This window comes from Molothrus aeneus, chromosome Z (assembly GCF_037042795.1).
Source record: "Molothrus aeneus isolate 106 chromosome Z, BPBGC_Maene_1.0, whole genome shotgun sequence".
Classification (NCBI taxonomy): domain Eukaryota; kingdom Metazoa; phylum Chordata; class Aves; order Passeriformes; family Icteridae; genus Molothrus; species Molothrus aeneus.
In genome coordinates this window covers 7757981-7827084 of record NC_089680.1, presented here as the reverse complement: position 1 = coordinate 7827084, position 69104 = coordinate 7757981, and the positions used below count along the sequence as shown (strand labels likewise).

The 69104-nt window shown below is 54.6% G+C and overlaps 3 protein-coding genes across 3 annotated transcripts; 2 read left to right on the top strand and 1 right to left on the bottom strand.

Annotated features, from left to right (window-relative positions):
- Window positions 1-32341: 32341 nt before the first annotated feature.
- Window positions 32342-37574, bottom strand: GALT (galactose-1-phosphate uridylyltransferase). Its single transcript, XM_066569279.1, has 12 exons — window positions 37476-37574; window positions 37027-37196; window positions 36875-36950; window positions 36695-36743; window positions 36328-36457; window positions 35991-36047; window positions 35569-35691; window positions 34591-34723; window positions 34075-34158; window positions 33212-33366; window positions 33022-33114; window positions 32342-32515 (listed from the first exon to the last, which is right to left on the bottom strand). The coding sequence occupies exons 1-11, from the start codon at window positions 37528-37530 to the stop codon at window positions 33052-33054; spliced, it is 1095 nt and encodes a 364-aa protein (XP_066425376.1). The 5' UTR covers window positions 37531-37574; the 3' UTR covers window positions 32342-32515; window positions 33022-33051.
- A 106-nt stretch (window positions 37575-37680) lies between these two features.
- Window positions 37681-40012, top strand: SIGMAR1 (sigma non-opioid intracellular receptor 1). The gene is made up of 4 exons (XM_066569024.1): window positions 37681-37840; window positions 38587-38787; window positions 39295-39387; window positions 39665-40012. The coding sequence occupies exons 1-4, from the start codon at window positions 37690-37692 to the stop codon at window positions 39889-39891; spliced, it is 672 nt and encodes a 223-aa protein (XP_066425121.1). The 5' UTR covers window positions 37681-37689; the 3' UTR covers window positions 39892-40012.
- A 6286-nt stretch (window positions 40013-46298) lies between these two features.
- On the top strand, window positions 46299-65559 carry ARID3C (AT-rich interaction domain 3C). The gene is made up of 8 exons (XM_066569488.1): window positions 46299-46337; window positions 46976-47299; window positions 58840-58912; window positions 62548-62731; window positions 62936-63180; window positions 63474-63743; window positions 63927-64016; window positions 64815-65559. The coding sequence occupies exons 1-8, from the start codon at window positions 46299-46301 to the stop codon at window positions 64955-64957; spliced, it is 1368 nt and encodes a 455-aa protein (XP_066425585.1). The 3' UTR covers window positions 64958-65559.
- Window positions 65560-69104: the final 3545 nt, after the last annotated feature.

Here is a 69104-nt window from a genome sequence, read left to right as displayed (position 1 = left end):
CTGCTCACTCTGATTTAGCATTGTCAAGTTTTGCTCTCAAGCTGTATTTCTATGCCCCCCAGGACTTCTCCCTCCCCAATTTCTGGTTTCCCACTGGATGCCAGACACTTCTCCTCACTGTGGTGTCTGGGAGGTCCATCTGCTCCAGATGGTTCCTGTGCTGCCCCCAGCTATGTGGGAGCTGTATTTGAGGGAGCAGGGCATTCCCCAGTGTTTGGTATGAGGAGGGGAAGGTAAGAATTTCTTCTGGCTGGCAGATGGCTCCACCATGCCAGCTAGAATTAAGGCTGAAATGATGGTATCACTAAAATGAGATTTACAATAGTGGAATAAAGTTACTGAAAGATGAGTACAACTCTATGCATTATTAAGAGTGATTAACAATAAAGATCTTCACTGCATCAGCACCTCATTTAGCTTCTTTCTTCTTCTCACATAAGGCTGCAATCTCTCTCTATCAATGTAAGACCCAGTTTCTTTCTATAAAACAACTGTTTCTCTTCACCAGTCTCCAGCATGGGAAATTGAAGAAGGAAAGAGTCCTTTTGTCTGTGTTGCCCCAGGTGAAAATATCCTTGTCCTACTCTTTTCCCCCAGGAATTTGGCTGCCCATGCAATGACAGGAGGGTCAACCCTGCTCTCCTGCTCTTCCCAAAGGTCTTTTGCACCCATCTGTGGGCAGGTGCCCTTGACAAGGGGCCCTGGCTCCAGCTCATACCCTGCTGCAGCCCCCTGAAAACACTGTTCATTATCACTAGTGATCCAGCTGTGAGGACAACTGAGAGCTTTCAGACCTATTGGTCATCTGCTAACAGGCCCAAGGACCTTCAGCTGAGGAGAGACGGGGGTGCTTACGCAGGCAAACCAAGCAGTATTTCCCTCCAGGTGGTGGGAACCTGGATGAGCATTCATGACACCACTGGCATTTTGGGAGGATTGCAGAAGACTGCAGGGAAACTCTAGTTCAGCACTGAATTTGCTGGGTTTGCTGGATTTGCCCCTTGGAGGTTAATTCAGACCCAGAGCTGCTCATGCCAGGCAGCTGTGAGTGTTGGTGTGAGCACACACCTCATTTTTTAATGGCCTCAGGACCTCCTCAGGGGCTCCATTTCCAGTTTCCAGCCCCAGATCAGGGGCTTTGTGCAAGAGAGGTCCAAGGAGATGAGCCAGTGTCCATGGGGCACACAAATAACCCAAGCCCAGGTGGTGAGGACTGGCAGAGCTGAGGTCAGTGCTGGCCACGGGGGTCACATCTGTGTGGAGTGCTCTGGTGTCACACTGAGGCCAGAGTTCTCTCTCCTCACAGCCTCATCTATTCTTACTACAAGTGAGCAGGCCATGAAAACTCTAGGAGAAGGGGTGAGGAGCTGTTTTCTAGAAATATTTACAGCATGTGGGATGTCACTCCCCTCCAGCATGAGCAGAGAGCAGCTTCTCCAGTGGACACCCCACCAGCAGGCTTGGATCAGCTGGAGTTTCCCACAGCTGAGGAGCCAACAGGATCCCACATCACCCTCCCAACAGCTCTTTCTGCCCTCTCACCTTTTCCCTCTCCAGCCATGGGTTTGGCAGCTTCATTCTGTGTTCTCCACCCCCAGTGCCCGTGTCCAGGTGCGGCTCTGCAAAGCCACTGTCACTGCCTGAACTCCCCACTTCATCCTGCAAGGCACAGGGCTCCAATAAGCTCCCAGGTGATGCCATCCCACCTTCCTGCTCTCAGGAGAGGGGGGATGACCATGCAGAGTCCTGGGCATGATCTTGCAAGGTCATTCCACCTCAGGGAGCCCCAGCTCTACCGGGATGCTGGATAAGGCAGCACGTCCTGCATTTTTCTACCCTGCTCTCTCCCAGGGGAAATTCTCAAGGCTTCTGGTTTTTGTTTCTGAAGAAGGTACACTCATTCAGGGTGTGTTTGGGAAAAGCAGGCAGGAGCAAAGTTTTGCAGCTGCAGAGAGGGAAAGGATTTCGTGCCATGTGCAAGGGCAGGCAGCCCTGTCTCCACTACACAGCAGCCTGTCACTCCTTCAAACCTCCATAATTCACCTTTGGGCTGAATTTGTTTGCTGACCAATTTTTGACCAGCTGGGCCACACTGTTATCTACTCCTCAGCTGTGGTAGGCTCTTAAGTTCCCAAGTGTGTCAGAGTCCACACACACCTCCATGAAACAGGGGGTAACTCAAGATGCCTCTCTGGTCCTCCACCTCTTCAAGGATTAGCAGAAGCTTTTTTCCCTTGACAGACCTTTCTCAGCAGAACTTTCCCCACTAGTTTTTTCCAAGCAGAGCCCTGGCAGCAGCAGCAGACACATCCCTCTCCCTGGAGCACCTAGGCAGCTCTGCAGTGCAGACCCTGCAGGGAGCCTCGGGGTGGCTCTTCCCAAACCAACTCCATCTGCTCCAGGGAGAGCCTGCAGCAGCACCCAGCTGCTGTGCTCCCCCCGCTGCTGCACAACCCAGAACACAGGTACCTCAGGCATATCTGCAAGAAAGGCAACTGCAGAGGCACCTTCCAGCCCCAAATACACCTGGGAGGTTCATGTTTGCCTCTGCATTCTCTGGGAAGTCATTGAAGGGCTTCTCTGTCCCTAAATGTCCCTCAGAGGGCCCCTTGCCGAGCACAGGCCAGGTCTACCCTACTTAGAGAGCTGGAGCTGCTGTCAGAGTTGACACTGAGCAAGATTTACTCCATCCTGCGTGAAAGGAAAGACCAAACCCTCACATTTGAGTTAATGAAACAGTCTGAGGAGACAATAGTTCCTAGCACTGCGAGAGCTTGCATTAGTGAGCTGGGGTTATGGAGAGCTCTGATCAATAAATATGTTGCCACAGCTTTTTGGAGCATCCATCACTTGTCAGGAAATGCATTTAGGCTAATACCTGCAGAGGGCATAAACCAGCCATAGGAATTAAAACCTGCCACATGCCAAATGATAATGCACAATTTAATGATCACAGGATCTGATAAATAAGCAAAACTGTGAAATGAATAAATACACTCTGGCATCAACATCTGCAACCCAACCTGACCACATTTAGAGGCTCAAGATTAACCTGCAAGGTGCTTCTCTGGGCTCATCTGTTTTCAGTACGTAGGCAGCAAAGGCAGCAGCCTGAAACCCTTTCCCAGGAGAGCACAAAGGACTTTCAGAACCAGTGTTTCTTGCCACCTCAAGCAGTGGTGTGAGTAGGAGATGAACAGGATTCCAGTGGAGGAAAAGCTGTGACAAAAGTCACAGCAATGACCTCTACTCCATGGCTGTGCTGGGCAAAGCCATACAGGGAGGGACTGAAGCTGCAGCAAAGAAAGTTTAAGCTGGACAGCAGGAAAAATAGAGCAACTGCTCATTCCTGTGTCAGAGGCGAGAAGTGAGGGGGATTTTAGGAAGAGGGCAAACTAAGGAGAGGTGATCATGGGACCAGAGGCTTCAGAGAGCCTTTCCAGCTCATCTGCTTCCCCTTGAGGTTTATCCTGTGCCTCTTCCAGCACTACCAGCACAGCCCAAGGCTCTCATGGCATAACCTTGGAGCAGGCAGAATGAGACAGGAGGAAAGGAACAAGCCCTAAGTGAGAAATAACCCTTAAGAGAGCAGACTGAGAGAAAGATATGCTGCTCCTGTCCTGGTTCAGAGACTTTCCAGGGGAGGGCTCGGCATGGGAAAGGGAGGATAAGCAGCATGAAATTAAGAAAGGGAAATTCTCAGGTCTGTAGCCAGAAAAAAAACAAAAAACACATCCTGACAGGAAGATTTATGAGGCTGAGGAGAAGCTTTTTCCAAGGAAAGCCTGGGGCATTTGAAACTAGATTAAACAGTGGATCCAGGGATGCAAACAGGGAAAACATTTGTGCTGCAGGAGAGTTGGACTAGAGGGAGCTGAGTAAGGCAGTGCCCATTGCTGATTTATTCCTGATTCCTGCTATCTGTGCACGCTCTCCCACAACACCCATTGTCAGATTCTCCCTGGTCCTTGAGAACATGGAAGGTGGCCTCCCTGGTCAGCATGGATCAGGGATCATTAAATATCCCTTTCTGCCAGCTTGAAGAGCAGCTCAAGCGTCTCCTTGGGGTATCTTCAATCAGCTCAAGCACAGCCCTGCAATTCCCCTGACAAGGCATGGCATGTGCTGCCATGCCAAGCCCCCTGAGATGGCCAGCAGCATTTCAGCATCTCCTCAACCAGAGCTGTTATGGTGCAAGGAGATGTTGGGAGTAGATTTAGAATAGATATTAGGAAAAAGAAATCTTCACCATGAGGTTGGTAAGGCACTGAAAACTTGCCCAGGGAAGTTGTGGATGCTCCATCCCTGGAAATGCTCAAGGCCAGGTTGGATAGGGCTCTGAGCAATCTGGTCTAGTGGAAAGAGTTCCTGCCCATGGCAGGGGGGGTTGGAACAAGATGATCTGCAGGGTCCCTTGCCAACTAAAACCATTCTCTGATCCTATGATTTTATGAGACCAGGTCAGCTGCATTTTAGGCAACCCCAGGTCTCTAGGCCAGAGTCAGTGGCAGCAAAGGGCTACAGCAACACACAAACTTCACAGGGGAAAAGGGAAAGGGCCACACACCCTTTGGGGCTAGGCCTGGGCACCTGATCCTCAAAACTGGGCTGAAGTCACCACCTTAGTACAAGCCCCTGGATAGACACTGGAGGCTGTCACTATGATCTGTGCCACGTCTTTCTCCTGGGACTCCCCATGTCAGGATCTGTCCTGCAGCTGCCCTGGGCATAGCAGGGGTGGACAGAGACCTTTTCTGAGCATTTCTCAGCTCACTGCAGGCCCTCACAAGCTGCTCTCACCAGAGTCCCACAGCCAGCCTCCGTTCCAGGCTCAGTCAGGAAAGCCCAAGCCCACATGAGCACGGATGCTTGAGCCACTGGGGACAGTGTAACAGCAGGCTGGGCTGTTCAGACTCTCTAATACTTGTGCTGCTGCTGGTAACAGCTCCCTCTCAGAGAGAGAGCTCTGGGGGAGCTCCTGGCCTGATTGAGAGCAGCAGCAGTAGGTTTCAGCTTTGGCTTTGCAGCCCACCAAAGCTTTGGAGCTATTCCCACCCACTCCTTTCCTGCACCCTTCATCCCCCTCTGCTTGACTCCACGAGTCATACCACGGCACAGTGAGCCCATTCACGCAGCCGATCCATCTGAAATGAACCTGGCACGCCCCACACCACCCAAAATAGGTTTTTTTGCCAGATCAGTGCCACTTCTTGGCTCGCCATGCAGTCACAAGAGCACTGGTGATGAAGTATGCAATGGAGCAGGATTGGTTTTGGCAGAAGGGCAGTACCTCACAATCCCTTCTCAGTTTGTGACATTGTCCCACTGCTTCCAACAGCCACAACCCACATGGTCATTCAACAAATCCGTGCCCCCTCACTGTCTCTGTAGGGCACAAAGGAACACAAACCTGCCTTCCCTAAAGAGCCCATGAAAACTAAGGAAGAAAAAACTGGAAGAAACTTCTTAATCCCTGTCCATGGCACACATTTGAGCTGGGTTCTGTTAGCCAGACTCACTGTTACTCCTTGGCCACCTGCTGGCCTTCCCTCAGTGATCACGGGCCATTTTGCAAACTGCCCCCAACACACACACACACACACACACACACTTTGCAATGTCACCTCCAATTCTCACAGCAGCCTCTCCCTGATTTGATTATATCACTGGCAGTTTGCTCCCTGATTAGCCCTCCTGCTGCCATCCCCAGAACAATCCTGCTGCACAGTTGTGGGTGGTGAGCAGCATCCCAGCCTGATCTCCATCAGGATGCCAGTGTGCTCCATAACAATCCCTACCCAGCCTGGGAGGGCAGGGCAGGAGCAGGTCCTGCCAAGGGACAGTGCCATCAGGATGACAGCCACACTCAGATTTCCGAGGATTTGCTTTTTTCCTTCCAGTTCCACCTAAAATCGATTTTTGGCTCCTGAGGGTGGCCATCTACCTGAGAGATCAGGATGTCCACCCCTTGGCCTCCTCAGCACAGCTGGCTGAGCTGCAAAGACTGCAGCCCCTGTGCATGCCTTACTACCAAGTCCCCTTCCAGACTGTTCCACCTATGTGGAATAATTTGTGAAAGCCTCTTCTGACACCATGTAATCAAGCAGTGATATGTAAGAGGGAGCTCTCATTCCTCACTCCTGTGTCATGACAGGTGACGAATTAGGAAAAATTATAACCCAGCACAGAATCAAATGAGAAAATTGCACCCTGTCTTTCCAGGACCCTCATCACTGCAAACACAGGAATGCTGCCTCCCCTCCCAGCCTCAGCCTGGAACAGCAGAAGGGAAGTGGGTCTGGAAACACCTTCACCAGGCACCGAGGCACATGTACCTGCCACGAGATACAAACTGGACACTGACCTCGTGCATGCCCAAAGCACATGGCACAGCCACCCCTGATGTGTAGCAGTGAGAGGGGAAGGCAGCAGCCCCAGTTCTCCTGTGGAGCATGAGATGGAAGCAGCCATTCTGCTGCTGTGTTTGTCCTCTGTCAAGCCCACCCTGCTGAGGTACAAGGGTGTGGTGGTGTGTGCACCCTCTCACTCTGCAACCCCAGCGTCCCAGCAGCAAAGGAATGAACGAATCTAGGGATACTAACGTTGTGCACAAATTCAGAACAGATGTTCCAGCAAGAACCAAAAAAAAAAATAATACATAATTAAGAAATAGATAGAGAAATCCTGTTCCTTTTTACTTTGGTTTTTTTTTTTCCCTGGAAAGTGCTCTCATGAGCCTGAAGGCCACGCCAGTGGCTTCCTGCAATGTCTCATCATGGAACGGGTGAAATATCCCCTTTTGGGATGAGTTATTCAAAACCCGGACTCTTTTACTTGACATCTGCTGCAAGAGAAGCCAATGCAAGGAAAGGAAGAGATCTTCTGTTTCACCATCTTGCAATAATTCAGGACAATTGAAGGGACAAAAACCAGAAAACAACCCCAGAACCCGAAGGAGTGAGGGAAGAGAGAACAACTCACAAGAAGAAAAAGAATCAGCCATTCCTAAACACAGAGCAGTAATGCAGCCAAACCAAACAGTAATGATTCATGGACCTGTCTTCACCCTTCATTTTTCCTATAATGAGCAAAGAAACCACAGAAATGTGAAGCCAAGGTCTCTCTCCACTCCCAAGGAATGGGGATCCATGAGACTACGCTGCCCTTTGAGGGGTTTCATTGTGGTCCAGCTCCTGTGTGCTCAGCCCAGCCCCACCACCAGCCTCCTTGGCCATCTCACCTCATCTCAATTCATCCCTTGTCCCTGCTGGGCTGGGTTTGCTCTCCCCCTGCACCAGGGAGCTGGAAACAGGTACCACAGCCAGGTCTCTGCTCCTGCCTTTGGTGGGGACAGCTGGACAACAAACACATGTTGCTGTATCATCCCCAGCCAGCTCAGCCTGATGTCACTGAAGCCAGCAGGAGCCATCTCCTCTCCAGGCTAGAGCAGGGTTGGCTTGGCAGCTGATGCACACCCCATTTGGGAGCCCCAGCTGTGCACAGACAGGCAGCACCCTCACCCCAAGGCTAAAGAGACACACCTGGGGGTCCCCAGGGAGGGATGAGACCAAAGACCCCAGCTCAGCATTTGAACATCACAGAGATCCTGAAAACTATGGACGGACTTGTTCTGTGCAAATAGCTGCAAGAGCTCACAACACTTCTTCCCCCATCCCAAAGGTGCAGGAGCCCTTGTGCTTCCTGCCTGCAGCTCAGCCAGGGAACAGGGGCTGCATCCTCACTCCCTGAGCTGCCCCACACTGAGCGTCCTGGGTCTGGCTGAACAGCTTTGAAGAGGCAGCAGAGCACACCCTGAAAAGTAGGATGACTCCTCTGTCAGTCCTTCCTTAACAATGGACAGTGCAGAGCAGCAGCATTTTCATCCTCATCTTCTCCACCCCAGCACAGCCTTGCATTTCCGTATGAGCTCCTCCAGTCACCACAGTGGCCACCTACAGCCCAGGGCTTTCAGGAGAGGAGCACCCCCACAGGCTCTGAAATTTTGAAATTTTGCCTTCCTCATTTCACCACTGTGTGGTGGCAGGGGCTGTCTACCATATCCCCACACTGTACTCTGCAGAGGAAGGATGATTCAGATGCCTCTGGGTCCATGCTCACTCTCTGATTTGCTTTGGGAGTGGCTCAGAGCCCTCTTTGAAGCCATGAGGTGCTTCTCTCTTCCTCTCCAAAAGGTTGGCAGCACTCCAGGGCTTACCAGCAGGTGAGCAGCTCAGAGCTGAGTCAAATTCCAGGGCATCCTAAGATAGACATTCAATCCAGGGACAGAAAGGTCTGTCTCCCAACACAGTTTAATCCCAGGGGTGTTACCTGCAGCCCATCAACCCCCACTAGGAGGAATCGCAGCAATGGGGCAGCAGAGAGCTCCTCCCCACAGACACATGTCAGGATATGACTATTCTCTGAGTGTGTTACCAAGGCAGGTTTGCTTTCAGCCTCTATCCTTGCTTCAAATATCTGCTGCAGTCTCCACACAGCAACAGAGAGGTGGCCTTGCCACCCCTTCATTCAGCACTCTGGGCCAGACACTGCCTGGGTCTCACAAGGACTGGTCCTGCCAACTGGCTAACCATGTCCTCTCCTGCTCAAAGCTGCACTCCAGTCACTGTGGCCCTTCAGGGATGTGAAAAAAAATTCAATCAGATCCAGCAGCTCAATAACACTTTGCCTCGGACTTCAGCAGATGAGCGGCCAGGACCGGAGGGAGCAGTAAGAGATGCAGGAGAGCTGAAATGGAGTTTTCCTCCTGGTTATATTTCATTTTCATGCTGTCTCTGCAGCTTCTCATTCAAGTCAGGGAGCAAAGAGACAAATCGCTGAAGACAAGCCACTTTACAAGGGTTTCTATTCCCATTTTGTGGCCCCTGGGGATTCTTCTTGCACTGCCCCCAAGCCTCCTAGAGAACGGCTTGACGTTGTCAAAGATTGCTCACCTCCTCTGAGTGGAAATGCAAGTGTTTGTTCAGCTTCTCAGGGGGCTGGTTATCTTGTTAGATTTGTAAGAGCATTTAACAGGTTGCTTAGCTGCACGCCCTTGAAATATCTAAGGCAGCATTTTTCAAAAGTACCATCAGCACCACGCTGGGCTCCAGCTAATTAGCCCCATCTCCCAGCGGGGCAATTGGCTCAGTCCAGCACACAGTGCTGACCCAGCCACAGGACTGCCTCCACAGGCACATCTGGGCCTGCCTGTCTCAAACCTGGGCAGGCACCAGCTGGGCATTCCTGCTCCCCTCCCATTCCTTGCTGTGCCCAGATGTGGGGATAGCAAGACAACCACTGTGGAGATGGACACCTGTCCAGACCAAGACTTCATGTCTCCTGGTGTTGAGGCTGTAACCCCCCAGGAATAGCCCCACAACATCCCAGGTTTCCAAGGATGTTCTTGGTGTCTCCATGCCATTCCCTCTGCCTAGGACAGAACTGGCATGTCAGAGTCCCTCAGGACCACAAGGGAGCTCAAACTTCCTTGTCTGGCAAGTTCCATCCCACAGGTTTCCCTCGGGCCATCACAAAAGTTTTCCTTCCCCTCTTTCCTCCTTTGTGCCCAACTTGGTGCTATCTGCCCCTTCCCCTTAATATCATCCACTGGAGTACTTTCTTACTCCTCATTACATTGATTTTTTGTCTGCAAAAGCCACCTCCCTGTACCTGGTATATATCCTGCCAGGCCTCCTCATCCTTTCCATGCTGAGGTCCCTGTCCCCTAACATTCAACCCCGCTGCTGGTCAAGCAGACCAGAGGATGGCAGAGTGGTCTTGTCAGGCTGGCCATGATAGTCCAGGAGGTGCAAGGAGCCATTGCCAAGCTGGGCTCTGTGCCTTCCCTCCCCACAGGGGACAAGGCCAGCAGACAGCTCTGGCAGGGCCCTCACAGCAGCAGGAGAATCCAGGAGACATTACAACCATGCAGGACAGGGGCAGCTGCCCCGGAGCAGGTAACGTCCCCGGTGCAAGTCACACATCATTGCACCCTTGTTAGCAAGATCCAGCTCGCTGCACCTCCCGTGCAATTCACAATCACTTAACAAAGCCTCTGATGTCAAATTAGCCAAACATCAGTAAGCAGGGAATGGTCTTCACATTCATCCTCTTAACTGGTGGCTAATTATCTCACTGTGCCTCCCATGTGCTAATTGCAAACTGTTTCCTATGGCCCACCAGTACCATTTAAGCTTTAGGAAGGATCAAGGCAGCAGATCTGTTCCTCCAGTGCTTGTCATGCTTCTGTACCTACCCTTGGAGTTCCAGTTGCAGTATCAAGGAGGTTCTTGGCTCTTCTCCATTTTTTGCTAATGGCACTAGATGTTCAGAGAGGAGTTTGCAGCTATTTAGCTCCATCAGGGGATCAGGGGATGGTGTCGGCACCCCTTTGGACAATTTAGGGGTCTGATGCAAAGCCAGGCTCCAGGGGCTGGTGGCAGAGCTAAGGGGCTCCAGGCTGCAAGCAGCTGCCGAGCAGTGAGTGCAGGCAGCAAGGACCTCTTTGCCCAGTGGATTGCAGGTTACTGTGTTTACAGGGCATCTGAACACCCTGCCCTGTGCACAGCTGCTAATCACAAAAACACAAAATGGCCTGAACTGGAAGGACCTTAAAGACCATCTCATTCCTGCCATCCTGCCACAGGCAGGGACACTTTCCACTAGACCAGGTTGCTCAGAGCCCCATCCACCCTCATCTTGAACACTCCCAGGGATGGAAACGACATCCACAGCTTCTCTGGGCAACCTGTGCCAGGGCCTCACCACCCTCACAGCAGCCTGGGGCACAGGGCTGGAAATGCATCTCAGCTCTATTCTGGGTCTGGGAGGTGCTGCAAGGCAAACCCTGAGGGTATTTCACAGGCTGTGCCAAACACCAGGGACAAAGCACTGCAAACACTGCTGGTAGCCAGAGATGTGAAACTTGCCTTCAGGACACTCCAAAATGCAGCTTCAGGCAATGCAGCACAGACCCACAAGAAGGACAATGCTCCACAGCCTGACTTTTCTGCCCCATCTTGCCCTCCTCACCACCTTGTGGTGCCCGTATTATATCTGATGACTGATGGACACTCCTGGGCTCTTAAAGTCTGGAAGAGTAATTTCCCCACCTGGGCTAAGAGTGAGGGTCTCTCCAGGGTGACACACTGGAAGGAAGAAGCTCTGAGAGAAGGCAAAAAGGGAAGGACTCCTGAGAGCATCCTTGATCACCAAGGATAATTAAGTGGGCTTCCTGCCAGATTCTCCAGATGTCTAATTAATACAGTAAGACCGCTGCTCATCAGGCTGATCCCAGTGCAGAAGGCTCCCCAGCTCAGCCTCAGCTTGCTTTTGTGATGGGATGAAGGCAGCCACGGAGCTGCTGGGCCCACAGCTCTTTCTGCTGGCCTTTCTGCCCTCGCCTGATCTGGGTATCCAGCTGAGGAAGAGTGGGATACAAACCTCACCATGCAGGCCCCAAGGGAGCCACAGCAGAGCCAAACCCAGTCCTTGGGAGGCTCTACCCTCACCTGCTCACTGCACTCACTCTGGTTTCCAAAGGAGCCCTGAGGACCAGCAGCATGCAGGAAACACTGCTGTGAGCAAACCAGTGCTGTCTCACAGAGAAATCTGGTAAATCCTGACAGTCAGCGCAGAGCTTGCCATGAAAACATCTCACCTCTCTGCTCTGGGTCTGCTGCAAGTGCACGAGAGCACGAGCAGCGTTGGGGGAAAATCCCTGGCACAGCAGGCTGGTGATGGGGGACTGCCCAGGGCAGGAAAACAGGCTCAAATATTGCAAGCTGCAAAGCTCCTAGAGAAGAAAACTTGACTGCTGCACAAGCTAAGACTGTAACAAGAAAATTAAAAGAAGGTCCAATGCACATTTCCTCCACAGGTACCCAGCAATTTCTGCCACCTGGAGTGCCACTTCCCTCCAAAAGACCACGGAGACCTCAGGGATCCAGCTGGATATGACATTCCTGACATTCCTCTTCTGACGGAGCAGCATTGCAAGGCTGATAGGGATGTCTGCTGCACCCTGCTGCAGTGCAGGACCAGCCAACCCTCACTGCTGTGGGTCCAGGGAGAAAAACAGACCTCTCCTGAGGGAGGCAGTGAGGAATCACAGAATCTTTTAGGTCAGGAATGACCTCCCAGGTCAATGAGTGCAACCTTTGACCAATCCCCACCCTGTCAACTAGAGCACAGCACAAGCCCCATGTCCATTGGTTTCTCAGACACCTCCAAGGATGGTAACTCCACCACTTCCCTGGGCAGTCTGTTCAAAGGATTGACAACACTTTCCATGAATAAATTAATGAAAACAACTCCGTTGTCAATTTCTAGAAGAACAGCTCCAGGCTCCCTTCTTACTATGGCTTCAGGAGGTCTCTGAAACCAAATTAGCATTTCTCGACCATTTCCCTGTGTGATGCTGACATGATATTTTTGTTTCTAGGGAGGATTTTGCACAAAGCACTTGGTCCCTGAGCTCACCAAAGAAACCATGAAACTGCTCTGTCCTCCGAGCCAGCAGTGCCCACAACCCACACATGAGGTGCCCATCACATACATGTATGGATGGCAAAATCCCCCTTGTCAGTCTTTCCTTGGGAAAAGGGAATGACATTGCCATGAGGACACTCATTAAAAAGAATCAAAACTAGAAAAAGAACCAAGGAGATGAATCCTGTGCAGGAAACATAGAGACTAGATAAAAATAGCCTTTTGGAGGCTCAGCATGGGCACATTCCTCCTCACAGAAAAAGCCTTTTGAAAGGCCAGCTGGGTAAAACTGCAGAGCAAGGAAGGAAAGGGGGCAGATTTCACATACTGAAGGCTTGTTCAACTAAGGAATTTTTAAAAAGCACAGCCTCCGGCAGGTTAAATGTAAATACACAATAAGACAGCCAGAAAAGAGTATGAAGATCAATTTGCCATTACCATAAAAATGAACAATCCCTCCTTCAAGGGTGCCTCAGGGTCCCTGTTTCAGGTGCAGCAGAGTCTGCAGGACCATGAGCTCACAGAATCACAGAATTCCGGAATGCTGGAAGGTAGAACAGAGGGGCCACCTGGTCCCACCACCCTGACCATCCTAGAGCACGTGGCACAGGAATGCATCCAGACAGCTCAAGAGTGCCACCAGTGAGGGAGCCTCCACATCCTCTCTGGAAAATCTGTTCCAGTGTGTGGTCACCTGCACAGTAAAGAAATTCCTCCTCATGTTCAGATGGAACTTCCTGTGGACCAGTTTCTGCCTGGTACCTCGTGCTCTGTTGTGCAAAACCACTGAGCAGAGCCTGGTCCATCCTCTGCCACCCTTCAGACACTTTGTGCACTGATGAGGACCCCTCTCAGTCATCTCTCCTCCAGGCTGAACAGGCCCAGCTCCCTCAGTCTTTCCCCATAAGAGAGATGCTCCATTCCCTCACAGCCCTCTGCTGGGTCCACTCCAGGAGCAGCCTCTCCTCTCCTAAGAAGCCCAGATCTGGACACAGCACTCCAGATGAGTAAAGGGGCAGATTCACCTCCCCAGGCTGCTGCAATTCTCCTCCTAATGCACCCCAGGACACCTTTGGCCCTCCCGGCCACCAGGGCACTGCTGGCCCATGGACAGCTTGTTGCCTAGCACATGGCCCAGGTTCCTTGTCCTTCTGCTTTCCAGCTGGTCAGCCCCCATTCTGTGCTGGTGCAAGGGGTTATTCCTCCCCAGATGCAGGAGATGATGAGCTGAGGACAATCCCACAGCAGAACAAAGCAGAGGACCATTATTATTCAAACAAACTGCAAGCAGGTTTGGAAGCATTCCCATCCCACAAGGTTTTTTATGGCTGATCTCCAAACAAACCTGAAGGCAAGCAGCAAAACAACCCCTAAAGGTGGCAGAAGAGCAGGGAGGTTCTCTCCCAGTTAGAAATGGACAAACAGGCTGGGATGCATGGGCAGTCTCTCAGCAGAGGGCACAGCCCTTGAGGCAGGGCGCACAGGCACCTGCCCTGCTCAGTCTGTGCATGAATGAATTAGGGAAGGGTGTGGACACTGAGGTGATATCTTCTGCTAGCACCACGTGTTCAGGGTAATCTGATTTCTAAAAGATGCCAAAAGACCTGCCAAAACTGCTTATCAATGAGATGACAAATGAGATACGGGGTTGATTTACACAATGGAAATAAACTGTTTGGGGCACTGCCAAGCTCATGAGCTAGGTGCTGCTGTTCCAGAGCATGGTACCAGTTGTCAGGAAATAATAGCAAAATACCAACATCACCATGGAACAATGTACAGCTGTATACATGGACAGTGTGGGTGCTCCTGCTCTCCCAGATCCCCAGATGGAGACAATCCAAGGTCGGGGAAAGCTTCTGGAGGAATTGGTCAAGTGGGACACTGTTGCCTAGAAAAGTGATTTTGTACAGCCAGGGAAAACAGAAGTGCTTAAAGGCATGGAGAAGGTGCAGAGGGATTACTTAAATTCTTCACTGTCCCTTCGTACAAGGAGTGGCCAGCAACTGAAGTTGCCATGCTCCAGCAATCCCAGAGCTTGTGGTAGGCTGAAATATTATTTGGGAGAAGGAGCAGGCTTTACTGGGCATGTGCTAGGCATGTGCTACTGGAGGAGCCCAGGCAGTGTGTTTGTCTTCCCTCCCAGATGGATCTGTGGTCCAGCTTGACTCTGACGTGTTCAAAAAGGGCCACACTTTAAAAGTGCCTCTCCTTAGCAAAAATAACTGTACCCTGGAGGGCAGGGCAGGAGGAGTTTGGAGCAGAACTCCAGCAGTCATATCCCTGCCTTCAAAGGAAAGGGATGCCTGATTTTCTCAGAGCTCACAGTCCCCCTGCTCGCCCTGGGGCAGACAGAGTGATAATGTGCTGAAAACCCAGAATTCATACCCTTCTCTCCAGGGATTTTACTCCACACATCCCATGGGCATTCAAGAGGCTGCACAAACACCTCCCTGGCTCCATCCCAGCCAAACTGGGGTCCCAGCATCCCCGTCCCAGCATCTCCTCTACATCACCCAACACACTGCAGATGAGACCTGCTGCAGGCACCTGGCAAGTGCCCCATTTTTCCACCCCTGTGAGGTAGGCAAGGCTTTGGATTTTGGAGGCAATGAGCTCACGGTGACAAGCTGAAGCAAGATTTCTGGCTGGTGTAGCTAGCCCAAACACTCAATTAAAATGAATCCACTCTCAGTTCCAGTGCTGGGCAGCTCACAGCAGCATGGTTGGTCATGCCTGTGAAGGAACTTGTGCCAGTTTTGCCTGGACAGTAATGCCTGGATCAAAGGAGCTTGTGAAAGAAATTAAATGCAGTGTAGATAGGTTCTCTGTGCCTGCCTGTTATAAATACACACCAAAAATGTTAGCTTTTAGGCTTAAATTCCACCTTCTAAACGAGCTATTATTTCAGCACAGCCAAGCAGTCAGACTGGATTCTTCCTTTTGTATTTTCATGATTAAAGACAATCTGACATTTTAGATGCTTCTGATGCAGTCCAGAGCTATTTTCTGTACCTAACCAGCCACAGCCCCCATACCTCAGCCCTAATGTGGAGCAGTGAGAGTCCTCAGCTATTGATCAGGGAGCCCATAACCTTTTCTGAAAAGTGGCCACTGTCCTCAGAGAGCAGCTGGGGCTTTGTCAGGACATCTGTGGTGCTGGAGGCATGGAGACCATTCTTTGCAGTGTGGTCAGGAATAGTGCTCATGCACTTTCCAGGCCAGCACATCTCTCTCAAATTAGGGTTCTTCTATTTCAGATTAGGTGTTTAAATTGGTGGAAATGCAGCAGAGACCCCTGAGATGCTGCTTCTCAAAGAAGCAGGGTGATCATGAAGTTTACTCTCTTGGGCCCAGGATGAGGCATTTCTGGAGTGGATCCCCCTCTCTTTCCAGGGCAGGGAGCCCTGAGGACACAGGACTGACAAACTGTCCCCTCCACCAGGCATCTGTCCATGTGCTGCAGCTCCTGGCCCTGCTGTGCCCCATTGCCAATCTGACGGTGAGGATGATGATGGTGAGGTTCAGCACTGTGCATTGCTGAGCTCCTTCCTGAGTCTCTGCTCAAATACCCTGTGAGCAGGTGCCAACTGTGACCTGTAGAGAATCACCTGTTTTGGGGAAGGCAATGAAAAAATTCAGCCCTGAGGATCCAACCTTGCACATCACTTGAGCTCCAGCTTTCTCATCTTTTTTACCAGGAGCTAAATCCAGCTGTGACACAGACCAGAGATGCAGAATCAGACCCTGACAGCAGGCCATGTCCAAGCAGGGTGTGCAGGAGGATTCATCTGGACACAAGCCCCTGGCCCTGTGCTTCAAGGTCATTGGCAGGGCAAATGTTACTCACCACATCTTTTGGAGTAGAAACACAAGAAGGGTCAGGACAGGTGACAACAGCCCAACTGCTGCAGAAAAACATCTTACAAGCCAGGCCCTGCACACAAGGTGCTGCAGGAGGCTGGTCTGCACCTGCCAACACTGACAGAAAGGGTAAGGTTGAGCAGGGCTCTGGGATCCCACTGGGAAATGGTTTTCCCCAGGAAATTCTGGAGTTGAGCTGCACTGGGTTCCACCCTGGGTCTCTTTGAGTGGCAGCCACTGAAAAGCACCACTGAAAGAAAAGTTAAGCCAAAGGCACATGGGGAGGCTGCAGAAAAACTAAACCTGCCCTGTTTTGAGGTAGACAAAAGAGCAATCAAGAAGGAGAAATATTCCCAGAGCTATTCCAAAGGTGACAGGCTGTGAATGCATCTGTTACTAATTCACCAACAGCAAGGTGCCACAAAAAGGGGAAAGCCCCTTTCCTAAAATTTCCAGGGGTCAGGCACTGCAAATAAATACCTCTCTCCAACTGGAGGGACTGCTGCTTCACTCCAGATACACAGTCCTGGAAACAACAGCAGGATCCAGCCCTGCAGCCCATTTAATATCAAAAAGAAACATCTGTTCCTTTGATTTAAAAAAAAAAGGAAAAAAAAAAAAAGCCAACCAAAAAAACCCCCAAACCAACAAAAAAAGAAACAAGCCTCAGATAACAGCCTGAGTGGCTTCTTGAAGATTTGGATTTCTTTCCCCTTTTTACAAATGGTAATTTCAGGCTGATGAAAGGAGAGTAACGACACATTGACTACACAAGCTGTCTGCACAGAGGGAAAACAGCTGATGCCCAGAAATATGGTGTGCTGCTCCAAGCCTTCCCCACCTATTGATACCACACCATTGTCCTGGGCCTCAGTTTGCCCCTGTGAAAAAGGATTTTCTTTTCTGAAAAAAAACAGCATCACGCAAGAAGGTGGTTTGGCAGCAACTTTTTAATGTCCCTTCAGCTCTCAGAGGACATTTCACAAGGCAAAGCTTCCTTCTTGGCACTTTCTTAGCTTCAGGAAAAGCCTCTAGCCTCACCCCTTGGCAAGGAGATTTCTCCTTTATCCTGCCCTTCAAGTCAGGGAGATGATTTTAGCAGAGACTCTGATCTTTAGGAGTCAGAGTGCAGCCCACCAATTCACTCTGACCACCCTGTGGTGCAGGGATTGCCAACAGCCCTCCATCCCCATGTCCCTGTCCTGCTCCCAAGAGACATCCACCCTCTCCTACCAAAACTGAACATCAGAAACGCTGCAGCTTGTTTTCATGTCCTTGGGCTGGTTTGTTTTTCCATGGGATATTTTTATTCTTGCCCTGATCCCAGTCATACTGGGGATTTAAAGTTTCAGCCAAAGCAATAAGAAGTAAACAGCAAAGAAAGTGAATTGAGATCCAGAGCATTTCAATAAACTAAAAGGGAAAAAAATTAAAGGATAAAAAAAAAAAAAGACATAGCCCAGCACAGAGGAAGCAAAGCAATCAGAGCAAAAGCTGTCAGCTTTGCCAGTTCCCTTTTGTTCGCAGATCAAATTCACTGCCTCTCTTGTCCAAAACCAACAACTCCTAAGTCTCCCTCATGCTCCCTGGGGAGGTATTTTCTATATTGGAAACAAATCTATTTTGACACTCCTGATGCTGTTTTACCCAAATTGCCCTCTGTCAAGCTGCTTCTCTCGTTTCCCGTTTGTACCACACCATGCTCCTGGTTCAAGCCCAGTGCCAGGCAGCGCTGGCATCAGTCTGGGCTTGCACTGACCCAGACAGAGGTTACTGCAAGGCTCCCTACCACCAGCTCCCTCTCCTACCCACCTCTCTGCCCTTGGGGAAAATCTGGCCCAAGCCAAATCTTATTTGGCAACTGAGTCCTGGATTGTGCACAGGGAAGGGTCTTGGTGCTGAATTCCAGCCAGCAATGTCTGCTCAAATGTCCTTTCCCTGCAGCACCCCAGGATTCAGGAAAACCTGACTCTTTCCTGATGGGGATGACCAGACAAAGGAAAGAAATTAAAAGGCTTTACAAGCAAATGGATGGAATAAGTCCTGAAAATTCATGTTGGCTGCAAACACCCTTAGGGCAACTTCACAATTAAGTGTCTGACTAATTTTTACAGGAGCCTTCCAGGAGGGAATTTCAGTCCTGCCCTGTGTACCTGAAAGGGATGATCTCCACCCTGGGAGGAAAGTCTTGAAGCATCCCTGCTGCAGGAGTGACCTCCCTGTGTTGAGACAAGAGGTTTGCAGGTCATCAGTAGGAATGGTCATGTAGGATTGTCCTCTGCATGCAGTTCAGGGATTTCAGAGATGTTCCTCATGTACTTGAGGTGCCAGTGGTACTGAATTATGCATGCTCTGGGGGCTCAGGTAGGATCATGCCTGGCTAGGCTGTGAGAATTGAGCAAGATAAAGTTTGGCAGATTTTCCTGGCCCAGCTGAGGACACAACAGCAAGAACCCTTGTGATGGAGGCTCCCATCACCACCAGGCACTGACCAACCAACCTGTGCAGCAGACTGATTTCCCCACGCAATGTTTATCCTGTGCCAACCCACATAAATTAATTTGTTGGCTGTTTTTCAGCTGAGTTGCTGTGCAATTTTTGATACACACACCAACAAAGCTTTTCTCCTGCACACAGACCCCCCTACCTCCCCCAGATAGCTGTCTTTCTCAGGTGCTGAACTCATCTCCCAGAACCTTTCAGAAGAATTAGGATTCTTCTGACTTGTTGCAGGCCCAGTCTTGCTGCCCCACTGCCCAGCCTGGTTTTCACTGTGTCCCAAAGCTATGGGGTTTTGACCTGGTTCCCCCTGGGCACAGTTTTCATCTGATCTGGTTTCACCAGTGTCCTGCAAGGTGGGGATCACCCCCACCACCTCCTGCGGTCTTCTGTAGGGATCTGCTCAGCACCAGTAAGGCTGAGGCAGAGACTGTAATGAGGAGAAAATTAAATCATGAAACACTAATAATTATCAGCATCCCAATTAGCTGACAGTGATGGCAGCCAGCCATCAGGAGCTGGGGAAGGAGGGCCAGCATCCCTGCAGCTTCTGTGCCTCAATGGCCACAGAGCTCATCTTCACCCTGCACATACCCATTCCTCTCTGAGGGCAGCCGTGGGGGCACATGTGAGGATGACTTTCTCTCCTTTTCCTGGCTTTGAGACAGCATTTCACAGCTGCAGTTGCTGGACTGGAGTTTGGAGACCTGCAACGCTTTGTCTGCTTGAGAGCTGTACTCTCCTGGTGAGTTGCTAACAGCTAAGGGATAAGGAGGAGGCAGAGGAGCCAGTTTAATATCATTTTCCTTGTTATTATCTCTCAGCTTTTCCCCAGCAATTTGCTCAAACTTGTGTAAAACTCCTTGCCAAACAAGCCCCTGCCCAAATAGACCTTCATGTCTGCAGGACTCTATTTATAACCAAGATCCCATTTAGCAGATAAGCCAAGGGAATTCAAGCAGGATTTAAGCTAAGCAGTTATCTGTGACCAGCGGCCACAGTGTGCATAGCGTCAGATTTACTGGGGATGTGAAGGGTGGAGGGGCAGGAGAGCAAACAGCCTCTGGAGCAGCCAGCCAGAACCCCCAGGGATGCAATCGCTGCTGGCACGGACACTGCTCACAGAGACTTTGTGAGCAGCCAAAAAACAGTGAGCAAACCCCTTTCCCAGCATCTGGAGAGATTTCTGCACACCCCAGGATCCTGCAGGTATCAGCACCACTTCTCCTCTCCTTCCCCAGCTGCACACCACCTTCCCAGGCATGTATTGCTGGCAAGGGTTTCACTTGTCTTCCCAAATAGATATTACAGCCTAAGATGATGCACTTAACAGGGTTGTGAAATCTGCCATAAAGTTTACTGCCCTACATCAATATAATGCCCTGCAAAGTTAATATGGAGGTACCTATTTTATAACAAGGACAAATAAAAACATATCCCATTAGCCCACGGCATTAGGAGCTGCATTTCTGATGGCCAGATGCTGCAATGAAATGGGTGGAGAATATTAATACGAGTATTATGGAGCTATGCACATGTACATACACACACATATATACACCTATATAAAAATGAGAAACTATTGAATTTGCTCAGATGTTCTGTAGTGTTTGGAGGGCTTCATTTCTACGCTGCAGGAGAGATTGGCTGCAGATCCAAAGCCATTTCTCTGCTATTACACCATGTCAATTTTTCACCATCTCAGAGGCCCTTGGTCATAGAAAAAATGGATAAGTTTAAATTGATCCAAGATTGGAGTTAAACACCTGGACATAAATGTGGCAGAGAGTAAAAAGCAGAGAGGAACCAGTTACTTCCCACGCAAAGCAGTGGCATTGGGGTCAGACATTCAAGGTGGAGAATCTGAGAACATATCTGCCTCTCCAGGAAAGTAGGTGGCTCCTAGAATTAAAAATTCCCTCAGTACCTGTGGGTATTTCCATGCAGAAGGGCAGTGAGATGGAGCACTGTGCCCCTTGGCTGTTCTGTACTGATGCCCATGGGGTTCAGCTGGCAGACTGAGCATCCCTGGGATTAAATGGGGCTGCAAACCCAGCAGTGCCAAGCTGGGCCCAGCCCTTGCAGCCTCAGCCCTTCACTGATACCCAGACAGGCTGCAGCCCAGCACAACCAATCTGCACACCCTCAGCTCCCCTCTGCCCCTCCCCTGGCCAAAGATTTTGACAGGCATATTCCTGAATTCTCCACTTCCAGCCCCAGCACGTTCCTCTGATTCAGCTTGGTTGCATCTCTTGGGAGAACATGTGAGTTTTTCCAGGATCTGTCCCAGTGCCTTCCCCAGAGGACAATAGCTGTCCCAACAGCCACCAGGAAGGGACTGAGTGACAACCATGGCACTGCTTCTCACCCCCAGAGAGTGGACAAGAGCACCCCACCTTCCCAGCCCATCAATGTTTCTCTCTGCCCAGGTACACCCACAGCATCATCCCTATCCCAGGCCGATCAGTTCTCTCCCTCCAGACACCATCCCTTCAAATTGTTACAGATATTATATTGGTTCTAATGTAAAGTGCTGAAAGATGTGAAATAAAAGATATTAAATGCAGTCAAAGAGTGGAAAGACTGTGTCAACTAGACTTGCAGGAGTGATAAGAGGTTTTGCTTGTTTTCCATCCACATGAAAGTCTGCACATGACGCAGTCCGGAGAGCACAAAAAGGGGAACAAGAACCAAATCCTGACTGTGTCCCCCCTGGCAAATATGAAAAGAAAGTCTCATGATGTGGTGACGCCCCACTGTAAGCCCAAGAGATGGATAACATCAACCTGAACCTGAATAAAACATTAAAATCCTCCGATAGGAAAACACTGTGAGGAATTACTTATACATCACCACCACCTGCTGGGTACCTCAGGAAGGAGCCTCAGACACTGCCACCCCCCAGGCAAGGTCACCCCAAAAGGTATGAGGGACTCCACAAAAGCAGCTGCTTGCCTCTCTGGCAGGGATCTCAATGCAAGTAGAGCAGTCTCACATTGGCAGTCTGTGAGCACCAGGGGTTTAAAAGCATTTGTGAAGCCAATCTCTTTTGTCAATGCACGAATCGCAGGCAAAATAACAGGCAGCTGGTGGAGGATGGGATTAATAAAGAGTTAAAAAAAGGTAAAATAATTAGGGTCCTGCTCGTGGGGCATATGGAGAATGGGGCTTGTCAGAGCAGCTTGCTCTAATTTTTCATGGAGATTACAAATTTTAGTGGAGAGAGATAATAGCATTGCTGTAACGTACTTATTAGGCTCTTGTAAGCCATTTGATCTGCCCCTGCCTGACACTCTGATTAATAAACCAGAGCGACAGCGAATCGACATACCGCACGAGATGTGCAGGAAAGCAGCAAATGAGGACAGCCAAATGGGATTAAAGGAGGGAAACAGCCTCCAAGAGAGTGTCTCCTGGGGCATCCCCAACTGCCATCCCTCTCACATGCACATGGAATGCAGGAGAGGAGACGTAGCCCTCCTGGGAGTGGGCTGCACTGACCATGTGGGTCCGTGGTTGGGGGCAGCAGCTCTGCAGAGTATCTGGGTGCTGCCCCGTGGGATGTCCAGCTCATGCAACCCTGCTCTGCTTTTGCAACCCTGGATGTAAGGCAGGACCGTGCCAGCACAGAGGCACGCTGTGTTTCTCCAGCCCCAGGGAATGTGCATTGCCAGGATCTGGGTCTGGGGAACCTGCCAAGGGAGACTCTTCCAGGAAGAGAACTGTGGATCACACCCAGCAGATCCCCATCCCTGCTGTGCCCTCACAAATCCAAATCCTCCTGCCTCGAAACATAACTAGAAGTGGTTGCTAATTGAAGGTTCATACTAAGGCCTCACCAGTGGGCTGCCCTCCTTCCTCAGGAAGTTACACAGAGCATGATAAAGGCACAAGAGATGCTAAAGGGGTGATAAGGACAAACTGGGGAGTTTGCTGTGCTGGAGGTCTGGGCTGTCCCATCTAAGTTCCCCTTCCTTGCTGCCTTGCACCACTGGACTCTTCTCACCAGCAGCCCCAGAGAGCCACAACACCACAGCTACCCCCACCACCTCAGTCTTTATGCCCCAGGTTCTGGCACCAAATTTGCCACACCAGTCCAAGCATCCTCCCCAGAACACTGGAGAAATCCCAAAACCAACCCTGTCCTTCTGCAGCTCACATGGCCCCTCTGCTCCTGCCCTTTCTTTTGGGAAGGGCCAGGCACTTTGGGCAGAAATGCTTTTTCATCCAGAAAATGCCAGTTCATCAAAACACTTCCTAAGAAAAGGTCACTTCAAACAAATTTCTCTTTCCAAAAACCTTCTGGGGAAAAAAAAAAAAATGTAACATTTCAGCTATCCTGTTTCAACAGCTTTAAATGAAAAATAAATATTTTCTCCCTCACCCCACTCAGGTGCCAAATGATTTCATTTGGAAATGCAAGATCATTATCCTCCTTCAAAAAAAAATCAAATAGAAAAGGGTGAAATCAAAAGAAAACCTCTGGAAAAAGTTAAAATGAAACACTCCACTGAGTCCAATGCAGCAAGTGGGAGTTGGGCTGCATTCTGCCAGGTTCCCTGGTGTGGCTTTCATCCCAGTTCGGGGCAGGACAGCATTCCCAAGCCTTAACAAGAATCCCAGGACAGTGCAGCTGGTTCCCATGACCCACACTAGCAAAAGCTTTGCAGGGCACGGTGACACAGCCAAACATCTTCCAACCCACAAGGTTGCCAGGAGCAGAGACCCCACACCTTGTGACACCCCAGAGCAGCACAGTTCCGGGGGCAAAAATGGCAATGGGGCTGAGGGACCCCAAGGGGCCAGGTGTCTGTGGGATGCAGCACAGCCCCAGTACTGGAATGAGAAGCAGGAGGCTGGTGCTTCCCTTACAGCCTCCCCACACGTGCTTACAGTGCCCCAACAGCATCCCCAGCCCTCAGCTGTTACAGTTTAGGCTGCATGGGGAGTGGGAATGCCAGCAATCAGGCATCCAGAAGGGAATCCAGGCCCAGTTCAATATTGAAAGAGGAAGGGCTTTGAAAGGAGTACACTCATTTCCCTGTTTCGTCCTTTGCCAAGAAAACCGGGGGGATGGAGGAAGGGGCGAAGGGGTGGGGGGAACAGTGGAAAAAATGTCTTGGCTTGGCCCTCTCTGCCTTTTATCTCATGGGCAGCCTGCCGAGACAGGGTCTTCCCCCTGCTGAGCCCTCTGGCAGATCAAATGAAAGGAGAGAAGAGTTATAACCCCCCTGACTGTGGCCTCCTCCCTTCAAGGAAAAGGAGAGGAGGAAAAAGCAAATGGCCCCATGATGCCAACAGTTCACACCCCAGCTGGATGGGAAACATCATGAAAAGTCAGCTCCCCAGCATCCATGGGGGGCCGGGAGACATTCTCCCCAGCCAGCAAAGGGATGTCCAGAGAGATCCAGATATGGTTGGAGGGTGGGCCACATCCCCATGGAGGGGACAGCACTGCTCCATGGCCTGGAACCAAAGGGGAAGGTCACCAGTGGTCCTGACAAGTGTATCCCACAAGGTTCCCACTGTGCCTGTTCCTCCATCATGCCAGACCTTTCAGAGCCAGCTTCAAGCAAATAGCCTAATTAAATGCCTTTATTCCAAGGACTCCCTCTGTGTGTTTGTGTATTTGTGGATTAGCAGTTAATACAGTAAGAGGCTTTATTGTAACTAAATTGATTTCATCTTTTTTTTTTTCTTTCCCTTCCTTCTGGGGGCTTTTGTCCCCTCTTCCCACTCCCTAGAGTGTTCTCCCTCATCACAGGGTTTCCCATGCTGATCCTCACCTGCACTTCCAGATGGCACTGACAAGGGTGTGGTGGTGAGGAGATCACAGCAAGAACCCCTCTATCAAGATCTGAGGGACTAATGACATGGAAGGCATTCTTTTTTAGGGTAGACATGTAAGTAAGGGAGCATTGGCTGTGTTATTGTATAGGGTAGAAGAGACCCCTGCTGTTAATGGGGTGTTTGCCTTGACAGCAGGATGGACACAGGCATGATGAACACAGGAAAAAAATCCTCCAGCCATCCCCAAACCAAGACCACCACATTTCCCAAGGTAAGGTGGTCACAGATCCCCAGAGGGAAACCTCAACTCCAGCCCCACCTGTAGACCCCTAAGGATTGCTTGACAGGGTTTGTGCAATCCCACCATCTTCTCCTTCCCAGTGCAATTCAACTTCCCTACATTATCATTAAATCATTAACTGCCTGTAGCATGTTGGCCCCGTGCATGACTGCAACATACCCGTGTGGAATTAGGATCGAGGAATTCCAGACTTTGATAGCCCATCACCCAGTATGTCCAGACTACTCCAAAAGCTCACAGTGTTCACAGCTTCTTGCTGTGGTTAATTATAAACACAGTCATTATGTGGGACCTGGAGACCCTTCTGGGCTTCCCAGGATGGGCACACACTTGGGTTCCACTTTCCTTCCTTTTTTTCCTTTGCCTCTTCCTCTTCTTTCTTTACAGCCTGTCTGCTCCTTCCCGCTTTCTCTCCTTCTCACTTTCCTCCTTCCCTCTTTTTCTCTCCTTTCCCTCCCTCCTTCTTGTCCCACGTTCCCTGTCCTTGCACACACCAGCAGGGCTGCCCTCTTCCCTTCCCCTCCCTGGGCAGCAGGAAGCGAAGCCATACTTAAACTTGGCTGAGAGGAATGTGAATCAAAAGTCTGTTAAAAAAGAAAAGAAGAGAGGGTACCTGTGGGATTACGTGAGCCAGAAAAATGCAAAGCCGGCTTCCAGCCGCCCATAAAATAGATGCCGTCTCCTTTCCCATTGGCAGGCTTTGGCTGAACACAAAAGGCTAAGAAGAGGATTTTTATGGGAGTTATTTATAGCCTGGATGAATAGTGGTGTGTCTGTCAGAGTGTTTCTGCCTCTCAGCATGAGCCCAGGGTGCCAGCCTCGCCCGGTGAAGCCAGTGGGCTTTGGGATGGCACCTGCAAACGGGACACCCCGGCAAACCTTCTTCCAGGGACAGAGGTGACGGTAAAAGAGGATAAACCAGGACAAGAAAGGATGTGAAGCAGAATCTGAGGGCAGATGTTGCTTACCCCCAGCAGCTTCACCTTGGCCAATGTCACATGCACCTGCCTGGTGACAAGCAATGGGCTGTTCCAGCCCACAAGCCACTACTCCAGGTGCATATCCCTGGGACATCCATTGTTCCCCCCTCTCTAACCTCTTCCCTTCTAGCCTGGCTGCTTTTCCTCTCCCCTGGTTTGATGGAGATGTCTGACAAACCTTCCCCCCCATTTGCACCAGGTGCCAGCTGAAAGATTCATCTCTTTGTGAACAAGATCAGTTTAAAATCATCCCCAAACTCCATGAAAAGCTCAAAAGTTGGCAGTTCAAGAAGTACATTCATTAAATAAAGAGGGGGAGAATAAGAACAGGCAGAGAGGAGGGGGAAGAAAAAAAAGATTACCTTGCTGAATTAATCAGGCTTCTCTGTAATGTTCAGCCTCAGATTTTATTTCCTGTAATAAGCCCATTAATACGGGTGTCTATAGCAGGGGGCTTTTAGCAGCAGGCACCATTAGTGTAACGAGGAAGGGCTAATAGAGTTTTATTGGAATTTTTACTCCGACATCACAGCCTTTTAAAACAGCTGTCTCAATAGGCATTATTATTCTGATTAACATTTAGACAGCACAAATCATAGTGATGCCCTTGGTGTCCCACAGGTTTTATCATAATCATTCTGAGTTCCTGATGTGTCGGCTAGTCCTTTCCAGGGCGGAGGGAATTTCAGACCCCAGCAGAGGCTGGGGGTCATTCCTTTTCTCCTGTGCCAATGGATCTGCTACTTCTGAAGTGACCTGACGGGCTGTGATGGAGCAGGGTCCTGCTGCTACTGAAGCACATTGGAAGCAGCTGGAACCAGACAGATACTTTTTGAGCATCTCTGATCCCAAGAGGAATTTGAAAGCAGGATGGGAAGGGTTAAAAAGCAAGCTGGCATCCTGGGGACCCATCCTAGCTTCGCTCTCACTCTGTTTCTTTCCCATGTGAGAATTAAGAATTTGATTTAAAAAATTAAATTAAAACTGGTATTTTTATTGTCTGAAATTAAATATTGAGCCAGCAGTCCGGGTGTGCTAACCCAGGGGTTTGTTGCACAGCACTGTTTTGGGGCAGCAGCCAGTCCCAGGAATGGGAAACCTTTTTCCTCAAATCTGTGCCAGATGGGACAGAGCCATCCAAGCCAGAGGAACTCAAGGGTGTCACACTGAGGATGTCCCAAGGATCCTACAAAAGCCCCTGCAGGGCTGTCACAGGGGCTCCCACTGCCTGGTCAGCCGATGGGGTCTGGCCTCTGTGCAATTGATCCTGTTTGAGCCATGGGGAAACTGAGGCACAAGAGGGGGGGCAGTGCCTTTTCCACAGGGACAACACAGGCACCCAGGAGTCCTGTCTCCCTGCCCAAGCACAAAGGCATGAAGGAGTGGAGGACCTGCCCTGATATTGAGATAAATGCAGGCAAAATAAGTGAGGGATTAAACACTAAAAGCTAACAGGCTGCAAATGGACTTTCAGCTTTTATTTGTCGAGCTTTGTTTCACGAGGGCAATTTATGAGGCTATTTTGTGAGATTGAGCCTGTCGCTATGTGTGGGGAGCAGCAGCTGGTTCATCCCTGCTCCAGCCATATCCTGTGGGGCTCAAACCACCTTAGGTACGTTGAAGCAGGTGGTTTGGCTTGGAGCTGGGCAAGGGAGCCCCAGGGGCACCAAGGATTAATTACTCACTTATTAGCATCTAATTATTATCTCTCCACTTCCTCTTCTCTCCCAAGGGCTCTGCTTCTGGCAGGAGTCACCTCATGCCCAGGCACACCCCAGGGGATGATTTTCCACCTCGGATCCATCCTGGCATTGCAATGTCTTGCTGCTCCTGGGGCTTTGTAGCAGACTTTTCAGTATCACTCATGATAATTAGCAAATATATAGAGATTTCTTCTCTGGAACATCAGGATGAAGACAGATCCCTCCCCACAGGGCAGGCACAGATGTCTGTGAGCTTTCACAGCTGGCTCCAGCAGCAGTGGGTGCCCAATCCCAGCCATGCCAGATCCTGGGTGCTGCAAGGGCTCCAGCCTTCTTCCAGTAGCTGCACTGCTGGTGGATAACTCCCTTTTGCAAAGATCACCTTCCCTTTGGCTGCCCCTATCCCAGAGCAGTCCCCTGCTCTCCCACCCACACCTGCTCCCCTCTGTCCCCAGACAGTTTTGTTTGGGTTGAATCCCGCTGGAATGCTGGATGCTCCTGGTGTTTCTCTTGCTCCAAACAGAGGCTGCTGATTCTGGGATGGGGCCCCAGGATGGGAAAGGCTCAAACCTCATGCAATGACAGGACTCCACTGCCAAGAGCTGAAGCCCCAAGGTACCTCCCCAACACCAGGCATGCAGGAAATTTGGGGGGCCAGTGCTTACTGACCACATGGATGTTGTAATGTGACAGTATTAAATTACCTGTATTATCAGATGATTAACCAACTAAATTCCAGCCTTGGGGCTGCCATCCTGAAGTCCATGCAGAGCTTGCTAGGCAGCATCCAGACATCCCACCGTGTCCACCTGGGACCAACAGCCATCCCACAACTCATGGTGCCCAAGGGCTCTAAAAATGGCTTCCAGGAAGGACTCAGGGACCATCAGCAGAGGAAAACTGTCAGCTGTCTGAAACAGGGGCAAAACACCTCCAAAATTATTTCCTGCTAGTCTGAACTCCTGCCAAGGAAGCTGCCAAACCCAGGGAAGGTGCACCACGTGGCCCAGGACAAAGTGAGTGCTCTTTGCTGCCCCAGCTGCTCTTGCATGGCCAGCTAAGACAAGATCTAAAGGGGGTCTGGGTTTTGATTTGCATTCTCCTGGCACACAAAATCTCCCCACTGCACGGAGCCTGCCTGCTTCAGGGCACCAGAGTGTTTAGCATCTGCTTAAAATTATTAATTGTTTTCATGGTAAGTGCCTGATGATATCTTTTAAATGGAAATGTGAGGGATTTAGCTTTCTCTCCCTCCCTGTTTCCCACCCTCCTCTCCTTCCGTTCTCTCTCTTTTCCTCCATTTCTTCCCTTCATCCTTCCTCTCTTCCTCCCTAAAATTCTACTAATTTCTTCTAATTCCATTGCCAAAACCCCCAGTCAGTGACAGCAGGAATCCTTGCAACTCAAGTTCTTCTGGAAGTGGGGTTGCAGGCAGGAGCAGACAAGAAGAAACTCAACAATAAGGGCAAATCCAATAGTAAAACTGGAATGAAATGACAGCCATTAACCTGGTATCAGGAAGGACAGTAAAACTGCAGCATGGCAGGAGCCAGCAGGCCTCAACTCGTAACCTTTCCGTCTGATTAAAACAACTGGTCACAGATTACCTTCCTTTGCTCAACATTTTATTGTCTCACCTGCACTGGAAGGCAGGGGGAAGAGATGGAGGGGTGGGTAGGACTCAGGATCTGCATCTTGTCTGCAGCTCTGCAGCCTCTGGCAGGTGCCAAGGACATGGACACTCAACCAAAGGGCATGAACCTGCCCCCAGCAGTTGCCCTCCACCATGAAGTGCTCGTGCCAAATGGTGTCTGTCCACCAGGTGCCTCCCAGAATGGCACCCCAGGGCTCAACCATGGCCACAGACGGAGTCAGTGTCAGAGTTGGGGATCTCTGGGTCTCCCAAACTTGCACAATGTGGGACACAGCCACTGCTACAACCTGGGCAAGGACATTGGCTCATTTCAGTAGAGACAAAGCTCCAGGAGCTTTGGGAAAGCCACATCCCTTGGCAGATTGACCAATTTCTTTCAGTGACATCAGAAAATGGGACAAAAATGAAAATAAATTCCTGGCCACACCCCGTCAAGCACCTCTGTATATCTGGATCCCACACTGGGTGTATCCCTTGCTCCTGGCAGAGCACAGCTTGTGCCAGCCTGGCACAGCAGCATTCTGTCCCTTTCCTAATCCCTCACAGACCCATTAGTGCACCACAGAGGGTGCAAATACCCCTATGGGACCCCAGAGGATTTTTAACCCATTAATTCCATGCTTGAGTTCCTCTCACTCTCCCCACCACCTGCCCTGTTCATCCTTTCAGAGCAGCTCAGGGCAGTGATTGCAGAGGACATTTCTGCCCTCATGCTGAGAGATGGAGACTCAGGACAAGGATGACCCAGCCACAGAGATACTTCTCCCAGGATTTCCAACAGCTCCCCTGGAGAAATGAAACAGCATCAGGGAACGTCCTTATGGGGAATCCCAATGGGCCTCAGCTCCCCTTTGATGCTCCTGGGTCAAGAACAACAGCTGGGTACCCCGCAGGCCCTCCACTCCCTCATCCCTCACCAGCTGGACTTTTTTAATCTCCTGCAATAAATCATTTTTTAATTACAAGTGGACTGCAACTACCAAAATATAAAAGGCCTGGGGCTTTACAGCACACCAGCGATAGTTCCTATGAATTGCAGTGCCTTTGCATCCCCAGCAGCTCCATTTGCACCACCCTGATGCTTCCCTGTGCCACCAGAAAGGTTCATTGCTCCCTTCCAGACTTACACACCCCCGTGCACAAGCCAAAAGTATGAGGGCATGAGGAGGTTGGAGCTGTTGTGAGCAAGTGGGGAGCTCAGCATAACCAGGGTCAAGCTCTCACACCTGGGTGTAGCCCCTCCTCTTCCTCCTCTAACTGCTGCTTTCAGCCTGTTTCAGATTTCAGAGGGGGGGATTTCGTTTTAACTAAAAAAAACCCCAAACTAATTCTCAGGCCACCTCTGAGATTTTTTAGCAGCAGATAAACTTGAGCAGCTGGTACCTGCAGCAGAGGGCACCGTGGCACGGGCACCAGCCCCCCTGAGCACACACTGCCTCCCCAGCCTCCATCCTAAATCACAACACAACAAACAGGCTGTTCATTAGGTGCTGTTTAATTAAGCAATATGGATCCTGCCTCGATATTTACAATCCCACTTGCCCTGATTTATTGGAGAGAGTCTCGTTTTCAGAGACGGCGACTGTAAAGTTTAATACTGCTTGACTTAACTGCGAGTTTCATTTACGGCCGCGGGCCGAGGCGCGGCAGCCCGGGGCTGGGAGCCGCCGGGCCATTAAATCACAGCTAACTGCCCGTGCCGGGAGATGACTAGCTTCGTTACAACCGGTTCAGCGGCTAATTACCCCGAGCTGGATTGCCACACTTAAGGCAATTTGTTGCCACTTCCCCAGGACCCTGGAGAATAAGCGGGGAAGTTGGGAAGTTGGAGCAGAGGCACTTGTTGCAATGGAAAAGGCTCATGGTCGGGATGGTGGTGGAGAAAAAACGGACTCTGTTTGTCCCAGGAGGGGAGAAATCAGTTTTGCAAGAGGCCAGACTCCCAGCTGGGCAGCCCTGATGCCCTGGTGAAGGATGCTGTGTACAACGACAGCTCCAAGCTCAAGGGTCAGCCACCAGCTCCTCCCCATAGCCCCGGAGCACCTGGGCACTGCTGAGGTCAGGTGAGGGCATTTGTGGGCTCTGGGATGAGGCAATCTGACACAAAGATAGGACCAGCATGTAGGAGGGCGTCCAGCATCACACAGGCAGGAGGCCCTTCCATCTGTCCTAGACCCATGGGGAGCAACACATGGATGGGGCACAGGGAACACGGCCCTCCCCATGGACTGTTGTCTTGGAGGCAGGAGGAGAACATTTCTCTCCTTGCGAGGTATTTCTAGACCCCAGGAGCACATTCACAGACTGGACAAGGAAAGGGGTCTTATTAGAGAGCTGTGAGAATGGATCATTAGTGACAAATAAAAACTATTTGTGAAGGTGTGAGGGTTCATAGTGCTTGGCATCCCCTCACATCAGCTGTGGTGGCATCACTGTCTATCACCTACCCCTGCAGAATCCCAGGGCCTTCCTGGAGGGAAAGGGAAAGGAGCAAAGAGAGAGGTGAATAGAATATCCCCCAGCTCGGCCCAGTGTCCAGGCTGCCACTATCCCACCGCATGGGTGGGCACAGTGAAGGGGGGAGCAGTACCAGGAAGAGAGCTGGGCTCCCTGGCAGCCCCCAGGTGAGTGATGAACTATCCCCTGGCTGCATCCCAGCAGCCCCTGTACCTGCAGCAGGCAGCATGAGGGCTGCCACCCAGCAGTCCCAGCCAGAGAGGATGAGGAGGAACAGCTCCAGGGCTGAGCATCTCAGCCAGCAGCCTCCGTGCAGCAAGTCTGCCAGGGCTCAGCCCTCTCCCAGCAGCTAGCTAGGCCTTGGGCTGCATCCATTCTTCCTCTGTTTCCCACTCCTCCACAAGCCTGCAGCGCTCAGAGACAGACTCAGAGCTCCCCCCAGGGAGGAAGAGGAGGCAGCGCAGAGGCAGGGACACAAGCAACAAGTATTGGGCTGCCAGCACAACCCCTGAGCCCCGTGTTGCCCCCCACCAGCAGCTGGGATCTTCACCAGAGACCCCAAACCTCCCACCTAGGACTGAGAGCCATGAAAGCACAGGCAGAGTTACTTTGCTTCCAGATTTTATTGTCCAGGGGGGTTGTGCCCCTCCACGGGGCAGAAGAAATTCCAGCCCCACCAGTGAGACTGGACTGGTAAGGAGGGTAAGTCCTTTAGTGGTGGAAGGAGCATGGGGGCAGAGACAGAGCCTGGGATGGTGAAAGAGACAAGAAACACCACCTACACAAGGATGCCACAGGATTAGACCCTGAGTCCCCAAACAGGCAAAACCAGTCCCAAAAACCAGCCATGACAGAATCTGGGAGTTCAGAGGGCTCACAACCAACATGAATTCCCAGACTTCGGTTGTCACCACTCCCAGCTGACTCGTGGCCTCACTGAGCACACCAAATGATAAAATCTGAAACCTCTACTCTTAGTGCAGCACTGTGAAGCCCACCACTAAACCACGTCCCTAAGTGCCACATTTACACGTTTGGTTTTTTTTTAATACTCCCAGGCAACAGTGATTCCACCACTTCTGTGGGCAGCCTGTTCCCATGTCTGACCACCCTTTCGGTGAAGAAATATTCCCCAACATCCAATCTAAACCTCCCCTAGCACAACTTCAGGCTGCTCCCTCTTGTCCTATCATTAGTTATCTGGGAGAAAAGACCAACCCCCACATGGCTATGACCTCCTTTCAGGTAGTGGTGGGAAGCAATAAGACCCCCTCTCACACTCACATCCAAGGACTGGATGTTCTGCTGCTCCCATCACATCTCCTCAGCCCTCTTCTTGTAGTGCACCTCGGGGAGGCTCCTCAGGCGCTCGGCTGCCTGCAGGGCACAGCACAAGGGACAGCCAGGGGCTGCTTGCAGAACAGTCCTGGCACACAGCCCCCTGGGTGCCCCAATCCCCCTGAGCTGCACTCACCTGCTCCGGGGTGAGGTCCCTCTGCGCCTGGGCCAGCATCTCGTACCCCACCATGAACTTGCGGACGGTGGCGGAGCGCAGCAGAGGGGGGTAGTAGTGGGCATGGAGCTGCCAGTGCCTGCAATCCTCCTCCAGGTAGGAGCCTGTGGGGGCTCCTGCAGGGGGTAGATGTCGGAATTCAGGACATCCCTCTGGCTGCCCTGGATTGCCAGGACCCCTGCTAGGGGGCTCAGAGACCCCTCAGAGAGCCCAAGACGCCTGTGACCTTGATTATGATTGATGGAAAAAGTTAACAACTTTATAGGAGGATCTGCAAGCCACAAAAGTGTAAGTAGAATAATAATCAGTTTGTCACAGGGTGAAAAATAGATTTTTTGGGGTTTTTAGAATGGAAGTTCAGGGGGCAAGATGGAGGAATCTGGGTGTGTCCAGCCTTTCTCCTTTTTCTTCTTGGTCTCCATCTTCTGCTGTGATGTTGGCACTTTTAGATTGGTTTAGAGTAGAAGCTCACTGTCTAACACAGGTGATAGGTATTGGAAAGTAATTGTAAATATTGTACACATGGTTTTTAGTATAAAAAGATAACACCACCCCGGGGGAGGCAGAGTGCCTCTGACTGTCTTGCTGAGCGGACCTTGGCAGGCCAGAGAAAGAATTTTATAGATAAGAAACAATAAACAACTTTGCGACCGAGAACTGAAGAGTTCTGACTCCTTCTTTGACTGCCTGGCTGGGAAAAGAGACTTTCTAACACATCTTGGGGTCACTCTGACCAGCAGAGGTTCTGAGAGGTAGAGGCACCACATGACCACAGGGAGGAGACAGGGATGTGGATGAGAGGATTGCAGAGCCACGCCACTCACCATGCCAGCCCATGGAGTAGGGGAAGGAGACTTCGAAGAGGTTGTCATACTTGATGAGCAGCCTCTGCATGATGGAGGCCAGGCCTGCAGGAAAGTGACAGTGATTCACACCCCGAGCAGGCCAGCAGCTTGCCAGGTGTGCAGTGGGGTCACCCGCAGCACCTGTCCCTGGGTGGACATCAGGGACAGGCAGGAGGGATGCACTTGGGAATTCTCACCCCTCCCCACTCACACAGAGAGCCAGAGCAATGCAGCAGGAGAAACCTCCCACCAAAACAGGGAGCACCACGTGCTTCACCACCCCAAAAAGACACAAGTGCCACGAGAAGTGCTAGTTCTTATCCTAACAACTAGTTCTTATCCTAACATAACAGAGGTGCCATTCCCCTCCCCAGCTATGCTCGGCAGCTCCCATCCCAAGGACACAAGCCCTCCAGCACCAGCACGGCTGCCTCACAACAAAGGTCAAGCCCAAAGGATGTGGGATGGGGTACAACAAAGCTCAGGGCCACTCACTGTCCCTCTCACTGTCACTGAGGTCCTGGAGGCGACAGACATGGCGGCGGGGCAGCAGCAGGGTCTCGTAGGGCCAGGTGGCCCAGTATGGCACCACGACCAGCCAGTCTGCATTATCCACCACCAGCCGTTCCTGCAGGGCACAGAATCACAGAATCAGCCAGGTTGGAAAAGACTTCTGGGATCACCAAGTCCAACCTATGATCTAACACCACCTTATCAATTAAACCATAGCCCAGAATGCCACACCCAGTCTTTTTGACTCCACCACCTCCCTGGGCAGCCCATTCCAACACCCAATCACTCCTTCAGTGAAGAATTTCTTCCTAATGTCTAGCCTAAACTTCCCTGGCACAGATTAAGACTGTGTCATCTTGTCCTGTCACTGCTTGCCTGGCAGAAGAGACCAACTTCCACTGACTAAAACCTCCTTTCAGGGAGTAGCAGAGAGTGATAAGGTCTCCCCTAAGCCTCCTTTTATTCCAAGTTAAACACCCAGCTCCCTCAGCTTCTTCATAGGGCTTCTGTTCCAGATCTCTCACCAGCCTTGCCGCCTTTGACCAGATGAATTTGAGCATCAAAACATCCTTCCTAAACTGGGGACGAAGAACTAGACACAGCATTTAAGGTGGAGCCTCACCAGTGCCAAGTACAGGGAAAGAATGGCTTCCCTTGTCCTGCTGGCCACACTATTCCTGATATGGGCCAGGAGCCATTGGCCTTCTTGGCCACCTGGGCACACTGCAGGCTCATGTTTAGTCAGCTGCCAACCAGCACCCCCACATCCCCTTCTGCCTGGCCACTGTCCAGCCACTCTGTCCCCAGCCTGGGGGGTGTTACACGCGGTGCTTGATGGGGACACACAAAGTCCCACCCCCCTAGGGCACTCCTAGGGTCCATCTCCTGAGGGCTGGGGAGCCCAGCCCAGCACACAGACAGCTCCCAGGGAGGGGATACAGACAACATCCATGCCTTCACCTTTCGGCAAGCCTCCTGCTCAGCATACTCCAGCAGCATGGGCACGCCGTGCTGGCTCAGATGCTGGCGCTGGCTCCGGTCCTCCAGGCTCGCCTCGTTTGGAAGGAAGCTGCTGGCCCACACCTGGGAGAGACATTGGGGCACAGGACTGAGGTGCTCCTACTCCTCATTTGCAGGGGTATCCCCAGACATGCTGCTCATCTGGAGGTCCCTACTGCCACCAGGTGGAGAGTCTGGCATGTGACAGCCACAGGGGACAGTCCCCAGAGGGAGGGTGACAGGACAGACACAGGGGTATCCTCACTGTAAAAAGCTTCGGGACCAGGGCAGAGCGACTGCCGTTCACATCTGCCCTCAGGGTTTGTTGTAGGGTCACCACAGGGACTTGTAGTTTAGCCAGGTCAGAGGTGGGACAGCCTCACCTGGCAGTGGGGGTGCGGGTTGGAGCAGCCCATCATGGCTCCCTTGTTCTCGAAGATCTGTGAGAAGAGGAAGAGGTACAGCCAGCAGGCCCCAGCCACAGGGCCCCCGCTGCAGGCTGTCGTGGTGTCCCCAGCACAGCAGGGAAGCAACCTGCAGGAGGACAGAGCCTCACACCCAAGGGTGTGGAAAAGCTCAGCAGGGCTCAAAGGGCACAAAGGACACAAAGCAAGAGACCCACACACAACTAGGATGCTCCCAACCCCAAGTACTGCCAGAGTACCCAGTGCTGGCCTCCCACCTTCACCCACAAAAGAGCAGCCCCCGGCAGCCCCACACCTGCACCCAGGGGTAGGAAGCACCCAGCTCCGTCGCCAGCTCTGCCCACGCATCGATGACAGCCCGGATCTCTGGCAGGGACATGAGGGGCAGCGTCAGGTCCGACCAGGGGTGGAAACACATCACCTTGCTGTAGGGGAAACACGCTTAGCTGTGACTGCAGGTGTCTCCAGAGACCCCCACAGCTTTGCTGGGTGCAGTGGGATGTGGGACAAGGAACAGGGCCAAAACCCCCAGAATGACCCCAAAACTGAGGAGGTGCATACAGTACAGGCACTGGATGAGGGGAGCAGACCCAGCCCAGCACCATTCCACAGGTTTTTGACAAATTGTGTCCCAAACCCACTGGAGCCATGTAGGTACTTACCACACACCCCGGGCTGAGGCAGCTCGAAACAAGGGGTGATCATTGTCATCTGGGGAAGGACAGAGGGGGACAGGGAGAAGGCACTGAGGCAGAACCCAAGCCTCTCCAGGCCGCCTTGCAGCAGCCCTAGGTCCCAAGTCGGGGGGGTCCCCAGCAGCCTGCTCTGCTCCCCAAAGTTACCAGGCTCTGGAGCATCGGGCTGCAGTGCAGGGAAGTCATTTGGGAAGACAAAAGTACCCTCGTACTTGGGGTTCACCTGCCGAGGTGAGAGATGGCATGAAGGAAGGAGGGGGTGGCAGGGGCAGCCCGGGTCCCTGTGCCCCTGGTGGTACCTCGCCGTTGGCCCGGGTGGCCCCAGGGCAGAGGGGGTTCTTGGGGTCCCAGCGGGGCACATCCTCGGGGGGCGGCTTCTCAAGCTGACCCTGCCAAGGGCGCTTTACCCGGTGGGCCGATACGAGCACCCAGTCGTCCCGCAGCGGGTTGTACCGAACGTGCTGGTGCTCTGTGGGCAGGGAGAGCAGTGGCAGACCCCCTGCAATGGGGGTACACGCACCCCACCCGCCAGGCCCCCTCACGGGGCAAGCAGGACGTTCTGCCTTATACACGCCACTTGATGCCCTCCCTCAGCTTCACCCCTCCCTCAGCTTCACCCCTTCCTCCCAGCCCGGGAGCCCCGCGGCTCTGGGCAGGGAAGGTCTCCGCAGCTCCTGCTTCCCGGGGTCGTGCTGGGCCCCGCTGGGGGTCTGAGGGGAAGGACGGAGGAAGGCAACCCCATCCGTACCGCTGGCGCGGAAGCGGTCGCCCGCCTCCACCGCCCCTGCCAGCGATGGCTCCATGCCTCCCCACTCCCGGAAACTCGGCGGGCTCGGCCCCCTCAGGCTCCCGCCCCGCCCCACCGCGCCGGCGCAGCCGCCCGGGCCGTGCGTGGCGTGGCCGCGGCGGGGGCGGTCCCGGCCCGGGTCCCGCTCCCGGTGCCGGGGGCGGCGGAGCGCGGCATGGGCGCAGTGTGGGGGCGGCGGGCGCTGCGGGCCGGGCTGGCGCTGGGCGCGCTGGCGCTGGTGCTGCAGGGGCTGCGCGGGTGGCTGGCGGCCAAGCGGTACGAGTTCAGCTCCGCCGAGATCGCACAGCTCGCCCGGCACCACGCGGGTACGCGCCGCGCGTGGGGACGCGGAGGGGCGGCGGGGAGCGGGGCCGAGGAGGGATGGCGGTGGGGATGGGGACAGGCAAGGGGTTGGGGATGGAGAGAGGAGCCGGGGACGTAGCGGGGAGCGGCGGCCTGGGCTGGAGGGGGGAGGCGTAGCGGGGACGAAGGACCGAGGATAATTCGGTACAGGGGGGCCGGGATCATGGAGGGAATGGGGCTAGGGTCAGGGAGAGGCAGGGAGCTGGACCTGGGCAGGGAGACTGGGAGAGGGAAGGGAGCGGTACCGGGGAATAGCAACAGGGAACGCGGGGAAAGCGGGGTGGAAAATGGGATTGGAGCAAAGGGGACCAGGGTAGCGGCATCATCCAACCTGATTGGGGCTGAAGCCCCAGGTGGGTCAGGCCCGGAGCTTCAGAAGAGGGCTGTCCCCATAGGGCACAGGGAGTTTGGTCAGGGCTGCATTTCACCAGGACAGGGGCACTGTCACGTTATTTAGATCTCCCATATTGCCCAGCACCTGGGATGGGCTGTAGGACTGGAGCACTCGGCGCTGCTTATCCTCCATCACCATCCAGGCAGGCGGTGGAGCTGGGTCAGCGGGAGCTGAGGGCTGGAGAGAGGAGATATCTTCCCTAGGCAGACCTCTCCAAGGGTGCACTGAAACCCTGTGGCTATGCAGGGGATTCGGGGCGTTGGTTGGCTGAGCTTTTTCTGTGCCAGGGACTTACAGTGACCGTGGGTGCTGCAGGGCTGGACCATGAGCTGGCTTTCTCCAAGATCATTGTGGAGCTGCGAAAGAAGCACCCAGGCCACATCCTGCCAGACGAGGACCTGCAGTGGGTGTTTGTGAATGCGGGCGGGTGGATGGGCTCCATGTGCCTGCTCCATGCCTCGCTCACCGAGTATGTGCTGCTCTTCGGGACAGCTGTCGACACCGGGGGACACTCAGGTGAGCAGGAGGACCAGGCTGCTGGTAGGGGAGTTCTCCAAGCTATTTCTACTCCATTCTTCAGGTGCAGCTGGCCATGATGTGCCCAGCTCAGGGAGCCCACTGCTTCACTACTTGTATGGGGTGAATGATGCTGGCCAAACCCTCCCTGCAAGGGGACCAGCCCTCATGGTGTCCTGCAGCATTTGCCCGTGCCACATGCTGTGTGGCCAGGACTCTCTGCATCCAGCTGGCAGGCGACAGCAGACATCTCATCTCCCAGTGCTTCAGGAGGCAGCAAATGCCAAAGAAGTTTGAAATAATGGGGCTTAAGGATACTGAGCAGCCCTGGCTGGTGGTATATGGCTCTTCATACAGACAGTGAGGGTACCAGAGCTATTGGCACTTCTTGGTGTATTGAGGCAGTGGGGTTGCCATGCTGACCCTTATGCTCCACTATTCAGACCTGGGCTCCTGTGCTGTCCCTGGCAGGGAGACACTGAGGCAGTGTTGTCTGTCCTCCCACAGGTCGCTACTGGGCAGATATTTCTGACACTGTCATCTCGGGGACATTCCGGCAATGGAAGGAGGGGACCACCAGAAGTGAGATCTACTATCCAGGTAAGTGCAGCACTATGGTGACCTGTGGGCTGTATCCATGTCTTTGGGGCACAGCCGCTTGCTGTCATAGAGCTGACAGAAGCCAAGAGCTCAGGGTAGAGCAGTTTGGGTCCCCAATAGCACGTCCCAGCATCTCCATGGGTGGCAGTAAGAGAAAAAGGAGCAAGGCTTGGGTGGGGTTGGAAGGCTCAACCCTGCAGGCCCTAATCCCATGTCTCCCATTTGGGTGTGATGTGGGGCAGCACCTGGGAGCTGTGCTGGTTGTGTGTTTTGGCAGGCGACACCATCGTGCACCAGGCAGGAGAGGCCACGTCAGTGCAGTGGAGTGCAGGCACCTGGATGGTGGAGTACGGCCGGGGCTTCATCCCCTCCACACTCGCCTTCGCCCTGGCTGACACCCTCTTCAGCACTCAGGACTTCGTCACCCTCTTCTACACCCTGCGTGTCTACGCAAAGGGGCTGCTCCTGGAAGCAAATGCCTTCTTCAGCACCTTTGGGTGCTGAGCCCATCTCACCAGGGCACCCTGCTGAGCCCAGTTGGCTCCTTTCCTCCCAGCCGTTCTCTCTTCCTCCCCAGGTTCTAGCAGAGGCAGCAGGAGATCCCCCCTGTGCCTTCCCCAAATTGTTCTGTCCTTTCCCCACAGGCTAGCAGGGTGCCAGGACAGAGGGACCTTGGCAGTCACAGCAACACAGAACGTCAGTTCTCTTTACTACCTGCCTGTCCCTCCTTTCTATCGGAGTCACGTCCTGCTTTTCCATCCCTCGGGGCTGGAGTGGCCTTGCAGTGTACAAACACCCCTGCATGCCCTCAGCATGCAGCGGGAGAGAAGCTGGAGCTGGCTGTCCCCGGGCCCCAAAAGATTTCCTCAGCTCCTGAGACATCAGGGGAGCAATGCTGCCCTCAGGGCAGGGTGCACAGGGTAGACCAGACCAGAGCACCCATTGCAGAGGTCGGCCAGTGAGTCCCCCCTGTCTCTGGCAGCCTGCCGGACTGCGGGCAGCGCAAAGTGCTGTGTCCAGCTGGCAGCATCTCCCATGGCTCCATCCCTGCTGATGAGGGTTGGCAGCACACAGTGTCACCCTGGCACAGGGCAGGATCTGCGCTGAGACCCCCAGCAGTGGGGGGATGCCCAGCTTCTGTGCTGGAGGGCCCCCTGCTCCCCTGTTTTTCACCTGCCCTTAGGGGTGGCTGGGGCTGGAAGAGGGTCACTTGCCCACAGTGCTCTCCAGGCAGTGCCCCCCAAGGGGGAACCCCACCGTCTGTCGCCTTAATGGAGACCCCGTTCTGCGTGGCCTCTTGGCTATGCACGAACCTAGTGTCCTCGAGTGCCCAAATGTCTGTACTAGCTCAGGATGGGATCTCACCCCTCAAAACACTTCCCCTGGCTGTGAGACCCCCTGGGGACAGCCACTCTGCTCGGCTCCCGGCATGGGATCCCGGCTGCCAAGAGAGTGCTGTAATCCTCCAGCCAAACCCAGATGTGCACCCTGCTTGCACCCCTGTGGTCAGATCCGTGTGAGCTCACTGCTTGGTGGAGGGCTTTCACCTCCATTCTGCTGCCAAACACATGAGTGTGTTCCTGGCCACCTAGGCCTGTAGCATGTTGATTCTCCTGCTCCCCGGACTGTCCCTGTTCTGCTGACCAGCAGCCCTACACATGGGCTAGTTCTTAATTTGCTACCTGAAAAGAGATAGCAGTAATAAAGTTGTTCATCCCACATACTTGGGTTTCATGGTGAGTCTCTGCTGAGCCCTGGCACAGTTGCAGCAGGGCAGCTGCAGCCTCCACAGCAGTACTGCTGACAGCTGGGTGTCCCCGGGGAAGCTGTTATCACCCCACTCAAGGTCCTGGGAGCTGGGAATATGTCACTGGGCAGGATCAGCCCTGCCTCAGCTCCCGAGATTGGCAGAAGATGGTGCTGTTACTCCTCTCGCCACTGCAGTCACTGGTGACCAAAGGCCTGGGCTGGTGCCAGGTCCCTGCTTCCACAGGCAATCCCGGAGCTCAGGGAGCTCCATCCTTTTGAGGGATAGTGCTGAGTGGCAGTGCTGAGTGTGGCCCCCTGAGAATGGTTGGACCCACGCACAGCGGGTGGTTTTGAGAGGTTTGCACACATACACACACACACACACACACACACACACACACACACAGGTGCACACGTATGCTGTCAAGACACATCACGCGTGTGTGTGTTCACAGATTGTGTGTGCATATAGGTAGAACAGTTTTCAGGTGGGGCTGGCACACATTTAAAAATGGCATCACATTTATAAACAGGCATTTATCACACATTTATAAACAGGCATCTGTCCGTACAGAGCAACTGCAGGTGTGAGTGCTGGGGCACATGTGGGTAGGACATGTGGGTGCGTGGGTGTAGCCAGAAGAGTTGTGCTCCTCTGTGTGTGCGTGCCCATGCCGGTGGCACACGTGTGTCACACCTGTGCGTGTGCACAGCCTGCAGTGCACATGGCAGCAGGTGTGCAGCCCTGTGTGCTCATGGACAGGCGGGCTGCGTTTGTGTGTGTGTGTGCACGCATGGGCAGGCTCTGTGTGTAGACATACGTGTGTTCCTGTGGCTACCAGGCCTCTCTGGCCCCCACCAGGCTGTTCCCCGGGGTTTGGCAGGGCCCTGTTGGGGCACACGAGCAGTCCCACCCGAGCTGGCCCGCGCGGCAAGGCGCTAACTCAGCAGCTCGTATCAATACCGCTCCACTTACAGCGAAGGCCGCGTAATGAAAATCCAATGGGCACGCTGGTGGGAGTAAATAAGTATGCCATTAAAATAAGAAAATCAAAGCTCTGGACAGGTCTTTTCTCTTGCCCATTGATTTCTTTTATTACGGAAATATTGCTGCTAAATAACATTAGTGTGAACAATCTCAGCAGTGTTTTCTGTAGCGCCCGTGTCAATAACTCCACACCGGGCGGGGGATCCCCCCCAGCCTGGCTGCAGGGCCAGCAGCCCTGTCCATGCAAAAGGCTGCTCTGGGGGTTCCTTCCTCAGCATTCCCAGCTCAGCCAGCATGAAGAAAGAAACCATGACAAGCAGAGAAACCACGTAGCATGGGGTAGCTCAGGCAAATGCCAGCAGGGTGGAGCTGGGCTTAGACCCAGGCACCCTGGCTGCTCTGCTGCAGCAGGAGGAGTTGTCCCCACCCCAGCACGAAGCACTGAGTGCCAGGCATTCATTAAAGGGTCACAGAAAGCATCCCTTTCGTAGTTGCAACCTCTTAATCAGGTAAGTGTCTCCAATGACCAGCAGAGAAGAGATGAGTTCTGGACACATCGAGTTCTGCAGGCAGCTGGTACCTCTGCTTCTTCTTCCCGTGCCTCCTCCAAATCCATGCTGGCCTGACCCAGCTGCCTGCAGCATTTGGTTCTCACGGAGAAATTGAGGAACAGGTTGGAAACTCATCTTTAATCACCCAGCTGCAGCACAGGGCCAGGGCTTGCCCCTTTCCCCCTTAGCTGCCCAGGGACACAGCATCCTTCAAAACGCCCAAAGGCAGCAGGTAGTCCTTGGAGAGACAGATGTGACCAGGACACACAGGAAATACACACCCTCTGGTGTCCAGAGGCCACATGGGACCCCAGGACACCTCAAAGGGCACCAAACTCTTATTGAGTGGCTGGAGATGGGCAAGGAGAGTCAGCACCTGCACCCCAGGTCTGACTCTACCCCTGTCCCAGCTGAAGCAACCATGAGGGGCATCTCCCCAGAGCTGCCACCAGGACAAATGCAGATCACTGCCCTCCTAACACCTTCCCCCTGCAACTTGCTTTATCTTGCTGTCCCTCCACATGCAGTGGGTATTGATCAGCCCTCAGGATCTATCTCTTGATTCTTCCTGCGGTATCTCTCTGCTCCAAGTATCTCTCACTCTGCTCTGCTGTCTGCTGTGCCCATCTATACCCCCACTATCCATCTGTGCCGCCTCAGCTGCAGCTGTCAATAGCCATTTGGGGAATTTCTCTCCAGCTGGAAGCATCACCAGACCCCATGGGTGCGAAATGCTGAGCAGTGGGGCAAAGAGAACACGGTCCTGCTTGCTTGCCCCAAGGAGAGCCTGACATACTTCATGACACACATGCAGAACCCCAGAGCTGCTATCACTGTGGAGGTTCTAGAGAGGAGCTGAGTAGGACAGCTCTCTTGGTGGCCATGCCCAAGGCAATGGGACACGCTGCACCCTCTGGAGACCTTGTGCTGCCACTAGCTGGCCTGGGTGCTAAACTGACCCAAGCACCCCAACTCCTCTGCCTTGCAGAGGGGGAGCTTCCCCAAACACTTGGGTTCCTGTTGGGCCATGGAGAAGTCACCATGTCTGTCTCACCCCACCCAGCCCAGCTTTCAGTGTGCAGGGGATAAGGCACAGCCCAGAGCAGAGGGTGCAGCACAGTGGGGTGCAAGGCAGCAGCACTGGGAGGGGAAGCTGGAACCATGGGGTCCTGTGCAATGAGTCCTGAGGGTCATCTGGCCCTGTGGATCCATCTGAAATAGGGCCAGGTCTCATCTTCCCATGGCAAGTCAACAAGAGTGCCACACTGACTAGCACTCAGAGGGGCTGGCAAGAACCAGGAGGTCCCTGCCTCTGCCGCAGCGGGATGGTATGGGCCAGTGCAAGCTACAGCTGTCCAGCCCTGAAATAGGATGGCCGACAGCTAATTTATCTCCTGTGCAAAGATAAACAGTGCCTGGGGGCCCTGCAGGGTCGGGAGCTGCCCTGTGCTCCCAGGGAATGGTCTGATTTTTCCAGGACAGCCTCCCTGGTGAGCATGGCGCACTGTGTCACATGCACTGAGGTGCCAGGAGCTCAAGGAGCCCTGAGAATCATCAGAGCCATGGCAGGACATGGGGTAGCTTCTCAGGAGATGTTCATAGGGAAACTGGAGAGCACAGAAGCAGCAGCTTTTCCCCACAGAGGGAAGTGGTGAAAAGGACAGAGCTGGGTCATGGAGCCTGAGAGCGAAGTCAGCTCCTGCCATCAGCATGGCCACTGGCTGTTTTTCCTCAAGATGCTTCAAGGAAAAGGGAGGATTTGGCTCATGCTGGCTGCCCCTGGCCCCTGGAGCAAACAGATGGCCATGGAGGGGACAGAGCCACCAGCCCTTGCCACCCAGCCTCCTGTCATCCCATGCCACCAAAATCCAGTGCAGCAGTGGGAAGTCTCAGTGGCAAACTGCTCTGGCTGTGGGATGGAATCAAAGCCACTGTCCCTTGTGTCCCAGTGTTGTGGGGCAATGCTGCTCCCCAGGCATCCATGTAAATCCTAAGCTGCCCTGGCCAAAAAAAGCCCAAGGAAGAGCGGGTGCTTCCTTTGCCCCCTGGCAAAGCTTCCTCCATAAAGGAGTCAGGAAAATCTGGCAGACAGGCAGGTGGAGGAAACAGTCAGGGGATGCTGCCAGTGGGCAGCAGCCAAGGCAGAGAGGTGCCATGCTCTCACCTCGTCTTACATCCTTGTCTGGCATCTGCAGACACACTTGATGATACCCTGGTGCCACAGTTTACCCCACTGCAAGCAGGGACACAGGGCAAGCCAGGAGCATTGAGCCACTCCAGTGACAGAGACATATGGCCTTGTTCTACCCGTGCCAGGAAGCCTCTTTGGGCATCCAGGCCACATTAAAATCTGACCCCTCCAGCCAGGGGCCAGGCACCCACAGCACCTGCCACAAAGATCCCTTCGAAGTCCCAGGCTGGGGGTCATGGATCACACTGCTGTGATACCCCAGCCCTTGAGGATGGAGCTCAGGATTCAGCGTTTGGAGCTTGCCCCAGACACCCCTTTGTGCCTGCACATGGATTGGTAGCATGAGCACACACACCCACCTCCCCCAAAAAGGCACATGTGTGCACTCCTGCCCCTCCTGCCCCTCCCAACAGAGATTGCACACACCAACAGGTGAACACATGAAACACATACCCCCAAGTTCCCCACAGACACATAGAGGGCTTTTATTATTGTCCTATAAGAGCGAACACACATGTGTGTGCACACTACAGGCACTCAGCCCTTCTGACAGGGCACGCTGCTTCTCACATGGGTGTGCATGGTCACTGCTCCAGGTGATGGACACACATCTTCCACACACACCACCAGGGTGTACACACCCCTTAAACCCCGGGCACACTCCCGTTGATGTGTGGGGGCTCCCACACGTTTAATGTACTCACTTCTCCCACTGTGCAGAGGCACAGGGGTGCTCGACACCCTGCTTACACACGTGTGGGGGAGGCTCATCCATCCCACTGCACGCAGGCAATGAGCACACACACACACTCACCTTCTCCCAGCACACACAGCTATCCACACACACAGACAGACGCTCTAAAAGGTGCGCGATGGATGCAGCACCCTCCTACACACGTGTGCACAGACCCCTCACACACCCTCCCTCCTTCACACTCCCTTCTCCTCACAAGTCTGTGTGTGCACAGCCTGCACAGACCCCCACGCACTCCCCTCGTCCAGCACATGGACACAAACTGGGGGTCTCCCAGCCCGCCGCGCCCCCGGCCCGGGTCCCGCTGCCTCCCGCCGCCGCGGGCCGGCTCTCGGCGGGCCGGTGCGGGGCGATCCCGCGGGCCTGCCGTAAGCCCAGCCCTCCCCGGGTGACTCCCTAGACGTGCGCTAGCAAATGGGAGCGGGGAGGGGTGTTGCTGTCTGACTGCCACTTGTTGCAAAAAAAAAAAAAAAAAAAAAAAAAAAAAAAAAAAAAGAAAGAGAGAAAGAAAGAAAAGAGGGAAAAATCCCACCCACCCTCATCTACTGCGGAATAAAAGAAATATCGGCGGGCGCGGCGCCATGTGAGCGCCGGGCCGGGGCCGGGACCGGGCGGAGCAGCCGGCCGTGCCCCCCGGGACGGCGGGGCGAGCCCCGGGCGGCGCTCGGAGCCGGCGGCATGGTGGAAAACCCCAGCCTGGCGGCCAAACCCGCCCTGGTGAGGGACGGAGCGGCCGGAGGGGGTCGGCGACGCGGGGGTGCATGGCGGGAGCGGGGCAGGGACACCGCGTTGGACAGGGAGCGGGATCGGGGTCGGCGTTCCCGGTGGGAGCGGGAGGAGCGTCCCGAGAGGACAGGGCGCCCGGCGAGACCTTCCGGCGGGATCGGGACAGGGTCCCCGGCGGGGACGGGGCGGTGGGGGTTCTGCAGGAGAGGGTTCCCCGTCGGGGCGGATGTCTCCGTTGGGACCGAGGAGGAAAGGGGTCCTCGGTAGGACGCGGTTCACAGTGGAACTGGGGCGGGAGTCCCAGCACGACACGGGTGGGATGGAGGAAGGAGACTCCTGGGGTCGGACCCGTGTCCGGCAGGAGCAGGCACGGCGTCGCCCGGAGGAGCGGGGATGTGGCACCGGAGGGCCGGGTCCCCCGCGGGGCAGGGTGCCGGGGGTCGCGGCGGGGGACGAAGCCCCTCCGGCGGCGGGAGCCGCGCCCGGCGCGGCGACGGCTCCACGGGCAACTTTTGGGCAAGGCCCCCGGGAGTGGCGGGGAGAGCGGGTGGGGTGGGGGATGCTTCCTCCCTTCCCTCCTCCTCCTCCGGCTCCGGAGGCAGCGCTGAGGCCGTGCCCTGTGCCCGCAGCCGGCCGCCCCGCCGCGGGGGCCGGGGCCGGCGGGGGGGCTGCGCTTGGCGGCGGTGATGGAGAGCCTGCAGCGGCAGCAGGCGGCCCGCCTGGCCCGCGGCCCCGACGGCGCTCCCCGACGGCCCCCGGTGGAGCCCGGCCCCGGGCCGCCGCCCGCCGCTCCCCGCCGCCGCCCGGCCTCCAGCCCGCGCCCGCCGCTCGCCGCTGCGGGGGAGGAGGAGGAGGACGAGGAGGAGGAGGAGGAAGAGGAGGAAGAAGGGGAGCCCCGCGACCCACCGCCACCACCGCACCACGAATGGACCTACGAGGAGCAGTTCAAGCAGGTAAGGAGGCATCGCTGCCCCGGCACCGGCTGCTCCCGGCAGGCATCCCCGGTGTCCCCCCAAACTCGGGTTCAGCTTTCCCTGAGTGGACAACCCTTATGCCCCCCACCGCTCCCAAACCTTGTCTGTATCCCACCCTAAATGAGCAACACCACGCCCCAGCCCAGACCCACCCTGAGTGGACATCCCCCATATTCCCATTAACCCCCAGACATTATTGCAATCCCGCTCTAAATGAAACCCCACCAGTATTCACCCACTGCCCCCAAACCTCATCCTTTCCTAAATGGGTACCCCCTGAATGCTCCTCACTTCTCCTATCCCTAAGCTCTGTCCCACCCTATAGGCATTGTCATCATCCTATGTGCTCCCCATCTCAGTGCTACTAAACCCCCTTTCAGCCCTGCTTCATGACCCCACCTCGGTGTCCCCTGTGCCTGTCCCCAGGCCCTGCATCATGATAGGGTGTCCAGTGTCCAGGCATCTCCCTGTGCCCACCCTGTTTTGTGCTCCATCCTGCTGCCTTCTATAATGAGTAAAACAGGCTGACCCCTGTCCACAGGGTTTTGCAGAGATGAAAAAGGGCAAGGGCTCTGGTGTGTGGTCACCCCAAGGAGCTGGCGAGCCATGGAACTGAGTTCTTGTGTCTCTGCAAGGGCCAGGGTGTATTACAGATGGAGGAAGTAGCACATACACCCTGTCCCCTCATTCCTGGTGGGTGTAGGGGAGACCCTTCTGCAGCTGAGGACATGGGGAAAGGGCTTCAGGAGCTTTAGTAAAGGATGGAAGGAAAGTCCCCCTGTATTTAATGCGTGTGGATCTCATCTGAGCCGTGTTGTGCAAGCTCTGGTTTGCACACAGCATGCAGGGTGCCTCTGCATGCAAGGGTGTGGGCACAGCCTGCACAGCGCCAGGGCAGGTTTGTGCTCCCCGTGCGCTCAGCTTCCTTGTGGGGGAGAGAGAGGCACAGTGGGTGACAGGGAAGATGTGGTGAGGGGATAGAACAGACAGAAATGTTGTCATACAGCTGTTGTGTGGCTTTTTAGGACGGTGCTGCTCAGGGACAGGAGGACGAGGGCACTTTGGTCTCATCCGGTTCTGGCAGGAGAGCAGGGGAACAGCAGCAGGGACCCAACTTTTGGCTGCTGTGGGGGCGTGCTGCTGCCTTTTCTGTTTCAAATTGCTCAACATCTTGTTATTTTGGGGGACCGGGGCTCATCCCCTGCCTACAAGGCAGCAGGCAGAGGTGCAGACAGGGCACGGGCAGCACATTCCCCCCGGCTGTGCCCGGGGATGCTGCCAGAGCCTGGCGCTGCCTTGAAGCCGCCCGGGGAGGGCCAGGGTGGGTGAGCTGCACAGGCCAAACAGCTCGTCCGGGAAGTGTTACATTACACCCCGCTGCACAGAAAAAGGCTGACTGTCCGGTTCCCGGGGTCAGCCGGGAGGTGGGAAGCAGCTCCTCCCTCCCAGGGAGGCTAGGAAAGCATCCCCGGCATTTCTCGTCCTTCAGCCTCCCGCCCTGCCCCTGTCTGGGGCTGCCCGCGCTCCTTGTGCAGGGCAGGAATGTTGTGAACAGTGGGAGAGGGATGACAGGAGAGGTTGGGGTGCGGGATAAATCCTGCCACAGCTTCCCAGGGTGAGACCTGGCTCGTTCCTTGTTTACTCTCTTTGGGTTTTTTCAACCCTGATTGGAAAAGTGATGGACCCCTCATCCAGAGACCCACACCTGTGTTTCCCACCTTGTGACATGTCCCAGCCAGCCCAGGGAACAACGGGATGTCCTTCTGCAGTTAGGAGCAGGCTGCGGTGCCAGCTTGCTTTGGGGTCTGCAGGGTGGCTGTCACTCCTGTCCCTCCCCTGGGATCATGCAGGAGGGGACATACCCCTGCTGGGGAGGGACATGTCCCTGCTGGGTCTTCCCCAGGCTGCAGGGCTGTGCCTCACCCAGCCTGGGGAACAGGTTCTCCACTCTCTGCAGGGACTCAGTAGCGAGGGTGGCTGTTCTTCAGCTTTTGGAGGTTTCCCAGGGGTTGGGCTGTGATGCTGTGGGGGAGGTGAGGGGACAGCGTGTGTCTGTCTGCTGGAAAGCTCTGGGGTAGTGGCAGTGTGGTTGTGAGGGTCCTGCAGGTGGAGAGAGACCCTTGTAGTGGCCAGAACTGTGTTTCCCACCAGGACTCTCTGCTTGAAACTGCCCAAACCATCATTCTGTCACCCAGGGTGGGATTCAGGGCTTGTCCCTGCTCTCATCCTCCTGGATGGGGGCACAGCTAAGTGAACAGAGACCACCAAATCCAGGCTGTTTGGCAGAAGGTGGGCAGAGAGAGACTTCCTCCATCTCTCTGCAGTGGGGAGGATGCCTTGATGGGGATGGGGTGGGAGGTTGGTGCAGGACCAGCCAGGGAAGGGTTTCCACACTGCACAGTGGTGCTAAAAATGGGAGCAGAGGACGAGGTAGTTATGGCAAAAGCCACCGGGTTAACAGGCAAATGCTGCTTTGCACAGAGGAGCTTTTTGGGGAAATATCTCACATGTATGCTGTAGTTTTATGAGCTTCCTGAGGTGCTGGTTTGGGGAGGGAGGGCTGGTGAGACCTTTGCTCTGACTGGGAGGGCTGCTGCAGTGTTAGGAGGCTGAGAGACCCCCTCACCCCTGCCTCTTGCATCAGCCCCCGGCGCCGGTTTATGTACATTGATAAGGACAACATAGGTAGAGACCTGGGCAAAGGTCTGGGAGGTCTCCACACCCAGGGCTGTCAGGCAGACCCAGCCCTGAGGTGGGGGGTACCAAGTGGGGTGTGATTATGCATTAGCCACGAACCCCAGCTTCCCCAAGGGCTGGGATGCCTCCAGGTTTTGATTCTGTGGTGCTGCATTATGTTTGACTTGGAGGGCACGGGTAAGAGCCTGGTATTTCAGGTGCCAAGTTCAGCTCCATGAATTCAGCTTTCCCCCTAGGGAAACCATGCATATAGACAGGGATGGGTGTGCTGGTTTCCTCCAGTGATAGAAGAACAGCACCAGAACCCAGGGCTTTCTTCTCCATTCCCTGGGGTGGGAGGGACTCAAACATCTGGGCTTTGCATCCAGCTCTCTGTTAGCAGAGTGTTTGCTGGCAGGAGGATGCCCTCCCTGCCAGGGCCCCTCTGGCATGTTCACACCCATCTGTGAGTGGGGGGATCAGGATCCTCTGAAGCTCCTTCCTCCCTTCCCAGGAGCAGCTGCAGGGGATGAGCCCCAGCCAGCCCTTTAGGAACTCCGGAGTGTCTGGTAGCCTCAGTAGTTAATTTGGGGGTGGCTGGTTTTGCCAGCAGCTGTTTGCCATTATCCTCAGCCTAACCCTGGAGTGGCTGTTCCTCCTGCCTTGCCTGTCCCTGATACCAGGAGTTGCCTCTTGCACCCACCCACCTGTCCTTAACATGCATTTAGGGAAGGCTTGCCAGCTGTGATGTGCACACTCACATCTCAGAGCATGGAGGTGTGTGTGCCCCTGTAGGCAAGGACCTCCTCGTGACACAGAGGGTCATCCCAAAATGAATGGTGTGCTCCCTCCTATCTCTGTCCCTATTGCTTTCTCCCGTGGTGTTGTCCCTGGGAGGAAATAGAGTCAGGAATGTTCAGGGAATGGAGGTGGCTGAAGAGGGGGACACTGAGGAGAGGGTAGTGGTCTCCATGCCACAGTCCCCTCCTCACCGTCAGTGCATCTTCAACCTAAGGGCAGGACCAAGGGCTCCCGGGGGGCTAAATTAGAGGGTCTCTGGTTACACTGCAGAATCAGGGAGGGAAAAGTGGACACATTGCCCCATCCATGTCTGCCTGGAGGCTTTTCTCCAGCAAACCTGTGAGCAGAGCTGTGCCCCTAATCTGGGATCACCTGCAGCGAGGAGGTGGCATCAGCAGCAAGAGTCAGTGTGCCAATCCCTGGAACTCCAACAGCTCTGGCAACCCAGCAGCAGTGGAGGGCATAGGACAGGACAAGGGTGCTGCTGGGGTGTGGCTGGAAGGGCAAACAGAGGTGTTCTGGGGGTTTGTGTGCCCACAGACCAAACTGAATGTATGCAGCTGTATAAGTCCACATGTAAGTGTGGAGGTATGTGTGTGTATGTGGACCCACCTGCGTGCCCCTGTGTGTAGCAATCCTTGGGAGGCCCAGTGTGTCTGTGTGGATGCACAGGAGCATGCAGAGCTTGTGTGAACCCATGGAAGTGCTGGAATGTGTTTATGGGTCCATATGAGCATGCAGGTGTGCATGGATCCATATGGCTGTGGGTGGGTGTGTGTGTGTGTGTGTGTGTGTGTGTGTGTGTGTGTGTGTGTGTGTGTGCCCACACGAGTCTGAACACACCCATGTACACCATGTACAGGCACACATGGGGTGTCCCAGTGTGTTTAGGCATCTGCATGCCCGTACCAGTGTCACAATCTTGGAATTGCATGGACCCTTGAGGCAGGGTTTGAGGGCTAAGCCCCCTCCAAGGCCACCTCTTGCCCAGCCCACAGTGCTGAGCAGTGGTGGCGGTGCCAGGCCCTGCTCCCATTGCTGCCCCCCAGGGCACCTCCTGGCCCCACTGGAGCCTGTGGGATGCTCAGAGCCTCAGAAGCTGTCACAACACTATCTTCCAGGGGGAGGTCCAAAGGGTTTGGGAATGGGGCTCCAAGGAGGAGGTGTAAAAACTAGCTGAGGATGTGAGAATACCCTCACTGTAGAGGGGAGAGGAGCACCATCAGGAGCTCACACTGAGGCTACTTCCAGCTGCCTCCCCAGCTGCCTCCCTGAAAGCAGATGCCAGTTGAGTCTTTGGGGAGGATGCACGCCCTCATCAACTTGGGCCTCCAATAATCCACTAATTGGGTTAATAGTGGAGGTAAATCTCCTGTGCTGCCAGCCGGCTGGGCAGGTCTGCAGTGGGGAGGTTGGATCTCAGGTGGTGGAGTCTGGCCTCAAGGGGATGGATGGGATGGATGGATGGATGGATGGATGGATGGATGGATGGATGGATGGATGGATGGATGGATGGATGGATGGATGGATGGATGGATGGATGTGCACAAGGATTGTGTGTGTGAAGAGTGTGTAGGGATGCATAAGCATGGACAGGGTCTGTGCAGAGGGGGAGCACATACAGGGGCTGTGTGAGTGTGCTTGCTGGGGCTGTTTGTCCAGGGTGAGGGTGCACAAGGGGAGCATGCACACGCGTATGCATCTGCAGAGCAAGCTGCAGTGTGCATGAATGTGCAGAGGCTGAGCAGACTCTATGTGGGGGCTCTGGAAGCCTGTCCCCTGGGCACCCACTGAAGTTGCCTCTGTTGGTGAGGCTGTGTTCTCCATCATGCCTACAGAGCTCCATCATGCTCCAGAGCTTACATCCCATGTCTGTGGGAGGGCATGAGGGAGAACCAGGCCCAGATGCTCTTTCTGCTCAGGCACACAGCTCTTACATAGCTGAGGTGGGGGCTGGTCTTGCTTTCACAGGGTGTGGTTTGGGGTGGGCACCAGCCTTTCCTTCTGCATTGTCCTGTCAAAGAAGTTGCAGGAAGGGGCTGGGCCCAGAGGTGCATGGTGGGGAGGGGGATTGAACAGCCCATGCACATCGCAGGCATGGACACAGCCCCTCGTGGGTGCACCCCATACTCGGACAGCCCCACAGCAGCTGTGTGCGTGCACAGACCTGGTGCTAGAGCATGCCCTATGTGCTCATCCATACAAGTACTATGCGGGTGCCTGTGTGTGTCCCCTGGGGACACCTGGGGTGGTGCTGGTCATGGACAGGGTGCCATGGCTCCAGTCATCTAGTAAGGGATTGAAGGGATTGTAGGGTGTCTCACGACTTCAGTCACCCATGGAGGGATCAGGGGCGGGGAGGGGGTCAAGAATGGAGGGGGAGGCAGACATGGAGAGGAAAGCAAGGATGGAGGGGGAGGCAGTGGCGGAGCAAGCGCCAATGGGTCAGGGAGGTTAACCCGAACAAATCCGCTCATTGACTCCCTGCCTGCTCAGCCATGAACGAGTAACAAGGGGCTGACCGTGGGGGACAGCCGGGAGCCGGGAGCGGATGGGGCAAGGGGCAGCCCTGGATGGGACAAGGGGCCTTGAATGGTGCCCATGGTGGCTCCCCACAACCGTGTGCTTCCTCTGGCTCCAGCCTGTGGGGGAGCCATGCCAGCACCCCCTGCCTCAGTTTCCCCTCCTGCAGGGTGTGTTAAGCAGAAGGCTTACACAGAGTGCCCCAGATCACGCCAGGGCCAGGCTGTGGGTGGGGGGCTCTGTCCCAAGGCCAGTGCTTGCCAGCCGAGCTTGCACGGGGCTGGGTTAATGTTTGCAGCAGGCAGGCAGCCCTCCCGGGAGCGGCTGCAGCGGCGGGAAGGGGGGTTCTAATGACCTGCCGGATCCGCCGCATTATCAGCGCTGATTAAACCTGCCTGCTCTATAAAGCGCCGTTAAATATTAAGCGTGATGACAGGCTTTGAGGGGAGCCACAGCGCTGGGAGAGGTCTCCACACAGAGGTGTCCGGCCACGCTAGTGGGGTGGCTGCTGAGGTTGGTGGGATGTTGGGATGAGTGAGCACCCCACACCCCTCGGGGCTGTGGCGTCAGGGGAGCAGCGTGCCCCCACGAGCCAGCGCTGCCTTCGAATGCAGCCAGCCGTCCCGGCACAGCCATCCCGTAACCATTAACTTATTAACAACCGGTGGAAGAGGCGAGTGGTGGCTTGCAAGGTCAGGGGGTGGTTTGTGCCTGGCGGGGAGTGAATTGCCCCCCAGCTCTGGCTATGGGGATGGGGGGAGGGAGCTGCAAACCCTTAGTTTGTTGTGTGTGCCCTATGGCAGTGAAGACTCCAACTGTGGATACTGTTGGGATCCCTGAACCCCAGTGTGCTCAGGGCTGTGCCTTGACTGGGAATGGCCTGTGATTATCTGCAGGGTAAACTGAGGCATGCCAGCAGGGCACAGGGGAGGACACACCAGTGTCTGGGTGCTTAGTTCTGCACCAACCATCCTCCTCGGGAAGGATCTCAGAGGCAGCAGTCGAGCTCTGGAGAGGTGCAGTGACTCCAAAACAGTGCATCAGCAGTCAGCCACCCGTGGTGTGTGGCTGGGGGGTGCAGGGAGGTGAGCATTACCTGGGTGTGCTGCGTGAACAGTGGCCAGATGGAAAAATTAGCAGTGTGGCTAATCAATGTGGTGGATATTAAGCAGCTCAGGGTTGGGGGGTTTGCATGGTGGGGGGGAGCTGAGCAGGGTCTAGGATCGATACAGCTCATATTAAGTGGATTAAATCCTGGCTGCTGATCTGAGCCCTCGCTGCCAGCAGGAGGTGGCAGCTGGGCGGGGACTGTGGAGGTCTCACTGAGATAATTTCTCTTGCCAGCAGGGCCCAGGGTGGGGGGGACTCACCAGGGCAAGCTGAAGTGCTTGGCAGGTGGCTTAGCACCTCATCACATCCTGATGTGATGGTGGATCCTGATCCTCTTGTCTAGTGTGTCAGCTAGGCTAAGGGGTCTCAGGGACCCAAGCTTCATCTCTAGAAGCCCTCCTGGCTCCAGGAAAGTCATGTCCTAGGTGAATGAGTGGTGTTAACAATGTTACTTAATCGTGGGGAGGAGGAGGAGGAGGAAGCACAAGGCCTATTCACGTCCTGTTAATAAACCATGTTCGACCCACTGACCTTTAGCCTGCCTGACAAGCCCCGTTATCCCCATCCCTTAAGGAATATAGATGTCGCCATGGCAATGGGATGACAGGAGGGAGCAGGTCCCAGCGCTACACCCAGCGTGGGGTGTGGGATGAGGACACACTGAGCTAGTCCTGCACCAGCGCCCAGGCCAGCAGGGCCAGGTGGAGCTGGGGTGCGGGTGGGGTCCCAAGGCCAGTGGGGTGGCCAAGCATGGATGGGTCCCCGAGGCTGGCAGAGCAGGGCTGTGCTGCACACCGGCGGGATATTGATCCCAGGGCCTGACAGTTTAATACTTCCGTTTATAGAGGAATATAGTTACATCGATGGCGTTAAATGAGTTACTAATTATATCAATACAAACACGATTAAAAGGGTCCTTGCTCATAGGTCACCACAAGCAGGAGCCGCTGCTTGTGTTGCACAACTGCCCCTGGGCAAGGCTTAGACCACTGCTCCAAGGTGTGTGGCAGGGGGCTCTGGGGCAGCGTGTGCCTTGCAGGGTCAGGGGTGCCCATCCATGTGGAGTGCCTGTCTGGGGTTGTGCAGGCATGTGTGGGACTGTAAATCCCCTTCTGGGCTTCTGTGTTCCTGTTTGGGGCTCCGTGTGCCCATCTGGGGTTGTGGATGCACGTACAGGGTTGTGTGTGCATATATGGGGTTGTGTGTGTCTGTTTGGGGTTGTGCATGCATGTATGGGGCTCTGTTTGCCCATTTGGGGCTGTGCATGCCCAGCTGGGATTTGTGTGTGCTGTCAGGGTTGTGCGTGCCTGTCTACAGTCGTGTGTTCCGTTCTGGGGTTGTACATTCCCCTCCGGGGTTGTGAGTGCCTGTCCAGAATTGTGCATGTATACATGGGGTTGTGAATGCCTGTCTGGTGTTGTGTGTTCCAGTCTTGGGTTGTGGGTGCATGTACAGCAACGTGCATGTTCCATCTGGGCTATGCGTGCACATTTGGATTGCGTGCCCATGATGTGTGTATGGGGTTGTGGATGCTCCTGCAGTCTGGAGCGTGCCCATGGAAGTCTGGGCACACACCAGACTGCTGCACCTGCCCGTGGGAGGCTGTGCACTTCCAGACGTGGCTGTGTGTGCCTGTGTAGGGATTTTTGTCCCTGTGGGTTGTGTGTGCATGTGCACCACAGGCTTTTGCACGCTCTTGTGATGTTCTGTGTGTCCCTGAAGGGCTGTGCACACCAATGCAAGGTTGTGCAGGATTGTACATACCCATTCTACCTTCTGTGTGGCACTAGGGGATCTGTGTCCCTGTAAAGGGTTGTGCTTTTGCTTATGTGGAGCTGTGCAATGCCCACAAGGGGCTGTGCACACTCCTGTGGGGTTGTGTGGACCCACACAAGGCTGTGCACACCTGTGGGGTTGTGCAAGCTCAGGTGTTGTTGTGTAGGGTTGTCTATGCTCACATGGGCTTGTGCACCCTCATGTGGGATTGTGGCAGCCCATGTGGGGTTATGCACACCCAGGTGAGGCATGTGTCCCTGCACAGCAACTATGTGTGACCCAGGAGACCTCTTCTCCAGCCTGGGCATCCCCAGACCCCATGGAACACCCCGTGCATCCCAGGCGTACCCAGGGGCCATGCCAGCTTGTCCCCAGTTACTCAGCTCTGCTCTCATCTCCACTTAAAAGCTGACCTTTGCTCCCCGTTTGATGTAATGTGTTTCTGCATCTCAGTGTCCCACAGATAAAAGGTTAGAGGTTAATAAACAGTGGAAAAATAGAACCTGGCCCTTGGTGGTCACACCTGTTTTGGGGGCTGGAGTCAGTAGCAGCCCGCTCTAGGGGGGATCCCGCCTGCATCCATGGGAGGAAAAACATGAGTGGCACCCAGGGAAGAGATGTGTGGGTGCTGAAGCCCATCCACTAGGCGACCCTCAGGAAGGCCATGGCTTCACCTTGCAGTGGGATGAGTGGTAGTTGCCAATTCTGGGGGTTTGCCCCTGCCTTGACAAGCCAGATGTCAGGGGACGTCAAAGCGCTTGGTGTGGAGGCCTTCCAGAGGCAGGGACAGGCAGAAAAATGCCGGCAAAGCTTGGCTGACACAGCCTTCATGGGGCAGAAATCAAAGCAGCCTCCTGGAGCTCTGCTCAGAGCCTGACCTAGTTAGTGCAATCAATGGTTCAGGGACCTCCTGGAAAAGAGCAGGCAATAGGGAGTGAGGAAGGGAAGACTGCGGTGAAGAGGGACACAGTACTGGGGTCAGGGCACTCCAAGAGCACCCAGCTGCAAGGAGGGGATAGGTAAGTGGGGTCCAGAGAGTGGGGAAGCAGTGCAGAAGGAGCTCCATGGAGCCAGGCAGTCAGCACCTGTGAGCAGGGTGAGAGTCTGGGAGTTGTACCCCTAGACAAGTTAGGGACAGTCAGTTAGCACCACTCTGTCTCTGACAAGGGACAGGCAGCTGGCACCTGAGTTAGACAAGGGACTGAGTTAGGTGTGTCTATTCAGTGGTGGGAACCATGGGGTCTGTAGAAGCATCCTCACATTCCTGTAGGTCCCCACATTCCCCTATCCCTACATCCTACATCTCCATGTCCTCAAAGTCTCTACACCCCACATCCCTACATTTTCATGTCCCTGTACTCATGTGTTCTGATTCCATCCCTGCATCACCCCATCCCCGTGTCCCCTGAATCCCTGCAGACCCACATCCATACATTCCTGTATCTCTGAATTCATGTGTCCCCGTGGCATCCACCCCCATCCCCACATCCCGTGTGCCTGCAGCCTGACGACCCTTAAGCGCAGCTCCCTTTATCTGTCTGGTGAATGATGTTCTGTGTGGAGCGGGGGTGTGCTCCCTTTCTATTGTTTTTTAACAGCCTTTCCCAGCACAATTGTTTTTTAAACGACTCTATTTTGTGCCTGACTTTGTTTTCCAGCTTGCATTTCTTTGTATACGTTTTGGAAATCCATTCTGGACTGCTGAGTTTTGTTTCTTTTCAATGGCTTTAAATTCTTGCCGGGCTTGCTGGGAGGAATTGGTGTCTATAGTGTCTTCGATTGGTGCTAATTTTTCCTTCATGTGCTCTGACTTTTACTGCTGGGCCATCGATCTGGCAGGCTCCAATTTGTCATGGTCACTCAGGCGCTGTGCTGGAATCAGGCGAGCCCGGACTTTCACAGGGAGCCAGCACTTGGTGTCCCTGATGTAGGGGCTCCACTCACCTTCCCAGTGCTGTCCCTCAGCTCAGGCTGTGTCCGTGTGTCCAGACCATCCACCATAAGTGTCCTCACAGCCACATGTTTGTGTCTGTGCAATCCTGGGCACATGGCAGCCCCGGCACTTGCACCTCCCTTGATGGTACCCAGTGGTATGGTCGAGCCAACTTTTCCTTCCCCAGGATGGGATCATCCCCCACTGTTCAGGTGGGCCTGTGCCCCTGTGGAGAATGAGGGCTGATGAGGATGCTGATCCCATGCTGGGACTTGGGGAACACCAACACTTGGCAGTGCCAGAGCAGAGCTGAGCATCCTAATTCCGGGCTCCTCTCTGGGGCTTGGGGTTTGCTGATGCCTCTGGGCTGTGATTCTTGCATGTAAGAGGGTGAGGGACAGGACAAACTGAGGCACAGGCCCAGCATCTCTGCAGCAAAGATTCAGAATAGTCATTGGTCTGTGGGGAGCCCGTGCCAGACCCGAGGCACAGGGAGAGCCCACACCCAGGGAGAGGATGTGTCAGGGGATTCTGTTAGGGGTGCACAGAGAGCCTCTTGTTGCTGGCAGGGCAGGCAGGTGGGGCCAGGGGTGATGCCAGGTTCTGGCACAGGCAGTGCTCAGCCCCAGGCACTGCTCCCCTCCCCATTCTCACCTGCATGTGCTGGAAGCACTGACCCCTCTCTCTCTCCTGCCTCCAGCTCTATGAACTGGATGAGGACCCGAAACGCAAGGAATTCTTGGATGACCTCTTTGGCTTCATGCAGAAGAGAGGTAAAAGTGGGTGGCTGGGGTGGGTGCCACTGCCACCCCTGCCTCGGCTGCTAGTGGGGGGCTCATGGTGTGTTGCTCTCTGGCTCTGAGCTGCTCCAGGTCTCTGCAAATCCCTCAGGCAGGTGTTGTGGTGCTCCCCCTGGGCCTCCCCCTGAACCCCAAGCTGGGGCAGGTGTCCCAGATATCCCATTATCGATGCCCAGCAGGGATGCCCGCTGGAAACACCTGGTGGGGGACCTACCCCCTTGGTGACAAGCATTAGCAACACCCCTTAATGAAGCCCATTAGCAGTTTTCAGGACGTTTTAGGGATGCCCGGTGGGAATGCCCTTGGCAGTGCCCTTTAGGGCTCCCTGTTAGCAGCGCCTGGTGAGGATGCCCACCATCAGCACCTCTCAGTGATGCCTGTGATTTGCAGGAGTGGGGCCGGCACTCCGGGCAGCACCGGGCACCCAGGGGTTAAGGGCTCGCCAGCCAACCCATCCTCATCGGAAATCTTTGCTATCGGCATGGGGAGCCGAGCCGGCTCCCGGGGACTCGATAAATGCTTTAACCTTCGCCCTCCCCGGCCAGGCCTGCGACAATTAAAAGTTGCCGAGCGCGGGCGTGTGGCCGGCCGTATTAATTAGAGCCTTTTGCTGGTGTGTGGATTAATGAACAAGCCGCTCGATAGCCAGTAAACCCCAGGCAGAGGTTAATGCCGAGCTAATTAACGGGGAAAGGCTGAGGGGGGTGCAGGAACTTTGGGGCTGGCTGTGCATGGGGCGAGAGAGGGCAGAGGGGGCAGTCGCCTGCATGCCCTGACCATTGGAAGGGTGGTGAGGGTCCCCACCTGGCTGTGGGGCTGCAGAGATTGACTTCTGGGTTGGGCTGGGACACCACATACTTGTTGCAGTCATGGGTGTGTGGTGAGTGGCTGGCATGGCCGGAGGGCTACAGCCCCCCAGCCTATGCTGGGGCCAGCTGTAGGCTGTGGGTGGGCTGGGTACTGCCCCATGGGTGCCCCCTGGCCCTGGTGCACAGCTGTGGGGAGTGAGTGGGAGCATCAGCACTACCTCGGCCCTCCAGCATCCATCAGCTACAAGATTCATGGGCTGTTCTGCAGCTTCATTATCTCTCTCTCCAGAGCTAATTAACTCCCTTGCTATTGGGGCCGGGGCTAATTAAGTAAGTGCCTGCTGCTGTGGGGATGAGGGAGGGAGCCTAATGCTTCCCTGACAGTGCTGCTCCACATCCCTCTGCATCTGGATGTCCCACTCCTGTGCCCTCCATCCCTTCTGTCCTGCCTCCCCTCTGAGTGGGTGCCATCCACTCGGAGGGGAGGCAGGGCGTGGGTGCACAGGTGCAGGTGTGCAGGGATTGGTGTCCATGAACCTTTTGGAAGAGACAGGGATTTTGGACTGGGATACCCAAGAGAAAGGGGACAGAAGGACTGAGGGGCAAGGACAGCATCCCAGGGGTCATCAAGAGCTGGGTAAGAAGCAGCACCTGAGAACCACTGCAGGTGCAGGTGCAGCTGGGGCACCCAGAGGTGCATGGGCAGGGGACTGTGACACCCAGGCTGTGTCCGCAAGGTCTCCATGAGGGATTGATGTTCACAGAGTGAGCCCTGCTGAAAGAGACTGCATCCCGCCAGCTGTCTGTCAGGACAATATCAGCACTGACATTTGTCAGCAGAGTGGGAGATTTGTAGGGCTGAAGAATGGGTTGGGGGGCAGACCTTCTGAGGCCACCCCATGGCACAAGGGCACAGCTGGCCCTGGTGGCTCATGGAGGCCATCAGACACAGGCAGTGGGGCAGTTCATGGCCATGCCCCAGTTTCTATGGCATCTCAAAGGCAGTAATCAGGGACAGAAGGGGGCTATTTCTGCATTTGCTTACTGGGGTCTGCAGGCCGCCCCCCACTTCACCACCAAGCTGAGTGCCCTGCTGATAATACGGGGCTATTAATCAGTCAAGGTGCTAATTGCAGCCCCACAATTGCTGCAACACCTCCCTAGGCTTTTGTGCCCTTCGCCCTGGCTGTGGCTAGGGCCATCACTCTGTGGGGATGCAGACAGGTGCCTTTGTCAGTGGGACAGGCATTGGCCGCACGCCCCACACAGCCCTGAGATTAATGGTGAGGCATGTTCGTAAGCTGCCAAGGCTGGAGATGGGAGAAGAGAAATCCATAGGCCATTGGCTAGGGGCTGAGACCCTGAAAACTCACTCTTTGGGCGTGAGGAAGAGCCCTCAAACTGGCCCCCCGAGGTGATGGGTCTTGTGCCAGCAGCCCCGAGCAGAGCTGGTGAGCTGCTGACAGCAGATGTCAAGTCAATATCTCTGCCTTTCTCCCAAGAGGATAAACTCCTCTCCCCCTTCCCGACCTGGTGAACAACACAGACACACACAAAAAAAAAAGTTAAATGAACTCAGTAAAAGAATAAAAAGAGCTCATTTTTCAGGCTTATGTGAAGAAGCCAAGCCAATATCAGGGCCATAAATTAGGGATGCTGGAGGATGGCGGTGAATGACGGCTTCGTTTGAGGGGCAAAGCGCAGTCCTGACAGCCTCCCTCGGCCAAATGGATGGCTTTCCAATACTGCCTGTGCCCCGCCACCTCGCAGGAGGAATAAATAGGGGGTGGAATGGCACAGGATGGGACAGGGTGGAACGGGATGTGATGCTTGTCCCTCCTCTGCCCAGCTTCCAGCAAATATCCAGACTATCCTCTGCCCAGCTTCCAGCAAATGCCCAGACCATCATCCCAAGGAGGCATGGAGCACAGCAAGGCTGTGAGGTTTTTTGGGGGTGCTGAGAAAGTGGGGAGGGGATTTTAGCCAGACTTGGTGGCTGTGGAGACCATGCTGATCTATACTGGGCTCACAGAACCCTGGTGAACCCATGTTCCCTTGCCCCATTGCCTTGTAAAGGAGGGTGATGGTGGTGCACCAGGGGTCAGGGTCTCTGCTGAGAGCAGTTGAAGAGGATTTGGGGTCAGGTTTCTTGAAGCAAGGCACAAAAGTCCTTTAAGCAGAGGAAACTTCTGGGGCAATCTGTAGGGTTAAGAGGTTTTTCAGGAACTCTTTGAAAGAGTCTGGAGCTGGAAGAGAAAACCTCTCCTTAGAGAAATAGTAGGGTGAGTCCTCCCAGAAGGGTTGTGAGGGTCATCCCTCTACAGAAAGGTTACAGGATGGGTCTCTTTTTAAAGTGTAGATGGAGTCTCTCTTTATGGAGCTCTGAAAGAGCATTAGAGAGTGAATCATTCTAGGATGCTCTGAGAGATTTCATAGATTGGTGCTGTACAGATAGCTCTGAGAATTGTAGGGAGACAACCTTATCTAAGGGTATCTGGAGGGGGTACTTTGCCCATCCCACTGAGGATCCATTTCCCAGAGAGCATACCCAGCTGCACTGACAGCTCCATCAAAGGTGACCCTGTGCCAGCATGCTGGGGTGCCACTCTCCCAGGCACCCTGGAGTCCTACCTGCACCCCAGGTGCCCATGGGTGCTCACCTGGGCATGGAGAGATGTGCTTCCCATTGTGGATACCTGCAGTGGCAGTGGGGAGAGGGTGGGGGCTGTGATCCCAGGTGCAAAGGGCCTTGTGGGCAGCCCCCCACAGCCTCTTGTGTCCCCTGTGTGCCTCTGGAAGGAACACCAGTGAACCGCATCCCCATCATGGCCAAGCAAGTGCTGGACCTGTACACACTGTACCAGCTGGTGACAGACAAGGGTGGCCTGGTCGAAGTCATCAACAAGAAGATCTGGCGGGAGATCACCAAGGGTCTCAACCTACCTACCTCCATCACCAGTGCTGCCTTCACCCTCCGCACACAGTGAGTGCCTGGCGGCATGGCAGGTGGGGAACATTGCTCCTGGGACACCTGCTCAGATGTCCCAGAGCCCTGGATGGGGTCGGACATGGAGTACCACAAAGGTGGTTGGAGGGCTCTGCTCCTTCCCAAGGGCTCTTTGCTCAGCACAGGGCTGGCTGGGAGGTGCACAGCTGTGGATCTCCCCCTGGCTCTCTCCCCATGCAGATACATGAAGTACCTGTATCCCTACGAATGTGAGAAGCGGGCGCTCAGCTCTCCCGGAGAGCTCCAAGCTGCCATCGACAGCAACCGTCGAGAGGGGCGCAGGCAGACTTTTGGCACAGCACTCTTCAACTACTCGCCAGCCAGCACCCCAACCCTGCTGGGCACCCCCAAAATGCCTCTGCCAGCTCTTAGCATCTCCACTCACAGCTGTGGCCAGCTCAGCCAAGTGCACAGTGTTAAGAAAGGTGGGTGAGGATCCCATCTTCCCAGAGATGGACACTGCTGCAGCAGCAGGGATGTTTCCCTGTCTGCTCTTGACCTTTTTTTGCTGAGGGAAAATAGGAATAATGTTGTTCTTTTAGTCCCTTTCAGAGAGTGAAACCAGTGTATTTTCCCTGGCTTTGGAGAAGGAGCAAGCTCAGATGTTGGGAGGGGTGGCCTGCTCTGCCCCATTGCTGGTGGGGTGGAGTTAGCACCGCTGGGGATGGTGAGGTGGGGTGGTGATGAGGGACCCACTGAGCTCTCTTGGTCATTGCAGAGGATGGAATGCTGGCAGCATCAGTGCCGGGGCGCATCGCTATCCCGGTGGGACTGGCCAGCCACCATCTCACAGCAGCCCAAGCAGCAGCTGCCTCACAGGCAGTGGTGCTGGAGCAGCTGCGGGAGAAGCTGGAGACAGGGGAGCCCCCAGAGAAGAGGGTGGCCCTGACAGCAGAGGAGCAGCAGCGGCTGGTGCAACATGCACTTCAGCACAACCTCCTGGCCATGGCCTCCCAGTTCCCCATGAACATCAAGATCTCCAACCGAGGTAAAGAGATGCAGCACCCCAGCCTTGGCCATCCCTTTCTCTGGCACCCAAGGTGGCAGCAGCAGCAGCATCCACTGGAGAGGAGTGTGGATGCCCATAGGGACTGCGTCCCGGCTTATCTGTCTCGGACAGGTTCTTGTTTCTGTTTCGCTTAACTCTCATATTGGTATTTCCTTTCCCCAGATGACAGACAGGAGACCGCATTGAACCTGTCCACCAACAGCATTAGCAGTATCAACATGTCAATAGAAATAAATGGAGTTGTCTACACAGGTAAATAGAAGGGCCGCTTGGCCCGTGTAATTGCGGCCGGGAAATCCAATAACTTATAGCCACTGCCTGGCCAGCAAGTCCTTCCTTCAATCTGATGTCTTTACTATAAAATCCATCGTAATGAAGTGGCAGGGCTTGGGGAGAGGGGGCAGGAGGAGGAGGGGGTTGACAAGGATGGAAATTGGCCCAAAGCAGGTGCTAGTGATGAAGGGCTAAAGTGGGGGGTGAATAGATGGACGGATGGACAGACTCTGGCTGAGAAGTGACCCCGCACCTAAGGTCATTCCACACCCCAGGGTCCCAAAGGCAGGGCTTGGATTTGTGGTCAGCCCAAAGCTTTTGTGCCCAGAGGGTCTCTGGCTGGGTGTGGGACTTGGCTGATTGCAGAATATGGTGCAGGGAAAGATGTTGGGGCGTTTTGGTGGAGCAGAGGATCCTTTGTGGTGCCAGTGTGCACCCCAGATCCCCATCCCATGCTCCCCAGATCCATGCCTGTCCTGCTGAGACACCCCACAATTAAAATCAATGGCTTTGCCTTCAGAACTTAAATATTTAATGAGCAGGAAAGGTCAGGGCTAAGCCTCATGAGGGGCTGCCAGCCAAATGGGCCCTGGGCCATCCCACAGGTTGTCCCACACAGGCAAGGATGACTGGTTTGGGGGAGACGCCACAAGTGATGACAGGGGGCTGAAGCCCCTATGAGTCTTCATCCCACTCTCCCCAGCCTGGGTGCCTGGAGCCAGGTGAGTCGATTCTCCAACCCTGGGCTGCCCTAACCTGCTTGTTCTTGTCCCCCAGGTGTCCTGTTCGCTCGCCGGCCCTCAGCCACCCTGGCACCTGGTGGAGGAAGCACCCAGACCCGTCCAAACCCTGTGCCAGCCCCAAACCCCCTGCTCCCAGCCTCCTCTCAAAGCCACACTCCCACTAGCACCTCGCTGTAAGGCAGATGTGCCCCCACCCTGAAAACAGCTGGGAGTGCCCAGAGTCCGGGGGGCTGAGCTGTGGGACCCAGCTGGACCACCAGGGTGGGATGGGGGACCCAAAGGTGTCTCTTGCTGCAATACTGAGCTGTGTCCATGCAAGGCTGTGAACACCCACACGGGCCCTTTCGTCCCTTATCCCCACGCGTGCCCTCTGACACACGCACACACACACACCCACACACCCACCCATATTCCTTCCCAAGGCACCACCCCCAGGTGACCCTCCCATACATCTCCTGCTGCCCTGATGCCTGGGGGACCCCCGGGACCTGCATGCTGCATCCCCTACATCCTGCAGCCCCTAACCCACCTCGCTGCACGCACTGCTGCCCCTGTACACGCCTCAATGCATACACTGTATCCCCTGCACACACCCTTGGTGCCCACGCTGCCTCTCCATACACACCCTCGGTGCAAACACTGCAGGCACGATATGCCCCTATAAATTGTAGCCCCTATACGCTGCAGCCCCGATACACATACTGCACCCCCTACCCACTGCAGACGCCCCTACCCAGTCCTCCTGCGCTGCCTGGGCTTGCTGTCCCTGCCCTGAGACACCCCCAGGGTGGTGGCATCTCAGCCCCCCAGGTCCTCAGCTCAGGGGGATCACTGTGGGGGGGGCAAATAATGGGGATATTGGTGGGAATGGTGGGGGTGAAGCTTATTGGGGTGTGGCTGGGGTTGGGGATTTATGTCGGGGAGGGCAGGGTTGCCCAGCATAGCCCCCCCACCACCAAAGAGACTGCCTGGGTGCCAGGGTCCCCAGATGGGTGACAGGGGGAGAAGAGGGCACTCTGAACTACCTCGTTGGGGCTGGGCAGGCGCCTCCTCCTCCTCGTGTGTGCCCCACGGTGCCAAAGCAGGGGAGCGTGGAGTGGTGCTCTCCTCTACCTCAGCGCGGGGGCTCGGCGGCGCCGGCTGCTCCCTGCGCTCCCACTGTGGCCGTGACTCTGTCTGTCTATTAAAGGAAACAAACTCCTGAACCAAACCGGTGCTGAGGATTATGTGCAGGGCATGGTGCCACCCACCGAGCTCCAGGGCCCAGTTTGGAGGTGCAGGACACCCCAACAGGCTGGGGTAACACCTGTGGTGCCTGAGGTTTCACAGCCCACCTCATGCTTGCTTCCAGCTCAGCCTCTGGGAACTCTCAAGTTGCAAACGGGTGCCCTATGCCCACCAGAGCTCACAGACATGAGCTGGATCAGACAGGGCACCAGCTCCTGGTGTGCCAGCCAGGCTGTGGGGCTTGCCCCCATGAGCCTCCAGTGGCAGCTCACCCATGGGTGGGGATCCTGTTAGGCTGCCCTGTGCCAGGGAAGGAAACATGACACTGGAGCTGCTGAGACCATATCCATGGGGCTGTCAGGTTGGACCTGGTGAGATGCCAGCAGTAATGCACCAGCCTGGCACCTAAGCAGTGCCCACAGAGGACACAGGTGACCATGGTGGAGCTGGGAGGCGCACATACATGTGGGTGGTGGCTTGTGTTCCCTTGTACAAACTCAGTGGCATGTACACTCAGACCGTCACACTCAGGCTCGCACATGGGCTTCCACACGTGTGCAGCCACCTGTACATTTGAAGAGGCACAGGGGACTCCCGTGGGGACAGAAACTCCTGTCTGAGTCCCCCATCACTGAGGCCAGACTCGGACCCCTGGGGACACACAGCTTCCTGGGGACAGCCGCAGTTCCTCAGGTACAGCCCCAGCTCAGCCCTTCGAGGACAGCCCCCATTCCTCCGGGAGCAGCCCCAGCCCCTCAGGAGCACCCACAACCCAGAGTCCCGCCGACATTCCCAGGGCAAGGGGGCACCCCAGCCCGGACCCCGAGCCCACCCGGGGGAGCGGTGTCGCTGTCCAGGGTGCTGCAGCAACGCTGCTCGCCCCGGACCCAGCCTCGGGACACGGGGGTGACGCGGAGGGTGGGGGTGTCACGCTGGGAGGGCATGGGGGTGACACAGAACCCCTGCAGAGGACTTGTGGTCTGGGGGGTCCACCCCTGTCTTCTGGCCACAGGGGATGGAGAAAGGTTCATGAACAACAAGGGGCGTGTGCATGTGTGTGGGGGTTGTTTGTGAGTGTACCAAGCAGAGCTGGAGTGGGATTGATGCAGCCTTAATTGGGGTCTCGTGTCCCTTTGCACTGCTGTGAAATGCTGGCCGCGGCTCATCGAGCAGTGCAGCCCCAGGGAGCCGGCAAGGGCACATGCGGGCCCATGTCCCCACTCATTACCGGGCTCAGAGGGTGATGTGTGCATCCGTGCTCCCTGGGGAGCTCGGGGACACAGCTGCTGTCACCTGAGTAACCAGCCGTGATTGATGCCTGCTTCCCCATGTCCTGCAGGGACTGTAATTGAGCAGGAGAGAGAAGGTGGAGGATGAGGGGACAATCCAGCCCAGACGATGGAACATTGAATCCAGCTGCAGCACTGGGCCGGGGGCAAGTGGTTGAACCAGTGTGCCCCTGCAGGCTCCAGGGATGGGGATGTGGCCAAAGGCCGGCTCTCATTCCCAAGGAGCAGGGAGCAGGCTCCATGTGCTGGGCTGTGGGCAACCAGTGCTGCAGCTGCAGCTCCCTTCTGTAGCTATGATGTTTTCTGAAAAATCCTCTCCTTAGGATTTCTTTCTCCTGAGAAGCTGAGAAGCCTCAAGAACAAAATGTAAAAATGATTATCAGCTGCTGTGGAACGCAAGAGGTGCATCTGTGATTGGTCTCATGTAGTCATTTCTAATTAATGGCCAATCACAGTCAGCTGGCTCTGACTCTCTGTCCAAGACATAAGCTTTTGTTATCATTCCATTCTTTTTCTATTCTTAGCTGGCCTTCTGATGAAATCCTTTCTTCTATTCATTTAGGATAGTTTTAATATAATATATACCATAAAATAATAAATCAAGCCTTCTGAAACATAGAGTCATCATTCTTGTCTCTTCCCTCATCCTAAGACCCCTGCAAACACCATCACACCCTTCCAAGGCTTGCAAACTGGATGGAACTCTGAAGGGTGGATGGGGACAGTCCCAAAGCCCACCTCAGTGCTGCCTGAGTTCCTCAGCTCAGGGTACTGGGTGGTCTGGGACCCTCTAGTACAGGCATTTGTGTGTTTGGGGCATTGCCCATCACGCTGGGCCCAGTCCATGGTAGGGCTGGTTCCCTCTGAGCACAGGCCATGGCTTAGAGAAGCAGAGGCCATGGCTGTGTGCCCAGTCCTGCCCCCCTGCAGCCCCCAGCCCCTGCTGCAGCCCCCGGGCACTCCTGCTAATGAAGCCGTTTCTATTTGTCGCCTTTGTGGAACAAAGCTCAGCTCTTCGCCCTCTGAAGATCCCAGGTATCGATTCCTGGGAAGAAAAGGCAGCGCACACGAAGCCTCAGCCTTCTCCTGCTGCCTGAGTGCTCTGCACAGCTCCTGCAGGGGATCTGGGGGGGCATGAGGGCTGCTGGGGCACTGGGCCACCCCACAGCTCCCTCCTGCATCCTGTACGATGCTCAGTTGGAATGTACCTGTAAGGACAATGATTTTTCAGGGCACAGTGGATTTAGCTTTCAGCAGAAGGCAATGGGAGGGTTCCCCAAAGCCATGCAGCCCACATTATCAGTGATGTTAGCAAATACCTGCTGTAAGCAGATCATTTTTATCTAAAGAGTGGCCTGGAACCTTGACGTGGTGTTCCCTGGTGCCTGGGCTATGGCAGTGCAATACCCAGGCCCATGTTCATCCTGGCAATTCTGAAGAAATTTGTACATGATGGGGCTGAGGCCTGGGATACAGAGAATGACAGAACGTGCTTTGAAAATTCATGGAATCACAGAATCATCAGGCCTGGAAGGGACCCCTGGAGATCACCCCCCTGCCAAGGCAGGGTCACCTGGAGCAGGTGACACAGGAACACATCCAGGTGGTGTTGGAATGTCTCCAGAGAGGAAAACTCTACAACCTCCCTAGGCAGCTATTCCAGTGCCCTGACACCCTCAGGATAATGAAGTCCTTCCTTCTGTTTTAGCTTATGGCCATTGCTCCTCATCCTGTCACAGAGCACCACTGGAAAGAGCCTGGCACCATCCCCTCTGACACCAGCCTTTGATATATTTATATGCACTAAT

What these genes read in the sequence shown, in the direction of transcription:
- GALT (XM_066569279.1), bottom strand. Translation starts at nt 37,530, where the DNA reads ATGGAGCCATCGCTGGCAGGGGCGGTGGAGGCGGGCGACCGCTTCCGC. An exon ending in GCCCGATGCTCCAGAGCCTG is followed by an intron (nt 36,744 to 36,874) that starts GTAACTTTGGGG and finishes GTCCTTCCCCAG; the next exon opens with ATGACAATGATCACCCCTTG. An exon ending in CTACTCCATGGGCTGGCATG is followed by an intron (nt 33,367 to 34,074) that starts GTGAGTGGCGTG and finishes TACCCCCTGCAG; the next exon opens with GAGCCCCCACAGGCTCCTAC.
- SIGMAR1 (XM_066569024.1), top strand. Translation starts at nt 37,690, where the DNA reads ATGGGCGCAGTGTGGGGGCGGCGGGCGCTGCGGGCCGGGCTGGCGCTG. An exon ending in GCTCGCCCGGCACCACGCGG is followed by an intron (nt 37,841 to 38,586) that starts GTACGCGCCGCG and finishes TGGGTGCTGCAG; the next exon opens with GGCTGGACCATGAGCTGGCT. An exon ending in AAGTGAGATCTACTATCCAG is followed by an intron (nt 39,388 to 39,664) that starts GTAAGTGCAGCA and finishes GTGTTTTGGCAG; the next exon opens with GCGACACCATCGTGCACCAG.
- ARID3C (XM_066569488.1), top strand. Translation starts at nt 46,299, where the DNA reads ATGGTGGAAAACCCCAGCCTGGCGGCCAAACCCGCCCTG. An exon ending in CATCAAGATCTCCAACCGAG is followed by an intron (nt 63,744 to 63,926) that starts GTAAAGAGATGC and finishes TCCTTTCCCCAG; the next exon opens with ATGACAGACAGGAGACCGCA. An exon ending in AAATGGAGTTGTCTACACAG is followed by an intron (nt 64,017 to 64,814) that starts GTAAATAGAAGG and finishes CTTGTCCCCCAG; the next exon opens with GTGTCCTGTTCGCTCGCCGG.